The 69,750-nt window shown below is 50.5% G+C and overlaps 2 protein-coding genes across 3 annotated transcripts in view; one reads left to right on the forward strand and one right to left on the reverse strand.

The window, feature by feature from the left end:
• The first annotated feature begins 2,211 nt into the window (after window positions 1–2,211).
• Window positions 2,212–35,926, forward strand: HLF (HLF transcription factor, PAR bZIP family member). Its single transcript, XM_054170556.1, has 4 exons — window positions 2,212–2,585; window positions 3,948–4,283; window positions 32,947–33,167; window positions 35,691–35,926. The coding sequence occupies exons 1-4, from the start codon at window positions 2,249–2,251 to the stop codon at window positions 35,904–35,906; spliced, it is 1,110 nt and encodes a 369-aa protein (XP_054026531.1). The 5' UTR covers window positions 2,212–2,248; the 3' UTR covers window positions 35,907–35,926.
• A 9,799-nt stretch (window positions 35,927–45,725) lies between these two features.
• Window positions 45,726–69,750, reverse strand: part of MMD (monocyte to macrophage differentiation associated) — a 32,816-nt gene continuing 8,791 nt past the window's right edge. The window contains exons 1-7 of one of the 2 annotated variants that reach the window (XM_054170477.1): window positions 60,174–60,402; window positions 53,876–53,957; window positions 49,632–49,792; window positions 49,132–49,206; window positions 48,240–48,341; window positions 46,997–47,066; window positions 45,726–46,225 (exon numbers count right to left, since the gene is read on the reverse strand). In XM_054170477.1, coding sequence (XP_054026452.1) covers window positions 46,025–46,225; window positions 46,997–47,066; window positions 48,240–48,341; window positions 49,132–49,206; window positions 49,632–49,792; window positions 53,876–53,957; window positions 60,174–60,202 — 720 coding nt within the window. In that variant the 5' untranslated portion in view covers window positions 60,203–60,402 and the 3' untranslated portion in view covers window positions 45,726–46,024. Of the gene's footprint in view, window positions 46,226–46,996; window positions 47,067–48,239; window positions 48,342–49,131; window positions 49,207–49,631; window positions 49,793–53,875; window positions 53,958–60,173; window positions 60,403–69,750 lie in introns of those variants that run through there. The other variant, XM_009911531.2, reaches the window with a different exon arrangement.

A 69,750-nucleotide genomic window follows, 5' to 3' on the forward strand; every position in this document is an offset into this window, starting at 1 on the left:
AGGCAGAAACATAAACGTTGGCTGAGAGATGTATTTTTTTCCAGCCGAGGACCAACCAAGGTATTTTCTATACAACATCTAAGTAGCTGTCACAGTCCTTTATAAGCCATGAAATAAACATGTTGTGGGCGAATGCTAAGCTAAGGATACATGCCAACAAATGGTGTTTTGGTTGGAGAATGCAGAAATCCACTTTGTTTGCCACGAGTGGTCTTGCCTGTGTTAGGCTCACCTGGGGTGTAGCCTGTGGGGTCTGCCAGTAGTTGAAACAGCATGAGGGACTTGGGGACCACCTTGGAAAAGTGCAGCCAGTAACAATGGATAATGGGTAGGTACAGACCGGTGTGCAGCAAGGACCTGGTGTTCTGACAGCCGGGCTGTTCAGTCTGAGACCTGCCTGTGTGGCAAGGCTAGAGTTAAATTACCGTGCCCATTGTAGTGTGAGACTGAAAACAGCTCAAGCCCCATCCTTAGATACTTTGATCAGCTTTTCTGGGTGGTTGCTGTGTCGAGAAGAGTTGTTTTGGCTTCTGACCCAGCAGATTCCCAGCTCCTGCATGTTGAGGATCCAGTCTGTAACTGTATGCAGCCCTTAGTGTCTGGTTGCTTCATTTTATTCCACTCTTACACAGATCTACACCTAATTTATCCTATTGCACACCCAGCAGTGAGAGATTTCCTGTCTTTGTGTTGCACTGCAAATGCTGTTTCTTTCTGCTGGGTATATTTTGTCTCTGATGGTCAATAACCATCACATCCCTTCATCACATCCCTAACTAATCTGTCACTGGTGTTTGCCAATATCCCCATCACTTTTACACCTTCTGTGTACACTTCTTCATTGCTTATCAGACCTCATAAATCTTCTATTTTGTTCTTTATGCTGCATAGAAAAACATTCTGTACCATATCTGCATATGGATTGCCAATCATTGCCCTAATCCTTATGTCACTCACTTTATACCTCTGTAATTAAAGGATTTCTCTAACTAGCAATTTGGCTAGTTGGCAAGGTTGGTGTGTGCACAATCATTTAATCATCTAGTGCTTTTCTCTGGTTAGGTGACTCAAAAATGATCACATTCCTGCTTGATGCCTCTCCAGCCCTGAGCCATGCCACTTCTGTACCTTTAGAAGGTTCTTCCAGCCCCTTGCTCCCTGGTGCCATGTTAACTTCATGCTGTCTGTGGTTTTGGAGGGCCTGACAAGTGCCAGTTTTCAGGTTTGGGTGGTGCCAGTGCAATTTTACTGATTTAAATGTACTCTGGACTTTGATTAATTGCTTCTTTCAGCCTGATCATTTGAGTAGACACTAGGCAGTGCACATAACCACAGGCATATAAATAAGGGGAGAACATAACTGTTCAGAGCAGGCTTGTGTCCTTCAGGGACATTTCTAAATACTGGGCACTCCAACTAGGCTTCTATGCACTTAATTCATCTACTTACAGTGAGTGTTTATGATCATTTATATTTGTTAATGGTAAAAGAACTGACTTCCAAAGAAAGAGTAAAGCTTTGCAAAAAACCCAGCTGAGGAGCAGGGAGGTACAAATTCCTGCACCACGAAGGGTGGAAGCAGGGGTGGAATGGCAAGCACCTGGAAGGTGCTCTACAGGAGGAGGGCAATTCTTGAGCAGCCTATGCAGGTAGGGCTGCTGAAGGTGGCCGAAGGCTTGAGTGGGTAGAAAGTTAACCATCCTAAAGGAGGATCTTGGGAAGGGTAGAGGAAAGCCCCTTCTAATCCCAAATTGGGACAAGCCAGCAGGAACCCTGCTAGCGGTGATGGATCTCACCCTGGCTGACGTCCGTCACTGGCAGAGCAGCAACCTGCTTATGGAAACAGGCTGTGAGGGAGGGCTGGTGGCTCCCAAATTAACGCTTCCGAGCCCAGTAACGGCTGCTTTGGAAAACCTCACCGGCCTCCGAAGCAGCTCCCCGCTGGGCTGGGCACGGCCCACCGCCCCTCACACAGCGGCCAGGCCCGGCCCGGCTCCCTCGGGCCGCGCTGCTTGCTGCCCTCACGCTCGGATGCACCGAGCGAGGTCAAACATTCAAGCTCATTAACATTCCTCCCGGTTACCGAGGAGACAGTCCCCCAGCGCTGCCCCCGACGCCGGTAATGGCCTCCGGTAGCGGCTGGGGGGACCCCGCGGGGGCGGGGCGGGGGGCGGGACCGGCCGCCGCTCCTCTCCTGCCAATGGCGGCGCCGCGCCGCGCCTGACGTCAGCGCCGGCAGCGCCTGCACATGGGCGCGCGGCCGGGGCGCGCGGCGCAGAGCGGGCGGCGGTGGCGGCGGAGGAGCTGTGCGGCCCAGGGGCCTCTCCCCGCTCCCCTGCTCCGGCGGCCTCCAGGCGCCCCTCGCCAGCGGGGCTCGGCTCGGTTCACCACCCTTGACATCGCCTTTCTTAGCGGCGGCGCCCGCGAGAGGAAGGGGAAGGAACCGCTGCCGCGCAGCTGTCCCGAAGCGAAGCCCACCATGTCGCGGCCGCTCCCGCTGAACCCCACCTTCCTACCTCCCACCTACGGGGTGCTGAAGTCCCTGCTGGAAAACCCGCTCAAGCTGCCGCTCGCTCACGAAGACGGTGAGGCTTCCCCGGGCAGCCCTCGCTCCTCCGGTCCCCTGGGGCTGGCTGTGCCCCCCGCGGGCCCCCTCGCAGCCCGGCCCACCGAGGGTCGGCACTCCGAAATGGCGGTCCCGGTCCCCCCGTCACCTCAGGGACCGCTGCCTCGCTTTCCCTTTTATTTCCCTTCCTCCGATCCCCCCAAGGAGATTAAGTAATGGGATGATTTCGGTGAGGGCATTAGCGGGAGCGCCGGGCGCTGCCGGCCTGACCTAACGGGAGGCGCTCTCTGGGAAAAAGCCGCGGGGACAGCTCCGGCCGCCTGGAAAATAAACTAACGGGCGCGATTTGTCCCTGCCCAGGCTTCGGGCTGAGGGGTGCGGACAGCGGGCGGCTAAACCGCTTCGGCTGGAGCCGAGGTCCCGCTGCAGGCTCCCCTTGGCGTCCCGGCCCCTCGATCCTACCCGCCCGGCAGAAATCGCCCTCCCGGAGACCTGGTCGCATATAGCTGAAAGATGTTCCAACAGTAGAAAGTTTCAGCTTTTCTAGAAAGCTAAGGTAGTAGGGACATCACTGCCCCTTATCTTTCGAACGAGTCAAGTGCACACTCCAAACAAACCCCGGGGAAGGGTCCTGCCGTGGCTTTCCGTGCCCTCAGCTTTCCGAGGCAAACTCGCTGCAAAGCCACTCGCAGGGTTTCCCGGGGTGGTTGTGTGCAGCTAATAAGAAAATCTTGGGAAAGCATGGTAGTTGACGGGAAGCTTTATTGGTTCAGATTCTTTCATATCTTGAAGAGAAATTAAGTATTTCCCTTCAAAAATCTGTTGAAATCACTGGGTGTTGGAGGAGCGAGTAGGAAGCAGCATTTTAACTTCTGCTTTGCTTCTACCCTTGGATGTTTCATTAGCTGTTTTGCACTACAAGAGACATATTATGTCAGTCTTCACTGGTGCTGTAAATTACTAGCTCACAGCAATGTTAAGAAGTGCTGAATTCGGACTGGCAAGAGAGGGGCTTTATGAGAAGACAATGCATAGCAGGGTTGGTAGGTTTGAACTGTTCTCAGCAGAATACAGAATATCTTCCAGTGTGCTTCCGCTGAAACACTCAGAAGACTCTTAAGTCTGTTGAGTACTTACTGAAGCTGACAATGAGAGCCATGCATGAATTTGGTCTGTTAACTAAAAGTAAAGTCTCAAAAGCAGGATTGGAATCCAGCAAAGGTGCGTGGTTGCCGTGTCCCTGCCATTGTCTAACAAAGGGATTGCATCAAAGGAGTTGTTTTTATGAAGACTATTCCTTTACAGCAGGAGAAATAAGTGAAGAAGTAGTTGGTGGTGTAACTGCTTAGCTCTTACATCTCTCTTATGTGTTTTGTTTAAGCATTCGGGAAAGAAAAAGACAAAGAGAAGAAGCTAGATGATGACAGCAGCAGCACCACGGTCCCTCAGTCAGCCTTCTTGGGCCCAACATTATGGGACAAGACACTGCCATACGATGGAGACACTTTCCAGTTGGAATACATGGACCTGGAAGAATTCCTCTCAGAAAATGGCATTCCACCCAGCCCAAACCAGCACGAGCATAGCCCACACCAGTCAGGTCTGCAGCAAGCTACCTCAGCATCACCTTCTGTCATGGACCTCAGCAGCAGGGCTTCTACTTCAGTCCATCCAGGCATGGTGTCGCAGAACTGCATGCAGAGCCCGGTCAGACCAGGTAAATCGGCCCTCAGAGCTCCCCAGGGGTTTTGGCATGAGCGCTGCTTCCCCCTGCAAACCTTTGCCTCTCCCTGTGGGGTTGACAGGCAACTTGGAGCTGGTAGGAGTCAAGTCACCCACCCTCCAAAAAATAAAAATAACAGCTCCAGTAACTGTTAAGTTGCTCCACTGCGTTTTTTGTTTCAATTCTGTCAGGAAGCTGTGGGAATTCTAAGGACATGTGCACTGGCACTCCTCTTGTGCAAGCAGTGGGATAGGAACGGGTGCTAAAAGAGCAGGGAGAAGGGCTCTGAAAGGGAATATTCCCCTGGCCAGTGTTAGAGGTGAGAACACAGGAATGGGCCAATAAATTCTGTTTGAATTTTTGCCCATAATATCCTTCTCTGTTAGGCAAAGTGAAATTTGCCGTGGTACAGGGGTCAGGAGCTAAATTTTGGAACTGCAGTATAATCTTAGTGAAATGAGCATCAGCTCTGGCCTGAGTCGATAGCTTGCATCCCATTGTCATCTGAAGCTGATTCAGTGCATGATGTTGGTGGAAGCCTTCTATTAATTTATTAGCACTTGAGATCATCTCTTGAGTGACACTGCATGAATTCAGAGTCACTGCTCTGGCTTGACACCAGCGTGGTTGAGATCATGGTCAGTGGAACAGTGTCTGCACTGAGGTTTGGAAAACATGGAGCTTGGCTTTTTTGCCTTTTAAAAAAAATACAACAACAACAAAAAAAAGACCCAAGTGTGAGTTACTTCTTGTGCTCTTCTGCTCACACATGGTTTGCTAGAGCAAAGTATGCTCTTGGGAGCAGGAAACCACTCCTCTCCCTCCCGCTTTATCATTTGCCATGCTCAGCGTGCGAAGTCATTGTCAGAACCATCTGATAAGGAAGCAAAATAAATAAATAGAAGGACAAAAGTTGTGGAGCAGGATGAAATAAGAATGTTACAGACTTGTAAGACTTTCTTTTTTTTTTTCCCCCCCTCATGAAACAGGAGTAAAACAGCCCCCCAAAAAACCCCAAACCTCTCAGCAGACTCCTTGGCCCCCAGTCAGAAGCGTGTTTAGTCATGGATTTCATTTAGTTTTACTTGGCGTGGAATTGGCTTGGGTTTGCGTTTCAGTTTCGAGGCACTGCGTGGTTAACTAATAACTTGTAAAGATTTCCAAAGTTAAAATCTACTTGGAGTTGGCAAGAGCAGAGGAGAAAAACCCTTTGCTTTTCCTGAGCCCGTTTCAAAGCGGTGCCTATCTGCTACACCATCTTCTGTCGCACAGACACAGGAAGTTAAAAGCAGGGAATCTGTCCTCATTCTTTTTTTTTTTCCCCTCAGAGGAGCCTGGTTAGGAGCCAGGCTTTTAATGATCCCCTGTCAGATTTATTTGTGATCAGCTGCCCCTGTGACTTTTCAGTTCATTGATTTTGTTTGAGTTTTTCCTGAGCTGTTTGCAGCTCGGGGTTGCAAATTTCTCTCGTTAACAACACCTCTCTGCATTTTTCCCCCCCCCCCCCCCCACTGTTGTACAAGAAGTCACATCTCTTGGAGCAGGATAAATCATCTGAAGCTCAGGTATTGCCCCATGCCTTAAGAATAATGCCATTTTGAGGTTAAATGTGTTCTTCCAAAGGGTCCTCATCCCATTTCTAATATTTTTCTCTGCCACCCCTATTACAGCTAGGCACAGAATGGAGCACTATGACTTCATTTACAGGAGTCTGGCTTATTGTCAGGTTGTTGACATTTTTATGTGCTGTCACATAAAATCTAATCTGCCAGTCTGTTCTGAAGAGATCATCTGAAGAGTTTAGCATCTGAGAGCAAGTTTTCAGTAAGGCAGTAGATACTTCAAACAAATTTTTAACCCAAGTAAAGCAAATCGTCGTAAGGTTCATCATAAAAAGTGCCAAGGCAAATGTGCTGCTTTGAAATAGACAAGTTGGGCTTGCAGGTAAATGTTCAAGTGAAGCCTTTTGGTTGATGTACTTTAAAACTCTTAAAATGCATCTTCTCAACTGTGCATGAAGAAAGATTATTTGAATTGGTGTGAGCGGCTGTTGCACAGCGTGCGTGACTGTTGCGGTTTGCATCGTAATAAACCCTAGAGCAGACAGCACCAAGTACACAGCCCCAGCACAAATGAATCCCCTCCCACCTGCTGTCCAGGAAAACTGATTTTTTTGTGAGATAGCAATGGTAAAAAGGCTTCATTGTGGCCTTTGAGTTACATCTTGTAATGGAAGCCTGCCGGAGTGTGTGGGCTCCGGCTGAAGCAAGGGTTAATCCTTCCTGCTTGTGTCATGTCATGTGCAGCTGCTCACAGCCCTGTACCTGCGTGTCCCGTGGGCAGGGGGAGGATGCACACATGCACGTGGAGGCCCAGGTGTGACTCATGATGGATGTGAGGTATCTTGGACCTAGAAGGTCTGTGGGAGAGCGGCTTAAGAAGATTTCATCCTGTGTGTGAAAGAAAAGCCTTAGCAGTCTTTAGAAGCTGATGGCATTGCCCAGATCTGGATTTTGATTCTATCTCTTCCAGAGATGCTACATAGAATTGTCTGGGTTGGAAGGGACCTCCAAAGGTCATCTAGTCCAACCCCAAAACGCTCCCTCTCTGGAAATCTGCTTTGGTGCTCACTGAGAAGTGGCAGCAGGCTCAGCAAAGCTAGGCTGACCCTGACTCTTAACCTCCCCCTCCTTGGTTTTTTTTTGTTTGCTTAGGAGGTTTTGCTCTTCTGTTGTTGTTGTCCTTTGGTTGGTGTTTTCATTTGGGGTTTTTTGGTTTAATTTTTTTTTTTTAGAGTTTGGGGTGTGGTTTTGTTGGTTTCCTTCAAGGCAAAAACTTCCAACAGCGAAAAGGTTCTTTATAAATAAGACTTCTGTATTTGCAACTGGGATTGTCTGGATTGTGGGGTGGGAAAATGGCTAGGCTCACCGGTTTATCATCTGTTCTCTGGATTCCAGCAAGGAATAAATCCAAATCCTGCTGCTCCCATGCATTTCAGTTCAGGCAATATACACATGGCAAAAACTGGGTTTTGTTTGGAAGAGAAGGGGCACAGGGTCGTGGCTGTTCCAAGACAGGAATCTGATGCATTTTTCTTCTTTTTTGTTAATTAAAAAAACCCCGAAACTCCCATTTTGCTTTATTTTAGCATTGCAGACCAGATGTGCCCACACCTTTAAAACTTCTTGTCTCTCTTTGGGCTGGATGCTGATTAGTTGGTTGAGATCTGTCGTGTCCCTCATGGAAAAAAGAAACAGATGCACAACAGGTTTTCTAAATACTGCTTTTAAGTAACCTGGCACTGCATTCACATCCTTGTGGTTCTTCATCTCTTGCACACCTTGTGTTGCCTTTTGCCATTGGTGATTTTGTTTGTTTGGATGTGAATCTCTGTTTCCTTGAAGGAAATGAAGTATTTGTAGCTGTTTGTATGTGAAGGGAGGTTCATATTTGGCAGGTAACTAGTTGGTGGTTGCTTTTACCTGTCTCTTCTTGCTGTGTAGCACTTGTGTGGGTGAATGGGGCAGCTGCTGGAAAGGCTTTGGACAGAGTGAAGTTCAGAAGCATCAGCTAAGGCTGGTGGCAAACCCTAAATGAGAAGGTTTGGGGGGGGGGGATTTTTGTGGTGTGGGTCTGAGTGTTGTGTTTGCCACCAAAGCCTTAGATGCAGGGTTGTGTCCCAGGGCTGCTGCTGACACGGTGGCAGCCCCAAGGACTGGCTTGTGGGAGGCTTTCAGGAACTCCCCTGCTCCTTGCCTTCCTGTGACAGTGGTTTTAAGTCTGCGTTGCTTGCATGGCTGGCTGCCTTAGACTACTTGTGAAGGATTTGTCAAAGGTTATTTGGGGAAAGAAAGACCACAACAAACTGCAGAAATGCACCTTTGTGCAGGATCTGCAAGCCTTCAGTTTCACTTGGAAGAAAAGAATTATTGAAGGGTGCGTTAACCAAAAAGCTGAAAATTACAACCATGTGTAATGTACCTACACCTCCCACACCCCTCCCAATAGCACAATGATTTGTTTAAATTCTGTGATAGAATTATTTAGAAGAAACTTCTTCACTGTGAAAGGGTCCCACATCCTGGAATGGGTTCCCCAGGGAGTGGCTGAGTCCCCATCCCTGGAGGTGTTTCAAAGCCACTGAGATGTGGTGCTGAGGGCCATGGTTTAGCACCACACTTAGTAGACTCGGAGAATGGCTGGACTGGATGGATGAACTTGAAGCTCTTTTTCCAACCAAAACAATACTAAGCCTCAGCTGAGATCTTTCACCTGGAGCTCAGGCTCATTACCTTCTGCATGCACAGACACTGAGCTGTGATGATTGATACCCGGCCTGGTGGGGGTGGGTTTCAGCCTTTTCTGTTGACTCTTGTTTGTGACGGGCCCAGCAGCCAGCTGGGAGAGGTTTGTTCTTGCTCCATCCAGCCTCTCCAGTGCATACTGGGGATGACTTGGTGAAGGGGGCAGCCCACAGAAGGGTGTGTGTACAACACTCCCTTTATTGCAGTCTTCCTTCCCCAGTGTTTCTTAACGTGACCTCCTCTTCCAGCACAGCCTTTGTAGTGTGAAGGGCAGCATTCCCAGCAGCCAGCTCCTGCCTGGAATCCTGTCCCAAGCTTTAGTCACTGTTTACAACTAGTTACTAGGTGCAGTGTGAGCCCCTTCTTTTAGGAGCCGAAGGACTCCACCTGCAGTGCCAAGAGGAGCTGGGAATCTCCTGACCTTTGGTCTCCCACGTGAACACATGGGAATGACCAGCTAAAGCCTCAGGCAGGCTGGTACCCAGAGCTGCTCTTCACATTGGCACTCACGTGAGGCCCTGGGTGGCTGCTGCCTGCATGACCATGTGCTTGAGGCACGTGGCTGTGCCCTGTGCAGCTGCTCGGCATGGCTCCTGCCGGAGCAGCAGGCACGCAGGGTTCCCTGCTCTGCCATCCCTGCTCTGCCATCCCTGCTCTGCCATCCCTGCTCTGCCATCCCTGCTCTGCCATCCCTGCTCTGCCATCCCTGCTCTGCCATCCCTGCTCTGCCATCCCTGCTCTGCCATCCCTGCTCTGCCCCAAGCCGCAGCCCATGGGGAAGGCTTCGCTCTGGGCTGCCACAGGCAGGCGAGTGCAGCGGGCAGCACAGCCTCCCCAAACTGCTTTCTGGATCAAAGGAAGATGCGGAATCTGTTCAGGCAAAATATTAAAAATAGCCCTGTCACATGGTAAGAGGGGGAAAAAGTGCTGAACACAGGAATTGTTCATGCTAGGAGCAAGAACACTGCGGCTCCTTCAGGAGAGCTGATTTTAATATTCACTGTTAGATGGTGATTATTGGCGAAATAATTGCTTGACTGCATGAAAGGACTTGAAGTTAGTTCTGAGTTCAAACAGTAAACAGCATGAAACATCTTGGGTTTGAGGCTGTACTTTTAAAACATACCTGGCCTGACTCTTCAGTTCTGTTTGGGAACGGTGCTTCCCACACAGACAGATATACCCAGGGAAGTAAGGGCTGGCCAGTGGTAGGAAGAGGACAGAAGGAGCAAGTAGGGGATTTCTGTCCCCTTAGAATGAATTTTCAAGGGTATCTGAGTGTGGAACTTGCTGCAGTGAACTAGAAAAAGTAGAGTGTCCCTCTCAGAGCCTTGCTTCCCATCTCAAAGCTTATTGGAGAGTGATTGAATGCTCTGTAGCGCAGTGATTTGATTTTTAAGAAGCAAGTACACCCTGAAGCCTTTCATAAAACAATGTTAGAGTTATGAGAGAAGGCCATCAGGAGATGTGTGTGAAAAAGACATTGATACTGCTTGATTAGATGAAGCCACTAGGGAACACATTAAATTGTTCAATCTCTCCATGTTTACACGGCAGCAGGTTGGCAGTGGTGGGAGCTAGCGGTGGCCAGATTCTGCCCAATTAATCTCGGCAGTGAGTACTTTGCTCCTCATGTGGTCTTTCTGAGTTCAGTACTGCTCAGCAGGCAAGCAGCTTGTTGACTGCTCTCCATCAGCTCCTAGGTGGAGCAGCAAAATGTCACCATTCACTCTCCTGTCATTCATCTTTCTGGGCTTTTATTTTTTAAGGAAGGGGTAACAGCTCTTGGTGTGCCAGTGGAGTTTCCTTGGGGTGAAAGGGTGTAGTCATCATCAGCAAAGAGAACTCGAGAGCACTGTGAAAGCAGGAGCTGGCTTGGCTGGCTGTACACCATAGAGCTGTTCAGTATTTCTGTCACACAAGCATGATGCTAAGTTGCCTCTTCTTTGGTAACAAATAAAATCCACATTCAGTATTTTGCCTGAGTTCCACAGCAGATTGTGATGATCAGAAAAGAGTACTTCAGCTAGGGTGCATTCCAGAAAAACTGTGGTTTGATCTCTTCTGCATGAAGTAGATAATGAAGGCTCTGCAAAAAGCCCATTTACCTCAACCTGCAATTCTGCCCTGGGAGTACAGAAAATGGGTGTGAAATGCAGGGCTGTCGAAATGAGAGCATGGCAAACAGATTGTGTGGCCTGTATCACCTCTTTTAATGAACAAATGGCATTAGCCAAGCTGCCCCTGTGTCATAGAGCTCAGTTTGGTCCTGAGAGCTTCAGAGCTGGTGTGGGGAGAGCTGACACTAGTTGGGGAGGGGGCAGCTCGTGCTGCAGCTTGGCTTTGCCCCCCCCACCCCTTTCTGCTCAGACTCTTCACCACACTTCAGCTCTGCATCACTGAAGTGTTACCTGTCAGGTTTCAAACGAGCACAAGTTATTGTTCAATCTCTCAGCGTTCTGATACACTTGAAGCTGTTGTACAGTTATGCTTCCCTGGCCCATTCTCTGAACTAAATCCTGCTGGGGCTAAATTTGGCCCAGATTTTCATTGTGCACTATCCAACACCATTGCTTAGCTGCTGATGTCACATGCTCTTGCTTCAGGGTTCTCTGCTCCACTTGGAGAGAAACAGCTTTAGCTCTTCACCTTTCTACTAATATTCTCCTGTTGATATTATGTGTCATGTCATAAAAACTGAGGCTCTTGTAGCTCTCTTTAGCTGTGTTTTGGTGTACAGCCTTTTGTAGGAGGAAATAAAGACTCCAAACTGCATTAGGGTCCTAGAACCTGTGTGTGCTTATGAACTGGAACAGAAATCTGGATGATCACTGAAGCAAAACCTGACAGGAACCCACAGAATCCATGGATTTACATGCATTTACTACAAGCAAGTCCTAGAGTGAACCACAGCAATAAGTCATCTGGAACAGAATCATGGAAATGTTTTGGTTGGAAACGATGGTCTGGAGAACCTCCCCTGTGGGGCTAGGCTGAGAGAGTTGGGGCTGTGCAGCCTGGAGAAAAGAAGGCTCCAGGGAGTTCATAGAGCAGCCTTCCAGTACCTGAAAGGGGTCTACAAAAAGGCTGGGGAGGGACTTTTGACAAGGGCTTGTAGTGATAGGATGAGATGGAATGGATTGAAGCTCGGCAGGACAGATTTAGACTGGAGATGAGGAAGAAATTCTTGACAGTGAGGGTGGGGAGACACTGGAACAGGTTGCCCATGGTAGTGCTGGATGCCTTCTCCCTGGAGGTGTTCAAGGCCAGGCTGGATGAGGCCTTGAGCAACCTGGGCTGGTGGGAGGTGTCCCTGCCCATGATAGGGGGTCAGAACTGTGTGATCTTTAAGGTCCCTTCCAACCCCATCTATGAATCATTGAGTCCAGCCATCAATTTACCACCACCACGTCCATTAACAAAGCATCACCCTTAGGTATGTAGGTGTGTAAGCAGGGAGGCAAAAGCAAACCAGTTTGTAAAACATTTGCTGAGGATAGAGAATTGGTTTTAAAAAGAAAAGAGTTCTTTTCCAATTAGCCTTAGGGAGCTCAGCTTGCTATAAATTCTTTGTTCTGGAACATGGCTGTGGACAATAGGTCAAAGATTAAGTAATTCATTACAGAACTGGTTGGTAGTCTTGAATTTAGTAAACAAATGTCTGAACAGAGTTCTCCATCCATAGCAAGAGCCATTACTTTGGGTGGCAATGATTGGATCTTAATGGTTTCTTAAATGCTGGCAAGGCTACTTAGTTCTTGCATGTGGACATTGTTGTGTTTGAGGTGACCTCGTAGCTCAGCAATCAGGGTACAGATGAAAGCACTCAAACCAGAAATTAAATGTGGCTGCATAGGACTTGAGATTGTAAGGAGGCAAGGGAGGAAACGGTAGGTTTTATTTTGAAGTAGTGAGGGAACAATGAGGTGTAAGTTGTAAACACAAAGTGCTCTGCGAGCACTGGGTTGCAGGCAGCAATCAATACTGTTAGCACAGCCAGATGACTGAAATAATGGCACTAAAGCTGCTAAAGAGGAGTACATTACTTAAGGCTGCAGAATGTAAAACAGGCTCAGAAGGAGAGGGCTGCATTGAAAGGCAGGAGATGAGTTCAGACAATTCAGCCATCTTCCCCATTTCACCCTTGGGCAGTGAGTCCTACTCCAGCGAGGAGCCTGCTCCAAAGCGGGCTACGTGCTGAGCTCTGATGTGAGTAGGAACTGGGCACTCAAAACCATACCCTGCTCCTCCACAACACAGAGAGGATTAAACTGCCTTCACGGGGAGCACCCTGCAGCAGTCAGCCACACCACTGCTGCCTCTCTTGGTGGAAATAGAGACGTTACTGACATCTGCGAGCCTGCAGCTGCGGCCCCACTTGCAGCATGGGCATGTGGCCGGCTGCCGTGCGTAACTCTCGCAGCTCTGCTGCGTGCAGTGAGAGAGGAGCTCTGGGCTGTGGGTTTGGCTCTGGTTTGATATGAAAACAATCCCTATCCAGTCGTGCTAGGTGTGTGTGTGGCTGCTTTCGTGCTCCTGCTTCATGATTTTTTGAAGTGTGTTGGCTGATTTTAACCCAAATGCGGCAAGCAGGTGGTGATCTTGAAAGAATAATTGCATTCCTGAAATTTCCTGGGAGCAGACGAGTGGATAGGCTGGGAATCTGTTGCTGAGCAGGGAGAGCTGTCATGTAAATGTGCACTTTCTACATCAGAATTTACATAAGACCTTTAAAACACCTGATCTGTGTGAAATGCTTCAGGGAAAGCCGACAGCCTTGTAGACAGTGTCAGATGTTGATTCACTTGGAGAAACAAAGCTGCAAGGAACCAGGTTTCAGTGGTTTAGTGTCTGTGGGGTGAGTGGGGTACAATCTTCTTTTACGCCATTGTTCTTCCTTTAAAATCCTCAGCTCCTGGAGCCTTGTGATTGCATGAAACTCAAATGTTCCTTGAAAAAAGGAGAGGGACTTTTTGCAGGGGCTTATAGTGACAGGATGAGAGGGAATGGATTGAAGCTGGAAGAGGGCAGATGGAGACTGGAGATTATAAAGAAATTCTTGACAGTGAGGGTGGGGAGACACTGGAACAGGTTACCCATGGAAGCTGTGGATGCCCCCTTTCTGAAGGCATTCAAAGCCCAGCTGGATGAGGCCTTGAGCAGCCTGGGCTGGTGGGAGGTGTCCCTGCCCATGGCAGGGAGGTTGGAACTGGATGATCTTTAAAATTCCTTCCAACACAAACCATTTCACAAACTCTGTGAAAGTTATAAAACCAGCTGTAAGGTTTGTAGGCAGGACCTTGGAGGGGCTGAATCCATGAAGTGGAACAGTGCTGACCCTCTCCAAAGTCCTGCACAGTCACTTTCCCTAAAGATGTGCGGAACTTTAGCAGCCTTGCTATATCCAATTCCTCCTTTGCAGCAGAAGCACCCCAGCTTTGACACTGCCTTGTAGTCAGCCAGCTCCAAATTTGAGGGCTGTTATCTTATCACAATGATTGCAGTATCACAGGAGGGCAGGTGTCCAAGTGACCTTGTGTGTGCCTCTTGCCATTCATTCTCCACGGCGCGTTCTGGCCGGGGCACTGCGCACAAAGCTGCCTTTGAGGGCTCCTCTCATCAGCGTAACTTTCCACTCTGCTCCCAGGGCCCGGGCTGGAGGTGGGTTAGCAGAGAATGAGAACCAGGGGAGAGTGAGAGTGGGCTAAAAATGCTGAGGGATTGTAGAGGAAAAGTAGGTCGTGGCAGGGTATGTGCTGGGAGGAAGGCTAGGGGAGCCCAGGCTGGGGGAAGATTTGTTTTCCTATTGGCTTTTCAAAGTTGTGCAATTTAAGAATTGGATTAACCTGATCTGACTTTGTTTTTCTGCCAGATTAGATATGTTGAGTTTCTTGGCATTGTGAATGGTACAGTACATTGTGTGCTGTAAATATGGGTGTGTCAGGGTAAAGCTGCAATGACACAACACGCTCACAGCAGAGTGCAGCCTGCCTGCTGAACTCCTGCTCCCCAGCATCCCCTTCCCTCTGCCCCTCAGCACGCAGCCTTGGCAGCCCCCTCACAGCTTCCTTAGAACCTCTCTACCTTCCTGTGTTGTTTCCAGCACAGCATCAAGACATTTTGATACCCTTGGTGGCAGGGAATACTTACCTGTTTGGAAGGGCTTGTATTGATAGGACAAGGAGCAGTGGTTTGAAACTGGAGCAGGGCAGGTTTAGGTTGGACATCAGGAGGAAGTTCTGCACAGTGAGGGTGGGGAGAGACTGGAACAGGTTGCCCAGGGATGTGGTTGAGGCCCCATCCCTGGAGACAGTCAAGATCAGACTTGATGTGTCCCTGGGCAGCCTGCTGTAGTTGAAGGTGTCCCTGCTGAGTGCAGGGATGGTTGGACAAATGAGCTTTGAGGCTTCTCCCTTCCAGTGCCATCTGTGACTCTCAGGCCCATTGGCTCTGGCAGTGGCACATGCCATGAAGTGTCTTCTACAAAAGCAAGCTGTAGGAAGAGACAGTCCAGAGCTCTTCCTGCTTTCTCAGGATTAAGCTGGAGAAAGTTTACTGAGAAATGTTGCAATTTTTTATTTATTTATCTTTGCTCTGCCCTTTATTTATTTTTATTTTAAATTGTCTGAGACATTGCCTTGAGCTTAGCTTTGGAAGAGTGCAAACCCAGATACAGATCTGCAGTAGCTGCGAGTGCTGAGCAGGCTGTTGTTTGGAGCACCCCACAGCAGCCTGTTGATGGTTAAAGGAACATTTTCACAGCACTAGAGATTTGCTCAGTGGGAGCCTTCCTTGTGTTCCATACATCCCCAGATCATTTAATTTGGTGTCTCCATTTTATGTGCTGGGCTAGGGCTCCATGGAGTAGCTCAATTCTCTTTGCTTACTGCAGAGTGAGGGTGGAGAGACTGCAGCCAGGCACCCCAAGTGTAGAAGCAGAGCCCTGGTGATCACTGCTCTGGAGAACAGTAAAGAGTGTGCAGACCTACACACTCCTAGGTGAACCTGCTCTGACAGGGGGGTTGGACTAGGTGATCTCCAGAGGCCCCTGCCAACTTTTACCACTCTGTGGCTCCAGGGAGTGAAACTATGAACATCTTAGGGCACTGTTGTTTAATTCCCACTCTTGATTTTCAGGGCCCACAGCTACCCAAGCAAGTTCACAGATTCATAAAGTGGTTTGGATTGGAAGGAACCTTAAAGATCATCCAGTTCCAACCCCCTGCCATGGGCAGGGATACCTCCCACCCGTCCAGGTTGCTCAAGGTCTCATCCAGCCTGGCTTTGGAACACTTCCAGGGAGGGGGCATCCCCAACCTGAATACCCCCAACTCTCTCAGCCTATAGGGGAGGTTCTCCAGCCCTCTGAGCATCTTTGTGGCCTCCTCTGGACCCACTCCAGCAGTTCCATGTCCTCCTTGTGCTGAGGGCACTAGAACTGCACTCGGTGCTCCAGGTGGGGTCTCGGCAGAGCAGAGTAAAGGGGCAGAATCACCTCTCTCAATCTGTTGGCCATGCTACAGCCCAGCACAGGTTAGCTTTCTGGTCTGCCAGCGACCATTGCTGGCTTGTGGTGAGTTTTTCATCAACAGACAACCCAAGTCCTTCTCTTTGAGACTTCCTTGAGGTTAGTCACAAGGGACTGACCATAGCATGGCCTTTGTTTCCAGCTGCCTAGGGGCCTACCCTCTCCTTGGTGCAGGTACATAGACAAATGAGGCATTAATTCCCCTGCCTGTAGTGAGGATTATTTCTCTTGGAAGAGAAGAGCATAAATAATGTTAGGAGGTGAGATACCAGGATTGTGTCACGCTCCTGGCTGTCTGCTGTTACAGTGCTTTACTCTTGCTCACACTGGCCAAAAACAACGAGCCTTGTTCATTCCAGGAGGGATTTTCTGAAGTCTGGTGGTTGAGCAACACACGCTAAGTAAAATGGAGCAGGAGGGTGGCCTGAACACCTGCATCACTCAGCTGTGTACTTAGATGTGAGAACTAGGAGAGGGTGCAGCACATAGCAAGTTAGCCCTGCACAGCTCCCTTTTGAGGGGGTTAAACCATAAGCCCTCAGTTACAGATGCTGGACAGCTGTGGTTCAGCTGTCTTCTTGAAACACCTTAGCTGTTGGTGTGTAAGCACCGAAAATCAGGGCATAGGTTCTCCAGCCTCTGAGAGCTGATGCTCATGCATCTGCAGTCATGTGGCTGCTCTCAGGAAGGTTGATCTTTCTGCTGGACTGGACTGGACTCCTCATCAGGGTTTAAGAAACCCTTTTCCTAACTTTCTTACCTGCCCAGTTTTCTCAGTGTGACACAGCTGAAGGCCCTGTTGAAGGTTGTGGTAGCCTCTCTCCAGAAGCTGTTGTGAACACGTGCACCACAGCCATTACCCAAGTAGAAGGAAGGAACTGGAGGTGTAACTCTCAGCTCGTGTGTGTCTCTGATTTCACCAGCTGCTGCACGTGTCTGGGTCATCCATTTATTTCTGTTAGCAAGTAAACAAATCTCACTTTGCTGATGCACTCTCATGGCTGCTGCATCGGAGTTGCTCTTATCAGTAGCAGGGATGTACTTCAGAGGTCCTGTGTGCGGAGGCTTTGCTTTCTTCTGCCACATGTGACATGCTCTCAGGGCTCACATGCACCTCTGGTGCTGGCCAGGGATGCTCTTTGTTTGTCCCTTCCTAAGACAGTTGCTAAAAACATTCTTATCACTGCTATCAAGATGTAAAACCTTATCAGCAAGGCAGCTTCTAATCCCTTTAGACCCTGCACGTTTTTTGGATTGAATCCTTTGGCCAAGTCTGTCTCATTCCATGGAGGCCTCTCCCTCCATTAAGGCCCTGAGCAGCCTGGGCTAATGGGAGGTGTCCCTGCCCATGGCAGGGGTTTAGCGCTGGATGATCTTGAAGGTCCTTTCCATCCCAGTTTATTCTGTGAATGTTTCTGTGTGCAGTGGTGCTAAGTGGTGGCTGTTGAAATGTGACAGCAGAATCCAAAGCACAGGGACTGTGTACCCCCACCAGCCTCATGCCCCTCCTCTAGTGGGCCACATCTTCAGTGGTGTGAGTACCTCTGATTTTCCTGAGTGTGGGAGTTGAAGTCAGCCAGCATTCTGCATTTTTCAGCTACGGATGGGAAGCTCTCATGTTGTGATTTAGTGATAGGAAGCTCTCATGTTGTGATTTAGTGATGGGAAGCTCTCATTGTGGTTGGAGAAGCCCTCCAAGATCAAGTCCAACCATCATCCCAACACCACCGTTGCCATTAAACCGCATCCCAGAGTGCCATGGCCACACATTTCTTGATCCAGTGAAGCATTTACAGTGCCTTCTCCAAACCAAGTCCTCTCAGGGTCTGCATCCCTGAAGGAGCTGATGGTGTGCACCTCAGAACGCAGGAGAAGGCCCAGTGCTCAGCACCAGTACCACTTAACGCCTGGGAAAACCACGGCGCTGGCACCACCACCACCACCACTGTTTAAGCAAACCCCTTCAGTAAATATTTTTGCTGCCCTTGGTTTGTTGTTTGCCCCTTGCTCAGGTTCTCCCAAAGCTGCTGTGCGCAGAGTGTGAGGCTCACACTGAATTCAGCAGCAGAAGGGCCTGGGCCGCCGGGCTCCTCCGTCACGTGGCCGCGAATGTGTTCGCTCTGTTCTGCCAGACTGGGGCTAGCTGAGCAAAATACAGTCGAGCTCTGGGCTGCTGGCCAAGCTTTTATTTCACTTTGGAGCTTACAGCCACATATTTGCTGTTTGGCAGGACATCCACTGGGGTATATTTGGATAGTAATCTAGCATTGTTTTGCTGCCTTTTTTCTTCTTCTTTTTTTTGTTTTTCTTTTTTCCCTTCTCCTCTGTGGTTTTTTTTTGGGTCTTTTCTGAGTGCGCACAGCCAGTGTGCTCCCCACACTCGCCCTGGCCAGGCCGTCCCAGGTTTCTCAGCGTGCACCGTTATGTCTGTGCTCTCAGACCTCCCAGCCATGACCTTTGATAAACATGAGTCAAAGCAATTAACTTTCTTTTATTGAAAACTGGTGGATGTCCTGCCCTCTGCCCCCGATGTGCCGATAACGGAGCTCTGTTGTTACTCTTTCCAAGATCAAAAGCTTCACCAGGGTTTGATTGAAGTCCAATTGTGGAAGGAAGTAGCTGTGCTGGAGCTCTGAAAATAGCGAGAATTGTTAAAATAATAGAGTGTGTCCTTGTGTGTCTTTATAATATCTAAAACTTCTTTTAGGGGGAAGGGGGTGGCTTTCCTCTGGCTCTCAAATGAAAATATTAGCAAGTGTCTTGGGAAAACAGGAGTGTGCTGGTAGAGGAACAAGTATTCCTCTCTGGATTTCTTACTTCAGTTCTGTTCTCCACCCCAGGCTTGCCTTCCTCTGAAGCTGTTTGCAGGCAGCCTGACTCATGCAGGAAAATAAAGCTGGATTTGATTTTTAACTGTATGGGAGGCTTTGGGTTTGGGGGGATAAAGGCTTTATGATGCAAACTTGTTTCTTCCTCTGTGAAACACAAATGAGCTAGTTCAAAATCCAGCCTGCTTTGGAAAGTTGGCTCTGGGTTTGAACCCCCACCAGCTCCAAGGGCACCCTCCCGTGAAAGCGGAGTTCAAAGAGACATAAGGCTTGGGGAGGGGGTACAAGGCATGACTGCAGGCAGGAGTGTTTGAGGAGCAGTTCCTGTTACTTGGTGAGAGATATCTCAAACTGGGGTTTGGTTGGCTTGCTTTACATGGACAGTGCTGAGCCTGCTAGTTGGGTTTTAGGGTGATGTTATCAGACACTTTGAACTGTGCCTGAGCAGATCCGTACTGGCAAAAGCTGGACTGCTTCTCCCCAAATCTGAGCATTCTTATTTAGGATAGACATTTACAGTTTCCTTCTCAGTCTTTCCTGCATCCTCAGGGAGAAGAGAACCTGGGAGAAAGAGCCCTGTGGTAAGACCCTGGGCTGGCATCAGCTTCAGGGAAGGTGAGCTTGGTTCTTGTTTTTGAAAATCTCAGCTTTTTAAAATGTCCATTAGCAGCTGCAGTGTTAATTGAAACCTCAAGGTGAATAATTAGAAATGAAGATGATAGTTTTGCCCTGGTTGCTATAGGAGCTGCTTTGGGGATGATACAGTTGTGACCAGTTTGAACTCAGAGCAGGATTTTACCCGGGTGAAAACTCACGTGCTTGCACGCAGCTGATACAGGACAAGATAATCCCCATGTGAAACCAGCCCTCCTCTACTTCCCTGTTAGCCAACTGGACTCAAAGTCACTAATTACTTGAGTCAAATCTTTGCATTGTAGATAAATGCTATCAAGTAATAAGCCCAGAGGATTGTGCAGGTCCAGTGAAGCCCTTTGATTTGTCATGTGAGCCTTCAGGACTAGAGTTTTCCTAACCCCTTACATTACTAGGACAGGATCTGTTACTTCTTCATTTGAACCTTGCTGTTACCTTGCAGAAGGAATTACTTAGTCTTTCTTCAGCTACTTAAACATTTCTTTAAGCCATCTCTCTATTCTGATCACCAGAAGGTTTTCTGTATCTAACATCTATAAAGCATTCTGCCTAGAACACTTCTGTTCCCTGCCCTTACTGGGTTTGGATGGATGTTTGGTACACAGACTGCTTCATTGTCTCCTGGAAATGTTAGGTATCCCAAAGCTTTGCTGAGGGGCACCTTGGGGGTCAGCTCAAAGATGTTTATACAGTCAGCAGCTTGAGTTGCTCTCAGAAACAGCCTTGCCTGATCTCTAAGAGCTGCTGAAACTCATCAAGCAGGTTCCTGCTACCCAATTACCCAGTTGAGCAGAAAAAGGCAAGGTGTTTCTCTTGCTTTTGATTTGCTGACTTTAACCCGTTCTTTTGCAGTCTTCAGTAACTGTGGATGCTCATAACTGAGATAGCAGCAGGAAGAGGGTTGGAGAGGAGCTTTGATCCTGCAAATGCTGATCTGTGTGTTAGTGGTGTCCCTTGAGTGGCCAACATGCAGGTTCCAGCATAAATCTAGAGGCCTCTGCTTCTTGACTGAGTCCCACCCAGCATTCCTCACCTGGCCTTTTGGCTTGCATTTGAACAAAATCTTTTAACAACAACAAAATCCACCCCCACTCCAACCAACCCCCTCCTCACTCCAAACCCAGCACTGCATGTTTCATTGCTGCCAGAACAAATTTGTTGATTCCCAAACACTCCTACTGTGTCTTGGTTGGAAGACTTGAATTGCTTGCATAACAAGTGGTGCACATAGCCTAAAAAAGCTCTTTCTAGCAGAGCTCTGGGTTCCACTACAACTTAGAAGGAGAAAGAAGTGCTCAGACTGTACCAGAGAGCTGGGCTGGCCACACCTGACTGTCTTCTCCAGTGATATTTTTTTTTAAGACAGGACATGGGCATGAGTGGTTCTCAGCACCCCATGTGTCTGTGTGGAATTCAGAGAGCTTGTCAAGTGGCAGGGCAGTTGTCAAACAAACCATTTTGCATGGAATCACTGGGTGGGATGAGGTGGATGGGATGAGGGGAAAAGATTTTCTCACTTCCAGTACAGAACAAGAGGATTAAGTGACTTTCCTGACTGCTACAACCATAATTGGTTAATGCTTTCCTTTTTCCCTTCCTGCCCAAGGAACTGGTTTCATGAGCAGCAACATCTCCTTGGGTTCTTTGATGTGTAAGGAGGCTCCTGCAGCCTTCTTCAGGCAGGGAGTTAAGAGCTCCTTTCATTTACACTGTTAGCAATATGTGTGGGTACCTCTCTGCCAGCAGCTTCTGAAGCTGTCAGGAGGAGGCTGGGAAGAGCTGCACAGAACTCATTTCTCCAGGAAATTGAGCTGAAGAATAGCTGTCAAGTACTGGAGTACTGAAATGAAGCTTGCAGAGTAACTGGAAGGCTGTTTGGTATCTTTGCTGCATGCACAGCCTTTAACCAGGCAGATAGGAACAGCTCTTGCCCACAGGTTAGATCCACGCAGGCAGGTTTCCATCTGCCCAGGATCTGTCACTGCAGGAGTGAGGATTTGGTGAGTGCATTGATTGTTCCAGCAGTGGCTGGAAATGCTTAGGAAGGAGCAGATAGAAATGCTGAGCAGTTGTGGCAGTGGCAGAGCTTGATCTGGTGGATGCTGAGTGGTCTGTGCAGTAACCTTTTGAGTGCAGAGAGGGCTATCTGGTCTTCCCTGAGTAGCCTAGGGGTGTAACTGAATATTTACTGCGCTGCATTGGGGGTTTTATTTTTTGAAAGGGAGTTCTGTGAGTGCAGGAGCTGGAATACATATTAATAACAAAGATTTAATAAAGCCTTTCCACCACCAGCATTTGACTGAGTTTTGCTCAGGCATCGAGCCCTCGAAGACTGGATCCAGGCAGCACAATGGAGGCAAAGGAGGCAGGGTCAAATTCTCAGGTTACTGAGCAAGGGAGCTGCAAGGCTGGGTGGACACCTCATCCCTGGCAGCTAGGACAAGCCTTCTGAACCAGGTAAAGATGGGTTGAGACTTCTGCTTCAATGAGTGCTTCTCCCAGTCTTCAGGGTAGGTGTGAGCAGAGGGTGGACTGCAGCATCTCGCTGGGTGTGAGCTGTGTGGAATGTGTGTGCACACAGATGGCCTGGGCATGAGGAAGCAAGCTCCTCTCACCTGAGAAGAGGTGAGTTACTTCTGGTGAGGTGCACCAGAGCACAGGCTTAGCTTCTGTAGGCAGAACCATCTTTATGGATCATGAGACCAGCTCTGGAGCACCACAAACCTGGTCAGTGCTGTTTGCTTTATTCCTTCTGCACTGGTGAAAAGAGAGCAAATAAAAAACTGATGTGAGCTTTACTGCACTTGAAAAGAAATAAATGCAAAATTGGCATTTCTATGGCACAGCTCTACTTGGTGTAATTTTTTTATATCCAACATACAGAGGGCTTTGGAATGGAAGAAGAAAAGCTGCACATCTGAGTTTAAGATAAAATAAGATGATCTCTGTGACAGAGACAGCAGAAATGATGTGATGTGACAGTTGCTGTAGCAACACCACCTACTTCATGAAAATCAGAGTTAACAGGAGTGTAAAAGGTAAAGCCCACATAGTTTTCCCAGCCTGTGAGTTGCTGCTGCCCTCAGCTTGCGGTGCTTCCCAGCTCTCCAGTGCTCTTAAGGCACAGCCAGGCATTTTTCTGCAGGGCCAGCTCCTGCAGACCCAGCCTGGGGGCTCAGCGTGGGAGTTCTGCAGGAGCCCTGATGTCTGCACTGCCGTTGCCTGCGGGTGACCCGGTGAATAAGAGGGAAAGGAAGGATTGTGTCCTGTCCTGCCCTCCCCCCAGATCCCCTGCAAAGCCTTGGATAACAAAAGTGCTGTCTCACAGGTATCCTGTGGGCCGCCCAGGTTTGTAAGAAGGAAGCCAGAGCAGTAGGTTTGGTTTGCTGACTGGGATCAGCACTGTGAGATTTCAGGTAAATTGTTAAGTGTTGTAGAGACTGAAGCTGGCAGAGCAAAGTCCATTGGCACTTCCCCTCTCTCAAGCCACCCCACAACAGTGGTGGTCATAGCAGAGATGTGTTGCCTCTGGAGGCACATTGGCATTCATCAGGATGGTGCTCAGCTGATTGTCTGTCTGCTGGCTCTGTGCCTGGTTGGGTAGAGGCTTCTACAGCATAGTCTGCATTCAGAGAGGGAAGAAAGGTCTCTGTTAAACCTTTCAGTACCAGGACAGTATGAAAGTTCTTTGGGATGCCTGCATTGACAGCTGATGGTGAAATGTGCAGCTCTGGTTACTGATACTGTAAATTAGGCTGCTCCTGGCTTGCACTTCATGATGGTTCCCAGGGCATGAGGTCCTCTGTGTGCATTTTTAACCTGCAGATATCCAAAGTGAGGGGAAAGAGCTTGAAAGAAGTGGCAGTGGAGTTAATCACAGAATGGCTCAGGCTGGAAGGGACCTCAATGCTCATCTGCTCCAACCTCCCTGCCACAGGCAGGGACACCTCTCAGCTAGACTCAGCTGCTCAAGGCCTCATCCAGCCTGGCCTTGAACACCCCCAGGGAGGAGGCAGCCACAGCCTCCTTGGGCAGCCTATTCCAAGCTCCTACTGAAGAACTTCTTCCTTAGCTCCAGTCTAACCCTGCTCTGCCTCAACTCCAAACCATTCCCCCTTGTCCTGTCTCCAGACACTCTCAGGAAAAGTCTCTCTGCAGCTTTGCCTGTAGGATCCCTTCAGGTACTGGAAGTCAGCTCTAAGGTCCCCTTGAAGTTGAGATTTTTGCTGTTTTGGGGTTTTTACTGTTCTGGAGGCTTGCTGTTCCGGGGTTTTGCTGATTTGAGGTTTTGCTGGATTGGGGTTTTGCTCTTTTGGGGTTTTTGCTGGTTTGGGGTTTTGCTGTTGTGGGTTTTTTCCCCCCTAAAACTTGTGTGTAAAAGCAAACGAGATCTGCAGTTACTGAGCTGTAGCAAGCCAAGCAGAAGTTTCCTCATTTTGCTGGTTTGGGTTCTTTCTTTCCAAAACACATTGGAGGGTCCTAATTTAAGGCAGAGAGGAAAAAAAAATGTTCTCAGTCTTACTTAGAAGGTTATGGGAACAGTGTGTCCCCATTCTGGCATCTCCACTTCTTCAGCTGTGGTTGCGTTGTACAAACCTCTCCCTCTGAAGCAGCGAGGTAGTTTTGTCACATAAAGAAGGTCTTTTGGTTTTGTGAACAAAGAATGTCAAAAAGTACAAAGGCAGAAAGCCCAAAGCTGCTGCAGCAGCTGGTTCAGCTGTGTGTGTCCAGAGCAGATTTGCAGGTTGCTGTAACCCTGCCCAGTGACCCCTTTTTTCCTGAGGGATCTCTGCGAGCAGCTGCTAGCATCTGCTGCCCGCCTCCCAGCCTGGCAGCCGGAGGACATGGACCTGCTTCACGTGGCTGCTCCGTGCCAGCTGAAATCTCCCTTGGCTGTGTTTAGGTAACACACCCAGGCAAGGAGGGCCTGGGTAGCAGAACTGGGTAACAGGTAGATGAGTCACGGGTGGCACGATGCTGTCCGGCCGACACAGGGGCTTTCTGCTGGACCTGTTCCCTGCCTGCTGTCCTGCCTGGCAGGCAGCCAGCCAAACAGGACAAGGGGACAGCAACTCGGTCTGGAATCTTGCAGAGCGCACTGGCAGTGCCATGAGCTCATCTTGAGCAAAAGTGTTGTCCTTTTGGAGCTGTTCTACGTGAGGGCACAGTAATGGGTGCTGTGTGAGGCTGTTATCTAAAGCAGAGGCTCTGTCTAAGATCTGCTCCTTGAGACTGGGTTATTAAGGCTGGGTATGTAGTTGTCCAAGGGAAGAAAAATGGATCTTTATTTTCTCCTTCAGAACAGATTAACAACTCTGGTGTTTCTCTGGAACATTCCCTTTAAGAAAAGGAAGAAGAATCGTACTTTCTGAGGAGCCTTGCTATATGTGTACTGTGAATTAGCAGAAATACACAGAGATCATAGAATTGTTTGGGTTGCAAAAGCCCTCTAAGATCATCAAGCCCAACCATCAACCTAACACCACCATGGCCATTATCCATGTTCCCAAGTGCCATGATGTGCCAAAGGATGTCAGGACGCTCCAATGCACCAGAGAATATCAGCATCTTGAAGTGTGCTTCTAAGCCAAGTGTAAATCAGAGCTAAACATCTGAGCACCTGAGCCCTGCAACCTCTCATCAGGCCCTGGCCTCACCAAATGCCATCCTGGCCCATCTTGGTAAGGAAAGCAGCACCCTCCCACACAATCAGCAAGGCATTTCAGAGGGATTTCATGCATTTCCAGAGTCTGAAAATCCTGTGCAGTGTCCCTGGAGCAGGATCAAACCCTCTGCTGCTGTAGTACTTCAGCAAGGGAAATGCAGAGAGCAGGAGCAGCTGCTTGCAGGTATCTTGCAGGGCTTGGTTTGGGAGGGAATCAAATTTCCTTTCAGACCTGGGCCCTTGCTGAGCTAAGTGCTGCCTTCACACAGGCTGAAGAGGGGTGAGGCTTTCAGAGTAGGGACCTTGGGGAAGATCTAGCCTGAAGTCCAGTAGACATAATGGAAAAATCTTACCTGCTGGTGCTTCTTACTTGTTTATTCATGGCTTTTGAAGGGCACAATGTTACTGGCACAGCAGGCATAGAATATTCCTCACACATTGTGCTAACTGCATGCAGGACTTGCAAAGTCAAGCCCTCAAAAGTCTGCAGAGGCTTGACTGAAGGCTACCTGTGCAGCTTCAGCCAGCCAGCCCCCCCTGCCCTGACTGCTTGCAGGCTTTCATTAGGTCCTGTCCTCTTTTTTTCCCTTTTCCCTCTGAATGCAGAGCTCAGATCAGCATCAGGAAGGAAGCGATTGTCTGTAGGATCTTGGATCTTGACTTCATTTGCTGCAGATGTGAGAGGATGCAGGGAAGGGCAGGAGGAGAAGGGGAAATCTGGCAGGAAGGACAGAAGGATTTTGTCTGGAGACTCTGGATTTTGCCGTGGAGCTTCAGCACATCTTTGACCAAGTCATTCGATGGTGTGAGCTTGTCACACTGTGTGTCTGCATCCCTTTGGTCAGGAGCCCACTTTGACACCTTGGGTGTCAAAGCCTCCCTCATCCTCACCCTCCTCACCTCCTTGCCCCTTTCTTAGCTCTGAGTCCTAATCAGTTACTGGAATTCACAGAATCCCAGGTTGGAAGGGAGCCCAACCTTTCCAGGTGATAGTGCAGTGACAATGAGCTGGCCCAGCACCCTGGCAAGCTGAGTCTGAAAACTGCCCAATGTAGGGGACTGCACTGCTGCCCTTGGGAGATGATTCCAGTGTCTGTGCTCATGGTGACAGACTGCCCCATTCTCACCCAGCCTTAGCATACAGGCAGTAGGTGTTCTGATGGCAAACCAAAGGGCAGGAGCAGCGCTCTAGGAGCTTCCCTCTCTCCCAGTGCCCAGGCCACTAGCACAGGAACAGGAGCTTCCCTCGCTCTCAGTGCCCAGTGGCCAGGGAAGTGCAAAGCTTGCCAGACATTTTTAACAGGTTCAAAACAAAGTATTTTTGCTGGACCTTTTTCGGGAAACCTTAGAACCATTTTGGCAGCAACCTCATTGATTGGAGCACACCAATCCAAACAGAAGGGTTGAAATCTGGCAAAGGGCTGAGGAACTGGAGACTGCATCCTCTAATGGGAAGTGTCAGACAATCTTAATAAGACTTCCAGTCCTGCCTGTAATAATACTGGAGAGGCCCAGAGCGGGAGGCACACAATGCTGAGAGGGGAAGTGACAGCTCTGTTGTAATTAAATGCACAAGGTTTGTAAACAATGCTGAAGGCTTTCAAAAGCACACCTCCTAAAAACACTGCAGTGTGCCAGGCTGTTGGGGGGTGCTAAGAGCCAGGACTGTGTCGTGGTTACACTGGATTAAAATCCTTCTTTCCTCAGGAAGTGTTTGCAGTCACCCCATGCTCAGCAGAATCGAGTTGGTGTAAGATAACAAACAGAGGAATGGCTGTGCCAGATTGGAGCATTGGGCAAAACAATCTCCTCATGCCTCAGGAGAGGATCAAGCTCCTCTAATAACTGCTTGCATCAGTGCAGCCAGGGGTGAAGTGTCTTCTTCACCCCCAAGGCAGAGGGGTTGGGTTTGTCCTGCCCTGTGAGGGCTGGAGGATCACACAGTGTAGGTTGTCACTCCCTTGAGTGCTGGTATAGGTTATGGTCTTACTGTCCATAGACTTGTTCTGGTTTCTGGAAGACACTCAGATACTCATAGTAGGGAAATTAGATGATGTTTATAACATTGTAGCTGAGGAGTTACAGTCTGGTGAGATGCTCTTCTTACATCATAGAATCACAGAATGGCTCAGGTTGGAAGGGACCTCGGGGATGATCTATGCCAACCTCCCTGCCCTGGGCTGGGACATCTCTCAACTAGACTCAGCTGCTCAAAGCCTCATCCAGCCTGGCCTTGAACACCCCCAAGGAGGAGGCATCCACAGCCCCCCTGGGCAGCCTGTGCCAGAGTCTCACCACCCTCCTACTGAAGAACTTCTTCCTCAGCTCCAGTCTAACCCTGCTCTCCCTCAGTTTCAAACCATTCCCCCTTGGCCTGTCTCTAGATACCCTGATGAAAAATCCTTTGCAGCCTTCCTGCAGGATCCCTTCAGGCAGCTCTAAGGTCCCCCTGGAGTCTTCTCTTCATCAGGCTGCACACCCCCATCTCCCTCAGCCTGTGCTCACAGCAGAGGTGCTCCAGCCCTTGGATCATCTGTGTGGCCTTTTCTGGACTCAGTTCTAGGATGTTCCTTTCACTCCTCTCTAATTCCCCTGCCTGTGGGGACTTCTGCTGGTCTCAGTTCCTGCCTACTGCCTCACGTTCTACACTGAGGGAACCGTTCCTGGAGGTGGAAAGGGTTAATGCAGACATGGATGACAGATGAGTCTGGGCCAGGCTGTGAGTTGGAGGAATAGAACTATCCCAAGGAGCTGGCCAGCACCCAGGTGGATAGAGATTTGGAAACTGCATGGGCAAGGCATTGGGGTGAGGAGCATCTGGCAGTGTAATTGCCCTGCTCTCTGGTCTGGCTGACAGACCCAGAGTGCCTTCAGCTGACAGAAGGAAAACCTGTGAGCAATCACTGCTTTATCTCTGGGCTGCTAATAACTTGAATGAGAAACTCCTCTTTGCTTTCTTTCCAACACGTGTGTAGAAAATAGGGGAAAATATTTTGATTAGAACATTTCCACTCCCTCCTCTTGTCTTTCCCTCCTCGCTGTTCTCCAGCCAGCTGCTGAGCTGCTCAAGTGTGGAAGGGCTGAGAGAAGGGAAAGTTTCTGAAAATCAGGCACATTTCTCTGGAGCTGAGTGATTCAAAACTGAGCTCCACGTAATTCAGAAGGGATCTCTTGCAATACAAGCAAGAAGTCTGTGCAGCTGAAGAGGTTCTTTCCATCTGAACTCTCTTGGGCACAGCTGGGGTGTTCCAGAGGAGGAAGTTTAAGGGTCAGGTTATGGTGCTTTTGCTCCCCATGATACCAGCTCAGCATTTTGGGTTTGTAGGTGCATGAAAATGCTGTTGTGCTCTTGAATTGTGAATTTTAATCACTGCAAGCAATTAAAAGCTGCTGGGTTGGTTGTTTTCTCTCACCAGCCGTTTGGTGACCTAGATGACACAAGTGGATGGCCTGAGTCCATCTCTCTCTTTGAACAAGGAACTGCACTGAAATATTGCCATTACGTTGGACTTCCTCACTGGCAATCTCTGCTGGGAGGAGGAGGAGGACTGGGAGGGTTAGAACAGCCACATTTCTTTCAAGTCCTTGCTGGAAAATGTTCTGCCAGAGAAACACCAGGAGCATTAGCAAGGGCAAGATGCTGGGGCAGCCGTGCCTGCTGGGGTTGTCACAACCTGCAGGTTCCTGTGCCAGGAGGCACCTGGAGCTGCCTGTCCTGGCACACTGCTGGGGAGGCCTCCAGACAAAAGGCCAGTGTTGACATAATTGTGGTCTCTCCAGGCCATGCTTGAGACACATCACCAGGGTGGTATGAGGGGAAGTTTCCATTAACCATTGTTCCCAGCTTGCATCCACCACCACCGTGGAGCTGTGCAGCTGGATTTCCAAAAGAGCTCAACGCTCAAGAGCTCTCATTTCAGCAGCTGAAACAGAGGGGCCAAGTTCTTTCCAGAACACTTGGCAATCTTCGGCCCCCATTGAGAACAAAGCTAAGCACATGAAATAGTGCAGCTTTGGCCGCTGTTGTGCCTGCAGGCTGTTGGAATAACACAGGGACTGGCAACAAAGGCAGCTGGCTCCGGAGCCCCAGCAGCCAGGGGCTTTACCTCTGCTGGTGCTGGAGGCTTCCTCCTTGGCCAATTCCTTGTGCATCACAGCCTCCGACCAGCTCTTTCTCTGGCTGTTTTGACAGCTGTGGAGCCTGCTGATGTGAGGATTAGTGGACTGCTGGGCACATGACGTTCAGCTTGCTGTGCTTATTTGACCTACCTCTGATTGCGAGGAATTTAGTGCATAAAAATAACACCCTGCACAAATTTGGCAGGAGGCCACATGGCTCAAGTGCTGTGCACCCACAGAGAGAGGGGCTGGGAGAGCCCTGTAACATGAGGCCACTTACTGTACCCCTGCGGCAATGGCAGTGCCAAGGCCAGCACAGCCCCTGCCATCCTCTTGGGTTACCAGGAGCCCCAGCACTGCTTAGACGCGATGGCCACTATCCAGTGAGCTAACGAGGACAGGCTCCTGGCTCGCGTGGTGGGCAGAACTTGATGGAGTGAATCAAACGAGACCAAGAGCCAGGAGTTGGACAAGGAAATACAGGTTTTTCTGCCCAGGGTTTTAGACACCCTCATTAAGTGTGTTGCTCTCAGTGGAGCTCCAGATCATTTGCAGGAGCATGACAGAACAGAGAGCCAAGCTGCAGGCGCTGATGGAGGTGTGCACGTAGGAGTATCTCCCAGGGCTTCAGGCTCCTCGGTGCTGATGTTTAGCTGTGTGCATGAGTTCAGGCTTTGCTTTGGTGAACAGCATTCACCTTGAGAGAGCTTTGCTTTGGTACTGGGACATCTTAACATTTGCTCTCCCCTCCTTCAGCTTCACAGAGCAGGGGCAGTGAAAGAGATTCTTTCCAGTGCGGATGGGGAGACACTGGCACGGGTTGTCCAGGGAGGTTGTGGCTGCCGCCTCCCTGGAGGTGATCAAGGCCAGGTTGGATGAGGCTTTGAGCAACCTGGGCAGGTGGGAGGTGTCCCTGTGAATCTATGAAATGTGTGACAGAGGGAACAAGGCAGGATTGTGATGGCTCTAGGTTCCTCTCCTCGATCACCTTGGAGATGCACTGGTTTTTCCTTTATTTTGCTGTTGCTTTGGCAAGGTGCAATGCCTCACTTGCCCCTGTTTAAAAGGAGCATTTTTGTTCTTTCTTGGAGAGGTAAAATTTCCTGAGGCCGGTGGCTGGGAAGCTCGTGGCATTGTGTAATGTGGCACATTCTAGGTCAGTGATAAACTGATACCCTGTATCTAGAGCTTCAGCAGTTGTTAGGTACAGGCTCTTTTGTGGCAATTAGGAGGCTGGGGCAGGTTTCACAATCGGGTTTCACTTCCAGAACCATTCCTCATCCTCACTGTAGCCATGTCCTGAGCTAGTATCTGCCTTTTTATCTGTACTACAGAATTGGTGAGATCTGTCTGTGCATTAAAAACCTATCTGGCTGTTCTGCTACAAGCACACTCACATCAAAGGAAGCTTTCCTGCGTTTAATCCTTTAAATAAGCCTGTTTCTGCCAGCCCATAGAGCCGAAATGAGATTAGCCACCCATTTAAAGCAAGGCTCCGAGCTCGCCTCGGCGCACTGAGCCGGGGCTGGCTTCAGAGCTCGCCTCTGGCCTGGCTGTGCCCCCAGCAGCCGCTAAGGCACAGCAGCGTCCGATACCCCCCAGGTAACGGCAGCTGGCTCCGGGCAGAGCAGAACCTCCCCTCTCGCTCCCAGGCGCTGCTTCGGCTGGAGGTGGCGCGGCGGGGGCAGGCGGAGCGCGGGGCCGTGTGCGGCGGCCAGGGGCGCCCCCGGGCGGGCAAAGAGCGGGAGGCCGCTGCCTGCCCCTGCTGCTGCCTGCCGCCGCTGCTGCCTCTGCCGATGCCCTAAAGGTGCTGCCGGCTCTGCAGCTGCCCTTACGGTGCCCTAACGGTGCCCGCTGCCTCAGGCCCCGCGGTTGCTGACTTATGATTAAGGAGGCCCAGCAGGAACCGTCCAATTTCCATCACCGAGGCGCTGGCAGTGTCGTGCCGGGCGCGGAGGCAGGGGAGCGAGAGCTCTGCTGCTGCTGCAGCACAGGCTGCGGGATCCTTCCCTCTCGCTCCTTCTCCTGTCGGTGTATACATTCTGTACTAACTTCGATCCTCCTCTTCTCTTCTCCCAGGGCCTTCCTAGCCCTTTCTGGAAGCTGATTTTTATCAGCAGTGGTTTAAAATAGGAGTTCTAAAAGCCAGTCCCTCTTGTTACCCAGCCCGGCTTTGTGTGCTGCAATTCCCCTGTGCACCTTCTCTGCAGCCTCAACGTTGTTGTCGTGATCTTCTAGATTAAAATAAGACCTACATTGTTAGCACTGGCCTTGGAGTTAGCAATGGCATCTCGTGTTTACCCTTTTACACCCCAAATGCTGCAGATGAGGGCACAAATAAGGAAATATTATGCAGTTACAGGATGTTTTGGTAAGTTCTTATGAAAGCTGTCGTGTCTCTAATGTCAAAGTGAATTTAGCTGATAGCCAGAACTATTAAAGAGTATCTGCTTCAATCAGCCCTCCCTCTGAAGTCTGTGAGGCTTGGACTTCTGAGGCATGTGAAAAACTTCTGAAAGTTCTGCCCCCAGGGATAGTCCGTGGCAGGCAGCTGACTTCAGGATCCTATACTTGGAACCTTTGGTTGAGATTTTAAATTGGATTTTTAGTGGGAAGGGTGCCCAGCTCAGTGCTGTGGTATCTTGGAAGGCCTTATCTACAGTTAAAAAAGAAAACCAGGGGGGTGCCATTCTTGCCTGGGGAGAGGCTCCTCTCTCTGAGGTTTTTCTGTACCATAGAAGAGCAATGTGACCAAAGTCAGTGCTGCAGAGCACCTTTAGGTAGTTGTAGCCTTTCACATTGTTTGTTTCAGATTCCTAGGTTCACGGTTTGGGTTGGAAGGGACTTTAAAGCTCATCCTGTTCCAACCCCCTGCCATGGGCAGGGACACCTCCCACCAGCCCAGGTTGCTCAAGGCCTCATCCAACCTGGCCTTGAACACCTCCAGGGAGGAGGCGTCTACAGCCTCCCTGAGCAGTCTGTTCCAGTGTCTCCCCACCCTTCACTGTCTTCTGGAGTATCACTGGCAGGATTTATGGACAGCAGTAGGTGCTTGGTGGAGTGCTTCATCACAGCTTGAAAGTGCAGGTTGCTGAGATACTGTCCTCTGGCAAGTACTGCAAGTTGTTGATTTGTAAACTCGGTGTGCCCTCAGAGGGACAGGAGAAGTCTGTGTATGACACAGCTGGGGAAGTGGACAAAGCTGAGTGAAATGACACCATGTGGGGCTTGTTCCTGAGGGTGTGATCCTAATGAAGGGGCATGGGTTGGAGCACTGTGACTTTTGCCTGCAGCCTGGTGCAACTCACTGTGGATTTGGGGGTCTTATGTGGGCATCCAAGCTGAGCGACCAGAACTGGCAACCAGATCTGCAAATAGCAGCATGAGTGTGTCTGGATCTGACCGTGCACCCTACAGAGTTTAGCAACACCAGGTTTACAGTGCAAGCTTCAAGGATTATTGCTTCCAAAGTCTTTAGGGGTCTCGTAAAATCCATCCTCAGTGATCTGATTTGCATCTTTTCTTCTAACAGAGCCAAATTTATTCTTTATTCCTGTAGGTCAGATCTTGCCAGCAAACCGAAACACACCAAGTCCCATTGATCCTGAGACTATCCAAGTTCCTGTTGGCTACGAACCTGACCCTGCAGATCTTGCTCTTTCCAGCATTCCTGGCCAGGAGATGTTCGACCCTCGCAAGCGCAAGTTCTCTGAAGAAGAGCTGAAGCCGCAGCCCATGATTAAGAAGGCTCGGAAAGTCTTCATCCCAGATGACCTGAAGGTAAGTTGGAGCTGCTGACCAGGTTCTTCCTGCAGGCTCTGAGGCAGTTAACTGAGCTACAGCTTTGAGCACCAATCTGTTTTCCCATGCAAGATAAATCTGCCAGCCCAAACGGGGCTGTGTTGTGGAACGAAGCCGTGCAGGGTTCTGAATGAGGCTGTGAGGGGAGGATGTCTCTTATTAGTTACACAACAGTTGAAATTCATGGGATCAATATTCATTTCCTTTGCATGCCAGAGACTTCCTGTGTGACCTTGGACAGCCTTACTTTGTCCCATATTCCCCACTTACGAAACAGTCTGCTCGTGCTTCCCTTTCCTCCATCAGCAAGGGCTGAATTCCCCAAGGAAGGATCCATCTCTTCCAGGGCCCATGGAAGTCCCTGACAGTGACCCCATGAAGTAGGTTGAGTCTTCTTTGGAAGCTGCTTTAGCTCTGTGGCCAGTAATGAATGGAAACACTCCTAGGTGAAAGAATCTCAGATAATTGTAGGAAAACAGAGCAAAATTATTCTGCCAAAACCTGATTTAATACAATACTTTAAAATCTAATTAATGCAACACTTAGAGCAGCCTTGTCCGTGCCTCTCACTGCTGCTGAGATGCAGGGAGTGAAGAGCATGAAGAGAGGAGAACAAAGTGATCAACTGATTGAGCTTATCGCACAACTGTGAAGATGGCCATGATTTGCAAAATTCTGTTCCCATTTTGTCATTTCCAAGAGGATCTTTTTTATCAGAGGCAGTCAGTACCCAGTTTCATTCTTCTGCTGCTGCCCCCCAAGACAAAGACTGCAGGCCTGCTGGAGTCACTGGCAAGCCCTGGCTGTGCAATTTGGAGGCTGTGCTGCCCTCTCCTTCCAGCAGACTGCCAGCATTAGGGAAGGAAGCTGCTGCTGTCCTCTGGCTCCATCCCTGGGGATGTAATAGTGCACCTTAAAAGCACAGAGATCACAATTCCAGCAACGTTCAGGTGGTGTGCTGCTGTCACTTGGGCTGAAGTATGCTCAGCACAGGGTTAGAAGGTTTCTCTGTCCTGTGCCACCACTCAACCTGGGCAGATTTTACTTTTGGCATGGCAGAGAGGCCACCCAGAGGAGAGGTGTTTGATGCCATGACCCAGCAGTACGCTTTTGTGGCCAAGAAGGGGTTGTGGAGTCTCCTTCTCTGGAGAGATTCCAAACCCACCTGGCCATTGGGATCCAGGCAAGCTGCTGTGAGTGCCCTGCTTTGGCACGGAGGGTTGGACTGGATGATCCTTGGAGGTCCCTTCCAGCCCACACCAGTGTGGGATTCTGTGGTACAGCCGTGGCTGTGTGGGTGTCAAGAGGCAGGAGTCTGCTTCTTAGTGCCATTAATGATATTTCCCAGGTGTCTTGACTCATCACAGCAAACCTTGCTGAGGATGCTGCTGGACTGCTCCATGCCAGGGGTGGACAATGTCAGTGTCCTGCATGCAGCAGTGGGACACAAAAGTTTTTAGCCTAAGAGTAGAAGTACAGGGCCTTGTGTCTCCCTGAGCTAATCCCATCAGGTGCCCTTGACTCGTTGCAGAGTGCTTGACCTAAGTGCTGCTTCTGCCCTAGCATGTGGAGCTGGGTGCTGGGGGAGGGTAAGCAGATTAGAGCAGTCAATCGTCTCTGGGTTGCATGTGATTGTGAAATGCCAGCCTTACCTCTTCCAGGCCTGGATTAAGGGATTTGCCATAGCAATTTGTTAAAATAAAGAGGGATGAAGCCTAGGTGGCACACTAATAAATTGCTTAAAGCTGATTTTTATGGAGGGGAATGAGATGGGAAATTATAAACAAGATTTGGGTCATAGCTTTTTGCTGCAGGCTTGTTTGTAAGAGGATTTCTGGGGGTCCTGTCTGTTTACAGGTGAAGAGCAGTTTAGAGACACACTGGCTCCAGACCAGCATTGCTGCACACCTCCTTAAGATAAACTGCTCTGAAGTGGTTCTAGAGCACTTGTAGCAGTTGTTTTGCTCTTGCTTTGCTTGTGCTAGCAGCGGGAGAAGGTGCGGAGCAGCAGAAAGAGGCCTGGTGTGGCTCACAGATTCATAGAATGGTTTGGGTTGGAAGGGACCTTAAAGCTCATCCAGTTCCAACCCACTGCCATGGGCAGGGACACCTACCACCAGCCCAGGCTGATAAGGCCTCAACCAACCTGGCCTTTAACATCTCCAGGGAGGAGGCATCCACAACCTCCCTGGGCACCTGTCCCAGTGTCTCCCCAAGACAGAGTTTCTTCTTCACCTCCAGTCTCAATCTGTCCTCTTCAAGCTCCAATCCATTCCTCTGACCCTAGCACTACAAGCCCTCATCCGAAGCCCCTTCCCAGCTTTCTGGTAGGCCTCTTTCAGCCTTTCATGCCATGGCAGCTCTCCCAGTGCCAGCCAGCTGGCACACAGGCATGGCTGGGGGTCCGTGGCTGGGGCCTGTGGCCGGGGTGCATGTGCAGGGGTCCCTGGCTGGGGTCCGTGGCAGCCCCGGTGTCAGCGGCTGCGGTTTGTGTGCCGGCAGGACGACAAGTACTGGGCGCGGCGCAGAAAGAACAACATGGCGGCCAAGCGGTCACGCGACGCGCGGCGCCTGAAGGAGAACCAGATCGCCATCCGCGCCTCCTTCCTGGAGAAGGAGAACTCGGCCCTGCGCCAGGAGGTGGCCGACCTGCGCAAGGAGCTGGGCAAGTGCAAGAACGTCCTGGCCAAGTACGAGGCGCGCCACGGCCCGCTGTGAACGGTGGCGGGCGGCCGGGGCCGGGGGGTTGCCGGGGCGGGGGGGGGTTTGGTTCTCTTTCGGTTTCGTTCGGTTTCGGTTGTTTATTCTTTTCTCTTGGTGTTCGGGTCGCGTTCCGTGGCGGGCTGGCAGTGGCTGGCCGGACAATGTGTTTCCTGTCTGAGAGCAGCACGCCCAGACCAACCCTTCTGGCTTCAGCACTTTACCCAGAAGCAGAAACAAAAACGACTTTACCCTGTGGGGTTGTTCGGTGTCAGTGTGTGAGAGAGAGAGAGAGACACGTGTGTCACACGCGTGTGTACCGCGTGTGCCATGTTTGTGTGTGTGTGCCTGTATGTGCGACACGTCTGTACCTCTGTGTGTGCGCGCTTGTGACACCTGTGATGTGTATGTACGCGTGTGTGCCGCGTGTGTGCCACGACCGTACAGCCGTGTGTGTGACGTGTGTGCCACATCCCTACGGGGGGGGTGTGTGTATGCATGTGCCACGTGTGACACATCTGTACATTAGGGTGTGTGCCACACGTGTCACATGTGTGCCTGCGTGTGTGTACAGACGTGTGCCAGGTGTGTGCCACGTCTGTGTATCTGTGTGTGTGTGCCTGTGTGCCACGTCTGTACATGCCTGTGTGCCTCTGCGTGTGCCACGGGTGAGCCATGTCTGTACACGTGTGTGTGCCCCCCGTCTCAGCACTTCCCCTTGTTACCAATCCCTCTCCAAAGGGTGCCACATTTTGACCTGGACTGTTGAGACCCCACCCTCGGGAAGCTTTTTATGATAGGTTTTATGTTTTTTCCCTTTGTTTGGTTTCTTTCAGTGCTGCTTCAGAGTAGGGGTTTGACTTTTCCTGTAACCAGTCCCATCCTCCTGATTTACTTGGAAAGATCCCAGTATAGAAGCAAAACAAACAAAAAACACACACACACACACACAAAAAAAGGGGGAAAAAAAAAAAAAGAGAAAAAAAACCAAAACACACAAAAAAAAAGTAGGTCTGACTTGTCTTTTTGGAGAGATCCAAGCTCTTCTTTTCTGTCTGATCAGAGCAGTCACCCTGCTCCTCAAGTGCACAAATCACGTAGTGCTCCACTGCAGCTCTGTTAATTTATAGATTGCTTTTGTCGTGGTTTAAGTTCTGGTGATAATCGTCTGCAGATTTCAAGTGCTGGTAGCCCGAGTTAGCTCTGCTCATGGTAGATCCATAACAGCTTCTCTGTAGCTCTTAAGGTTCCTTTTGATTTCCACAGACCCTAGGCAGGTAAGAGCCTGCTGCTCCCCTCTTCCCCCCCCCCCCCCTTTTGCACTGCCCGCACCTGAAGCAATAATCCTGTCGCTAGCGCATGCTGCCCGGAGGGCCCTCCCGTGGGGCTGCGTGTCCCCACCCGGCAGCAGCTCCCTCAGAGCCTTGCAAGGCAAAGGAGACCCTGTTGTCAGCATGCTGAGCGTGGCCCTGCATGGGCAGCACCCCTGTGGGGAGCAGGATTGCTGCTGAGAACAAAGCTGTCAGTGTGCCCCCGCTGGCCAGGTCAGAGGGGCTTTGCTCTTGTCACTTAGTCACCCGCTGCTCCCATCCCGTTTCTGTGAGTAGAGATGAACTGAACACCTGACATCCTCCTGGGCTTTCCCCCCTCTCCCCCACGTTTTGTACTATATTTTCTGTGGGTTCTCTCTTGCTGTTTTCCAGCCTCACTCCTCCTGGGTTAGGCCAAGTTGCCGGTTTGCAGAGCCCCTTTGGGTCGGTTGTTTTTGGGGTGTTGGTTTTTGTTTCGTTATCTCTTAGTGGTTGTTGTTCTGAGTGTGACACCAGCCGATGGCTCTGAACTTTCGTTGTTTTAATCTCTCTAGTTGCTTCTGAATGTGGATGTTCTGATTCCAAGTGGACTTGTGATTAAAAAAAGGAAGAACTAATAATGAATGTAAGAGACACTGGGGTGGGGGAGCTCAGAAGGGGGTGGGGGTGGGGGCGGTGTTGTCATGGGCTGTGGTGAATCCAAAGGGTTCGCTGGAGACCAAAAGGTGACAGAGAGGTTTATCAAGTGTGTAAAGTTTATATACAGAAGAATTCTAGCACCTTGCTTTTGTACAGTATTTTTCAAGGACAAATACTGACAGAGTATTTTGAGAGAGAGAGAGAGAGATAGAGAGGTAGAGATATATATATATAGCAAAAAAAAAAAAGCTATTCCATGTTTATCTAGCAAAGATCTATATTCTCCTTTGGTGTACAGAGAGGAAATGCTTTGAGCTTCATTGGTTGCTTTTTATTTTCATTTTGGGGTTTAGTTTTTAAACTCTTGGGTGTTTTGAAGCCTTGCTGCTGGCACGTCAGCTCTTTGCTTTATAGGAGGCTTGGGGTTTATTCCTGGGGGGGGGGAACATTAAAAAGCATTAAAAAACAACCAAAAAAAAGCCAACAGAAAGAGACTTTGCTATTTTCCAGCAGAAACTGGACAGAATAAGGACAAAGCACAAGGTGGATTTTTGTCCCCTCTTGATTGGCCAATACAGCATTTTGGTAAAGGCACAGAAATGATCTAAGAAATGATCCCCCCCTCGCCCCCCAGAGTCATTTCTCTGCTGCTGCTGCTGCTGCTAGAGTCTGCCTCCAGCTGGCATCTTTTGAACCCCTGGCTCTGTTCACCTGTGGAGTTGTTTGTGCTGCATATGGTTGTTAAGAGGTGAGGGCAGTTTGGTGCTAGATGTCTTGCTCAGAGTTTTCTGGGTGTTTTGGCGGTGTTTTCCCACACAACGCTCACTCATTCCAGGAGAGCGGGAGGCAGCCCTCTGGAGGCTGTCACAAAGCACCCAGCACCTGGTGCAGCTTTACAGACCCCCAGCACTTTGCCACTATTCCTCCTCAAACATCCCAGGCTTGTCAGCATCCCTTAGGAGGCAGCACTGGCCCTCAGCAAAGTGGATTTCCTTGAGCTGCAGAAGCTCACAGCCTGGGAAGTGCTTTGCTCAAGGTCATTGTGGGCAGGGAAGGGACACCAAGGGTCTGGCTGGAGTTCCTGCCGCAGCCAACACAGAATCAGCTTCAGCTCTTTCCTTTGGTAGAGGCTGCTGTTGGCAGGGCTTGGGTGGCCACTGCTGTGGGTGCTCTTAGCAGCAGCAGCACAGCAAATTGTCACAGCTTACAGTGCCCCTCAGCAGGGTTGCTCCGGGGGTGCTGAGTGTGCAGCAGCAGCGGCGTGCAGGAGGTCAGCCTTGGGGCCAGCGGCGGTCACAGCGTGACCACAAAACCTTCTTTAGAATGTACAAGGTAGCTTGGAGCAGGGTGAGAGGAAATCCTTTAGTTTCTTTGGGGCAGGGAAGGGGTGGGAGATGAATAGTTTTTGTAGGCTGGGTATCAGAGATTATTGAAGTCTCAGCCCTAGAGGAGTACAGAGGTTCTCCAGCAGCCCAGAAGCTGCTCAGAGGCCTCCTCATCCCTTCCTGCTGTGCGGGAGGGCGGTGGAGCAAACGTGAGGCTGGGGTTGGAGCTGTGCTGGAGTGAGTGGGAAGGGCTGCTCAGCTCAGCCAACCTGGGGGGCTGAGAAATCAGGCCCAAGACAGGGATAAAACCTGTCTAAAAGGCCAGGTTGTGTCCCTGAGTGAAAGCTGAGCTCCTGTTCAGGGGCCAGGGCTGGCTCTGCTGGGCTCAGCACACCTCTGGGCTCGGCTGCTCATGAAGGAGCTTTGTAGGTATAAGAAACTGTAATTTTATAAGAGATAGAAATATATATATTTGCAGAATGATGACTGAATAATTCACTGCCCTCTCCTACACCCTAAAGCATTGGTAAAATGCTGCTTGTCTTGGGTTTTATGTCTCGTTTTGGTTTTGTTTGGGGTTTTTTTTTTCCCTTCTGAGTTGTTTCTTTTTACGAACCAATGTCCTCTGGAAATAAACCCAACTGGAGCACCCTGGGGCTCTCCACGGGGGAAGCTCTGTGGCAAAGGAGGGGAGGAGCACAGATTGCTTTATCTCTTTTATCTGAGTGGTGCTGAAGTTGGCACCGTGGAAATAAAATCCTGACTTGAACCCACAAAAGCAAGAAATTCAGACCGAAAGGGGGAGGCCACCAGCGCCGTGCCCTCAGCTCTGAATCTCTGCCCTCTGTGGGTTTGTACCAGCCCCTGGGCAGCGCTTTCAAACTTGGGGTGGTTTTGTTTTGTTGTTGTTGTTGTTGTTGTTGTTGGGGGTTTTCTTTGCATGTAATTTCCACTCCAGCTGTGCGGTTTGGGTTTATTTCGTTGACTTTTTCATTCTCTGTGAAGCAAAACGTGAGGAAAAGGAAGCGATTCAGCCATGGTAGCGCCTCCAGGCGGCAGCTGGGTGAAACACACACACAAAGCCGGGGGGCAGGGCTCCCGCTGAGCCGTGGGACATGGCGTGGATTGCATCCTGTGTGCTCTTCAGCCCAAATCTCTCTTTTTGTTTTGGTTGGTTTCATTTTTTTTTTGGTTTGTTGATTTTATGTTGGGGTTGTTGTTTGTTTTTTTTTTCCTTTTTGGTTTATTTTTGTTGTCTGTTATTCTTAATGTTTAATAAACTTTTAAATTTTTCTTCTCTCACCTGTGTCCTTGCTTTGCTGCCTCAGGGCTTGGGGGAGGGAGTGGCGAGAGGGGATTGGAATTGCTCCTCGCTGCCTGCTCTGGGGGGAGTGCCTGTAGCCTCCAGTGTCCCAGGGAGGGGACAGAGCTGGGGTCACGGCGGGTGCAAATGGCCCTGTGCTTGGCACGGGTGAGGCTGCACCTTGAATCCTGGGGTCAGTTCTGGGCTCCTCACTCCGAGGAGGACATTGAGGGCATGGAGCAGGTCCAGAGAAGAGCAGCAAAGCTGGGGAAGGGCCTAGAGAAGAGGGCTGGGGAGGAGCAGCTGAGGAAGCTGGGGGTGTTTAGTGTGGAGAAGGGGCTGAGGGGACACCTCATTGCTCTCTACAGCCCCCTGAAACGAGGCTGCAGTGAGGGGGACTGCCCACAGGCAGTCTGCCCCTGCCAAAAGCAGCCTTAAATTGTGCTTGTGGTAACCAGCACTCGTCACCGTGCCTGGGATGAGTGCGATCCTGCTCCCCGCTGGCCTCATTCTAACCCCACACGGCCCCTTCAATGGGAAGGCCGGGGACAGAAAAGGGGAGATGCCCTCTGCCAGAAAGGGAGCGATGCCCGCTGCTCCCAGCCGCGGGCCGCCGCTGCCCCTCGCTCCGCCGCCAGGGGTCGCGCAAGAGCCGCTCTGCGCTCGGGGCCGCCCCCGGGCGCCGCTGCTGCGGCTCCGGCACCTCCGCACCGCCCTCCGCGGCCACCTCAGCTGCAAAGAAACAGAGGCCGAGGGGGAAAGGTTAATGAGGCAAAGCTGCAGCCCAGCCCTGCTGTCACCCCAGGCTCCTAGCCAGGGCACTGCTGGTTTGCAGCATCTTGCTGCGTGTTCCTACGCGAGGGGGCAGAGCAGCTCCTCCCCACACAGCAATGATGGACAAAGGCTTCCTGCCTGCCTGGGCACCCATCTGTGCTGGCTGGTGGCACCCCGTGCCAGCCTAGGGTGAGTGCTGGCGTGTGCCTGGCTCTGAGTCACAGGGCAGGAGCCCTGGCCCCACTCATGCCACTGAGGACTGACCTTAGTCCTTACTGGGACGTTAGTGACCGTACTGGGCCATTATTTACAGTGTGACGATCACTTCTGGCCAGCCAGATGCAAGCATGGGCCCGGTGGGATGCCCAGCTGGGATGCGGGGGATTATTCTGGGAGCCCTGTGGGAAGCAAGCACAGATGGGGATGGGTGAGAGTGCATTTAAATGCTGCTCCCTCTGCCTCCTGCTCACTGCCTGCACGCCACAGCTCTGTGGCACTGCTGGCAGCAAACACAACACACCAGGAGGCCAGGAGCTGCTCACCCGCGGGGAAACTGAAAGGAGCTTCTCAAAGGCACCTGAAGGATCTGGCCACACAAATCCCCCGGCACAAGGCTCAGGCTGCTAGGCAACAAAGACATCTGAGCAGATCCTGCTGGGAGCACAGGCCCCTCATTAGCACTAGTGATGTAACCTCTGTTACAAAACTGCTGCTGGCTTCTCTGCTGGCCTCCTGCCAGAGGATTTGGGTTCCTCAGCCCATCCTTAGCAACAAGTGCCCCGGTGCCACCCAGGGAGCAGGCACTGCCACCTGGCCTGCTGGCAGCTGGGCTCATCCCAGAGAGGGAGGGAGGGAGGGTGCCTGGTGGGACAAGAAGATACCAGAGAGCAAATCAGCTCAGTAAGGAAATCGAAGCACCACCCAAAGAGGAGTCTGCAGCCTCTCCTTAGAGCAATTCCTGCTGCTTCCCCCACAGCCTGCACCGGGCAGCTGCTCCCTTAGCTCAGGCAGGCTGTGCTGCAGAAGCACTGAAGATGCTTCATCTTGGACTCCTTTGGGCTGGATTTCAGGAGAGGCTGCAAAGACCATTCCCAAACTCAGCACTGAGCAGCCTCTTAGCAGCTGCTTAGCCCCAGGCACTACAGGGCTGCTGTGCCACAGCCCTCCCCAACCCTGCTCTGACCCCAAACTAAAGGCACCCAAAGGCTTCCAGAGAGCCACTGAGGAGCACCCTGGGTAGCTTACATCTCTTCCCTGTCTAGACAATGCCAGTGCTGAGTGAGTTTATTCAGACACAGGAGGAGTGAAACACTTGGAAGCAGGACAGGCAGCGGCCTCTGGCTGTTGCAGAGCATCCCAGGCCCAGCACCCTGGGGAGGCAGAAGGGCTCCTTCTTTTGTTCACTATTTTTAGCTTTAATCTTCTGACACCTACTGATGGTGAAGCAATTAGTGAGCAGAGACCAACATCCTGCACTCTTAAAAATAGCAGGGCATGGAGCAAAGCCTCAGCCAGGCACATGACCTGGCCACGCAGAGCCTCCCGAGACAACACGTGGCCCAACAGCCAGCCCTAAATAAAGCCTTGTGGAGGTGACTCCAAGGGGGCTCCAAACAAGTGGCAGGGTCCTGAGGGTGAGAGACATTTAAAGCAAGAGGCTTAATAGCAAAAAACCTCAATGGAAACCCCCAACACCAGCATGCTTCACCCAGCAGCAGCTCTAACAAGGCTGAGTCCTGTGTGACTGCCACAGCTCTCATCTCAGGAGCTCTGGAACCACCTAAGAGAACCACACTGCAAACAGAGACCTACTACAGCAGGAACTCAGAGGAGCCTTACTCCATCCAGGGCACTGCTGGGCCATGGCACAACCAGAACTCTGCCTGCATGGTGTTCCCAGAACAACAAAAAAACATTCCTGGAGCCACCTTCTCTGCCTGCTAACATGGACCTGGACTTGAACTAACCTGAAGCTTTTGGTAAGCCACAATAACCAACAGCTTCAGAGCCTCTGAGCTGTCCCCTTTCTACACCATGGTTCAAGACACAGTTGGAGGCTGCCAAAACCACCTTCAGCCTCCTTCCAAAGGGCTTTGTTACTCACCTGGCCCTGGAAGGCAGCACCACAGCTCTCACCATAAGCAGGTAGTGAGGAGGGCTGTGGGGAAGGCAGGGCTGAGAGAGGAGCTCAGTGCTGCACTTCTGTGACTGCTTTAACAGGAAGATAAATGAATCCTTGCTTTGTGCACCCCTTGGTGCTGCTGAGTTAAGCCCAAACCACAAACAAGGTGCTTTCTAGGATCAACTCCCCCCAGTGAATCCCTACAGGTAAGGAAGTTAGGTTTAGGTGGACACAAGATTGTGGCAGAACAATGCCCTAACCTTCTGTGGCTCTCCTTTCCTGACTCATTCCAGTTGCAACCTTTCATACTAGAGCTGCCTGAGCAAGTTCAGCTCTGCCTCCCTCAGCTCTGCCTCGCTGGTGTCAACAGCTCCATCCTGCCTGGGTGCTGAAGAGAGGAAAACAAGCAAGCAGCAAGCAAGAGAAGCCTCCAAATTGCACAAAATGTTTATTGTTAGTCTGGTACATTCAAGATCATACTGACTAGAAGACAGCAATTCAAAACACTTCTGCTTTTCAGTGACTTGAAGTTTCTCATTATTTAAAAAACCAGAACTGAACAAAACAAACCCAAACCCTTTCAAACACTGCCAAAAACAGACAACCCCCAAAAAGTAATGTCATGAAAACCAATCAACCAACCAATAAAACAACACCCCCCCCCCCAAACCCCCCCCCCAAATTCCAATTAAAACAGAGACAAGGAGCAGGTCCAGGCTGGACTAAGAGAAACCCTTCAGGGGTACTTTAGTGGTTTTGAAGTTACTGCATTGAAACAAAACTTAGGAACTCACCAACCAGTGGGGAAATGTTCAACCAGACAGAATGGTAAAAAAACTGGAGGCATCCAGCTGTGGGAGACTGCTGGACTGGGACTGCCCTGCCCAGATGGTGCATTTGCTGCCCCTCTGGGGCAGTTCCCTGCTGGGGTGGTGCTGTTTCTCCTGTCACCACCCAGCCACTCCTCAGTGCCTTGAGTGTAAATCTGCCCCTCAGGGTGGATTTGCTAAAAGGAAGTTCTTCAGCAGAGGGTGGTGAGACTCTGGCACAGGCTGCCCAGGGAGGTTGTGGCTGCCTCCTCCCTAGGGGGGTTCAAGGCCAGGCTGGATGAGGCCTTGAGCAGCTGAGTCTAGCTGAGAGGTGTCCCTGCCCATGGTGGGGAGGCTGGAGCAGATGAGCTCTGAGTCCCTTCCACCCTCAGCCATTCTGGGACTCTATGCTGTGCACCCCTGGGGCAAACCTGGCTGTGGTACCACACAGATACCTTGAGGGACACCCCTACCTTGCTGCTCCTGCTTTGCAGACAGGCAACATCCAGAACAAAATCTGAAGAAGGCAACAGGTTTGGGTTTGGTTGGTCAATACTGACAGAAAAAAGTGAGGGAATCAGGACAAGGATAAAAGTCTATCTTAATATAAGACATGCAGCAGGTGGTGGGGCAGGAGACAGGGGGTGGGCAGACAGTGCTGCACTGACTCCTCTACAGCTGCTCCTGTAGTGCACCTGCTCTGCAGCCAGGCCCTGGGCTTTGTCCCTGTGGGAAGATGGCAACACAACTGAAGGCCAGCTGGGCTCTGTGCTGATCCCACCATGACCAAGGACACCACCTCAGGCTCTTCAAAGAAGAACCCTGTGAGGAATCCTGAATTCCAAGTGGTCAGCAGCTGCTGCTCTGACCAGGAGTTCCTAACAGCCCAAGCCCAAGCAGCTCCCAAGGGGAACAAGGGCAAGGAAATGGCTGGGGATAGGTTCTGTTAAATCCCTTTGGAAACCCAAGCCTCAATATCACAGCACCAACACCTGGGAGCTGTTCTGGAGAAGATGACTCTGGTTTGGACCTTCATTACCACACTTCAGCTTCAAGCTGCTGCAAGCAGCAGTGGTTATGAGGGTCCAAGCTGCTGGCAGGCTGGGCAGCATGGACAACGTGGAGGAAAAGCTCACATCGAGTAGGTTCCTTTAAAGCACTTCATGTCCATCATGGCTAAAGCCAACTGAAGGTGCTGCTGGAGTGGTGCCAGGCAGGAGCAGAACACTGACACTGTTAAAAATCCCAACCTGGTTCTGCTGAGTTGAGTTCAAAGTGGTTATTTTGATGACTTTTGCAATACAAGGGCTGGAAGAGGTCCAAGGGTCACTTGTCAGGAGAGTGTGTGGAATGTAATCAGGTCTGGCAAGACCTTGCAACGTGAGGAGCTGCATAGCTGACACTTGTGGATGTTACCAGTTCAGCAAAGGTAACCTCTGAAGTTTACAAAAACCCCCAAAGTTCCTAGAAAAGTCACAGGATGATGGGTGGGGAACAGGAGGTGGTTTGCCTGCGACCCGCGGAGGACAGGGCAAGGTGACAGAGCCCAGGCTCAGGAGCCACCTCTGCACTGCCTTCGCCTTCTCAGCCACTCAGTTAGAAAAATTCACAGAGTTAAAAACTGTTAAAACGAAACTGGAAATAGAAAACTTGTTTGTAAACAGCAGGTAGCCTCTCCTGCTACCACGGAATGGACTCTGGGGACTGCAGCACAGCACCCAGCAGAGGCTGGGCAGCTGCAGGACACACAAACCATCAGTGCACAGCAGAAGCGCCAAGCTCAGCGCAGGGCTCTCCCCCAGCTCCGGCAGCGCTGCTGCGGGGCCAAGCGCGGGCAGGGTTCCCACCTCTGCCTCACAGGTGACGAATGATGTCTGCAGGACTCCTGTACAGGTACTTCCAGATGGCATAGTAGTGGACAGCAGCTGCTGTGGCCACGAAGAGGTGCCAGATGGCATGGGCAAAGGGGATGACTCCATCGCTCTTGAAGAACACCACCCCCAGGCAATAGATCAAACCTCCCCAGGCCACCTCCTGCAGGCCTTCCGTGTTGGTCTGTCAATGAACAAGGAAGAGAGGGTTGGGGGAGGGGGGGAAGGACAGAACACAAAGTGGTTTCCCCCCCAGAACAGAAGGCTGCCAGCTCAGAACACCCTGCCTGTGACAGATGGATGAAGAGAAGACCACAGATAATAACAGTCACAGAATGGGTTGGGTTGGAAGGGACCTTACAGAGCACCCAGATCCTGTTCCCTGGCAGGGACACCTCGCACCAGCCCAGGCTGCTCAGGGCCTCATCCAGCCTGCCCTTGAACACCTCCAGGGAGAGAGCATCCACAGCCTCCCTGGGCAACCTGTTCCTGTGTCTCCCAACCCTCACTGTCAAGAATTTCTTCCTCATCCCTAGTCTCAATCTGCCCTCCTCAAACTTCAATCCGTTCCCTCCTGTCCTATCACAAGCAGCCCTTGTAAAGAGCACTACAGAATGGGAAGAAGCTGTCCCTGCCCATGGCAGGTGGTGCAATGAGATGGGCTTTAAGGTCCCTTCCAAGCCAGCCCAGCCTGTGATCCTGTGAACCATGCCCAGGGTCCTCTTCAGAGCTGCAGACTGGAACCTAAGCTCTTTTGTACCTGCTGCCCAGTACCAGCACCACAAGGCAGGACTCAGCGAAACACAAACCTGAACTGCCTGTGTTTGGTTCTCCTGTAGAGAACATTGCCAGAGACAGAGGGCTAAAATTAGCATTGTTTGAGAAGCACTGGAAGGGAAGCTGCTCCTAAAGGGAAGGTTTGTGTGCCTGCAGTACTGGCAGCCACATTCCTTACCATGGATGTCACCACCAGAGCAGGAGAAAATCCCATGGCCAAGTAGAAAAAGAGCTCCACGATCTTATACCTAAAAAGGAAAGATTGGAGTCAGTCAAGGAGGTGGACAAGAGGACAAACATTGCCTTCAAGAGGATAGGAAAGCTGTTGAACCTCCTGTTGGCTTGTGTCCCATCCCAAAGGCAGATAAACAACCAATGTGTTATGACAAAACCCAAGCTGCTCTTTATCTCTGCACTCTCTTCCTCTATATCATGCATCCAGGCACAGAGAAGGAAACACTGAGGCAGCTGCAGAGGTTCTTGATTGAACCTCAGTACATCCCCAAACCAAAAGAGAGTTATGTCTTGCTCCCTGAGCATAAGAATCAGAGGATGGTTTGGGTTGGAAGGGAGCTTAAAGCTCAATGAGAGGAAGGGCAAAAATGCAGATTTTAGACTCTAGGACTCACATCTCCAAACAACCCCAAGAAGTGTGTTTGGTTTTCTCTGCATTTGACAGGCTGAGGGAGCTGGGGATGTTAACAGCCTGAAGAAGAGAAGGCTCCAGGGAGACCTTAGAGCTGCCTTCCAGTACCTGGAGGGGGCTACAGGAAGGCTGCAGAGGGACTGTTTGCAAAGGCCTGCAGGGACAGGACCAGGGCTTGAAATGAGAGCAGAGCAGATTTAGATTGGATGTGAGGAGCAAGTTCTGCACCATGAGGCTGCTGGATCACTGCAACAGGCTGCCCAGGGAGGTGGTTGAGGCCTCATCCCTGGAGATATTCAAGGTAAGGCTGGACAGGGCTCTGAGCAACCTGATCTAGTGGAGGATATCCCTGCTGACTGCAGGGGGTTGGACTGGATGAGCTTTGGAGGTCCCCTCCAACCCAGAGCATTCCATGGGAATGTAGGAGGAGTCCATATGCAGCAGTTTCTATAAACCACATCACATTGTGAAACCTAAATTAGGGGCAGGAGAAGGTTAACACTTCTCACCCTACCCACACCCAGCAAAAACTGAAGTGGTCACTTCCCTGCCAGCCCTTGGAGGGAAGGCAATAGTGCAGCCCACAGCCATCTCCTGCCAGGGTGGCTGCAGCTCTCTGCTGACAAGAGCTAAGCCTGCACCATTCTCACCACATTCCCACTGCTTCAGAGCTCTCATTCCCATGTGTGGAAGGCTGGGTAGGAGCACTCAGAAAGCAAGAAAGCCCCCACCCCTTAATTCCAGTTGAAAGTCAGACACAAGGAACAATTCTTACTTTTCATGGTAGAGGAAGACATAAATGGTGCCTCCAGCAGCCATCAGCCAGATAAACCAACGCATGTGAGACGCCAGAGGGCCCAGCTCACGCAGGTTTAACCTGCAGACACACAGATTTCAAGAGACAAGAAGTGCTGAGTGACTGAACCACACTGACATGAGTGGCAGGGCTGGAGAAAACCAGCCAGAGCTAGAACTTGAGCATGGTGAGGGAGAGGACACTGGGACATTCCAGAGAGAGGCAGGAGGTGTTTGAACTGGTGTGAGGAGAGCACAAACTGAGGCCACAAAGATGACCCAAGGGCTGGAGCAGCTCTGCTGTGAGGACAGGCTGAGGGAGCTGGGGGTGTTCAGCCTGGAGAAGAGAAGGCTCCAGGGGGACCTCAAGCTGCCTTCCAGTACCTGAAGGAAGGAAGGCTGCAAAGGGACTTTTCCTGAGGACAAGGGGGAATGGTTTGAAGTTGAGGGAGAGCAGGGTTAAACTGGAGCTGAGGAAGTTCTTCAGCCTGAGAGTGGTGAGACTCTGGCACAGGCTGACCAGGGAGGCTGTGGCTGCCTCCTCCCTGGGGGTGTTCAAGGCCAGGCTGGATGAGTCTAGTTGAGAGGTGTCCCTGCCCATGGCAGGGGAGTTGGAACAGATGATCTCTGAGGTCCTTTCCAACCTGAGCCATTCTTGGATGATTCTGTGAAACAGAAAATTCCTCTCTGCTGTTTTCTAATGTCCCTTTCTGCTCAGCAAACCCCAGGAGATTCCATTATGCTGCTTTTCAGGAGGCACCATGTGGTCAGTTGCATCTAAGATGATGCTTATAGCCTTTGGAAAGCTGCAGGGATAAAATGTTTGCATGGGGAAGAGCTTTGATGGGGAAGCTGTGCTTCAAATCTCTTACCATGGTGCGTAGGATGCTGCAATAAAGATGTAGATCATCATTCTGTCACACATGTGAAAGCAATGCTCCATTGTCCTGGTGAGAGAGAGAGAGAACAAGTCACCAAGAGAGATTCTGGAAGGGTTTTGGTACCATCTCAGCTTCCTGACATGCTGGAGGGTGTTTGTGGAGTGCTGGGGAGGGATCTCCCGGTGCCAGGGGAGTTTGAAAGGATGCCTCAGCGGTGCTGAGGGCTTGGAAGCTCAGCTCTGCTAAGTAGAGCCTTGATCCCTGAGGTCCTTTCCAACCTAAGCCATTCTGTGACTCCCTGTGAAAGGACATGGGAGCTTGTTTGCCTTTGAGCCTGGCTCACTGTCTCTCCCAGAGTCAAAGGTGGTTTCTTCCCCTGTTCCAGCACATGGAACCTCTCCAACCCTCTGTAAAATCATCTTTATGACCCTTTGAGAAGCAGAGCAGAAAACACTGACAGAAAGCAGCCCACCCAAGAGCCAGAGTGCTACCTGAGGTGACTCTTCTTCCAGGAGACGATGTGGAACACTGTGGAGACGATGAAGAGGGCGCAGAGCCCCACGCCGTACATCCAGGCTGTGATCTTCTCCCAGCGGTCATCCGAGAGGCGGTGCAGGAGGGCACTGCCCACGATGGCAGGGACGATGAGCAGCTGAGGGAACACAAGGGCCTTGTTAGGCCTTCCCTGGCTGCCAGCACAGTACCACCCACAGCACAGCACCAGCAGGGAGAGGAAGCTGCAGTCAGCCGCGGGAGAGCAGAGGTAGGGCACTGGCTGGCACGGTGCTAAGCAGAGAGGGTTTGGCACACAAGGTCCCCAGCACCAGGGCCAGGCCCATTCGGGACCCTGGGCAGGGTCACCACCAGCTCCAGCCATGGCACAAAATGTCAAAGCCCTGCACAGGTTCCTTTCCAGGCCCTGCTGGTGTGTCTGAAGGTGTTAATGATCTGATTTGGATTGGAAAAGAGCTTCAGAGGTGGAATCCTTCCTAATTTAAGCCCAGCCTCACAGGCTGAACAACCAGGCTGGGAACAAGCAAAGTTTAACCAAATCCAGCAGCTCTGCTTTGCATTACAGGTTGCATAGCTCAGGGTTCAAGGCTCTGCTCCAGCCTGCACTGTTTTGTACAGAGGAGGAGAAACAGAGGCTCTGATCACAACTAGAGTGCAGAACATGCAGAGGACACCAACTGAAGGTGGGAAGCAGCTGATTAATCCAGGAGCTAATAAAGGAGGAAAAAAAGTGGCTTCCATCTCTGGGTTTTGAAGCACCCCAACTGCAGCTTTGTTGCTGTTGGATTTTGTTGGATGTGTTGCTGTGTGACCTGCTCTAGGTGATGCTGCTCTGGTGGAGGGGTTGGACTGGATGAGCTTCCAAGGTCCCTTCCAACCCAAAGCATGTTATAGTTAATGTTAGCACCTCCACACCTGCTAAATGAGAACTGGGACTGGTGGAGAGGCTACAGGACAAGAGAACAGGCAACAGTCTCACCAGGAAGTGCCAGCACAAAAGGAGAGCAGCAAGTTACAAAGCCCTCTGCAATAAGGAGGAAGACAAAGGGCTGAACTGTGTTTATTTACAACTAAGAGGAGACTTGGACACAACCCCTGTGTGATGCATGTCGGGAAGCTGACTGCCACAAGCCCTGTGGCACTGCAGAAAGCCTGGAGGCACACAGACAGATGATGGAACAGCAAGCTGGGAACCTGCTCCACCTTGCTTCAGGGCAGTTACACTCTGGTTACCAACACAGAGCAAACTACCTGCTCTCTTCTGCCTGTCTGGGGCTGCTCAGCTCACTGGCAGGTGGGGCAGAATTTCAGCTGTACCCTTCCCATCTTTCTGTAGCCAACCTGTGCCACAGGGAGGTTTGAAACTCTGTTAAACTGTTGCTGGTGTGTAACCCTGCTGCCAAATGAAGTCCTTTCCTTTGCACACAAGGCAACAATGGCTTTTGGTGCCCAGGCTGCTGGTGTCCTCCACTGGAGAGGGCAACACTGCCAGCACAAACACAGCACCCACACACACTCCCTCTTTGCAAAGGGAGACAAAAGGAAGATAACAAAGCAGCCCAGATCACACCTGACACTCACAGGGAATCATGGTGTCCACCTCAAGCTGCCTGCTCCAGGAGCAGAGCCCTAGAGCCAAGCCCAGCACCTCCCTGCTCAGGGATCTGCTCAGGCAAGGACAGAGCACTGTAAAGGGAGCAGCTTCCAGGCAGCCGGGGCTGTGCAAGGCACAACAGAGCAGAGAAACTGCTCATGGCTGTCAGGATGGAGACATTTTCATCCTAAGAGGCCCTCTGAAATGTTGACAGCCTCTCCTTCCATGCTCAGATGCCTGCTAAATGCTCCAAGCCTCATTCACAACAAAATATTTCTACTTCTTTCTTCTTTGCCCCCATGCACTGCACACCCCATGGCTGGAACAGAGACTGTGACTTATTTTAGGCACAGCTCCTCCTTCTAAGGCAGTGGGAAGAAACTTCCAGAGCAAGCAGTGTCTGGATTCTGAGGGTTTAATCCACCAGAGGATATCTTTTGTCTGATCAGCCTTATGTACCCTGGGAAGTTTGATGCTGACAGAGCCACCCCTCCCCTTAGATTAGCTCACCTTCCAGCCCAAATTCTTACAGCTCCTGCTTCTCTCAGTTTCCTTCCTGTTCTTCTAAACACAGAGCAGCTTTTTCTGTCTCTGGATTCAACTGCCTAGGGGCCCTTCCTGTCTCCTCCTGTCTAAAGAAGTCAGAGCTTCATTTAAAGCCAATAAAGAAATGTGAAGACACCAAGGGATCTCAGCTGGCCTCAGCAGTCAGAATGCTGAAGGCACCTAGCTATGCTCCACAAAGTTACCATTCCAGGACTGTAGCTAAAGGCCAGGCAGAGGATTCTGCAGCCCCACTTGCTGTGGGGGCTTTGGCTGCTTGGTTTTGGTTTTCACACAACTGTCTAAAGTGACTCTTGTGTGGTTTTGAATCAGAAGGCAGATGGGATCCCTACTGAGGAGTAAAGTCCAAGGTGGCTACTCTGAGTGATGAATAAAGCTTTGAAAAGCAGCATCTGGAGAAGCACTGCTAGGCTGTTGTTGTGCAGAAATGACATCAACCTCTAACTGAAAGCTCAACATTAACCAAAGACTCCACCACCTGACTGCTCTGCAACACAGGGGAGAAGCAAGCCATGGCCCCAGCTTCTGCACTCTGCTTTCCCAGATTAGATTCTTATTTGAAGGCTTTAAATGTTGATTGGGGTTATTTCTTGCATGGAGTTTTATACAAGGAGCACCAACCCCTCCTCTGTACTCCACTGCCTCTCAGAGGGGATGCTGCTGACAGATCATGGTAGCTGTTGGTACATAGCAGTCATAGAATGGGTTGGCTTGGAAAAGACCTTAAAGAACATCTGGTTCCAAGCCCCCCTGCCATGGGCAGGCCTTTAGACAGCTTCAGCAGAAACTGCAGCACACCAGAACACATTGACAAGACACCTTGGCTGGGACCTGCTGCTAAGAGGCAGGCATAGGCCATGCCTGTTTTGCAGCTAGATGGAGGCTAGCATTGCTAAGGAGGGCAGCAACCTCTGCCAGAGATTTTGAAATCCAGCTTTTTGGCCAGAGCAAACAAGATTTCCACAAGGATTAGGAGATAAAGGACATATTTGTGCTAACTAGCAGAATGTTGCTTCATTCTCTGGGCAAATAAGGAGATATTTACACAATGCTGAGCAGGAGACCCTTGCCTCAAAAACACAGAAGCTTCAGTGAGCTTTTCTATACATACAGCAAGGGGATTCTGTTCTCCCCAGCAACACAGAGCTCCGTGCTGGCTATGTACAAAATAAACACCAAGGATCCTTCAGCACAGAGCTGCTCTAAGGCTCACAAGTCCCAGGCACTACCTTGAGCCTTCATATCTGCAGCTCACTCACACACTGCAGATAAGGGACTGAGGACAAAGCCAAACATACTTCAGATGTTTGGAGTTAAACAAGGGACTGAGGAGAAGCACAAGCTGCTTCCAGAAAAGGGCAAATGCTATCTTAAGAACCACCCAAACACATTTTTAAGTCCTTTTCCAAGTGCCAGACAGCAAGTCAAACTTCCCAACCACTTACAAGCAAAGGAACTGCTTTCCTTGTTCTGTACACATCTTATATTCTAGTCCAGAATGGGCCTTACACTGTGAGGAGCAGGACTAGGACTTGCAGTGGGGCTGTCAGCACTATTCAGGGCCTCTTCCAAAGCATCAGATTGCTGGTAGGATCAGTTTGTAGGTATTAAACATCAGAACTAAGCCATGCCAGCTCTTCCAGCTGATACTCACAGGATGCTCTTGGGAAGCCTTCCACTTCTAACCCCACAGAATCTCTTTTGGGCTTGCAGGTGACAGTTTGCACAATATTAAGACAGCACAGCCCTGGGAGATCTGCCTGGCAAGACTAGCAGAGGCCCAGAGTCACTGTACCATCATCATCCTCTGAGTGGGACAGGAGGAGAAACATCTAGTTATAGGCATGGAACTTACAGAGCATCTGGAGCTCCTGGGGATTCAGAAGAGGGATTAGTGATTACCAACCACCTAATTAACCTTCCTTTTCTGGCCTGTTATGGCTGAAGCTTACATAACAAAACCAGAGAGGCTGTAAATCTGAATCCACTGAGAGAAAGGGAAGCACTGAGCCACCCAAACCCACCCAAAGCTGAGGTTTTCAAAGCAGAGAGCCAAGTACTTACAGCATGTGTGTAGCAGTTAGCAGCATGCTCGTAGCAGGTGGGCTTGTAGCGGCTGTTTGCTGGAGCTGGGTGGTTCATGAACCTGTGGGACAATGCAAAGGGATTCTTAGGAAGATTGCTAAAGCACCTCTGTGGAGGGTCCTGAAGGAGCAGCTCCAGCCTAGCAGTATTAAAAGCTATGAATGCAGACATACTGGAAGCAAACTGCCAGTTCTCCTAACAGAAGAGCTGCTCAATGCCCTCCTGTGCCTGCCTGCCACCGCAGGGGGGATGCTGTTCCTTCACACAGAACTCAGACCCCCTCTGTTCCAGCACCTTGGCTGGCTGCAGAGTGAACCATTGCCTGTTCCAGTTACACACTATGGACTCAGGCTGCTCAGGAAATAGAGACTTCAGCAGAGCTGCCAAGGGTTACTCTGCTCTGAAGAAGTTCTTGAAACTACACATTCACAAACACAGATTGGTAGAATGAGTTGGGTTGGGAGAGGCCTTGGAGATCTTAAGCATCATCAAGTTCCAACCGTGGCAGGGATACCTTCCACTAGAGCAGGCTGCTCAAGGGCCCATCCAGCCTGGCCTTGAACACCTCCTGGGAGCTATTCATAACCCAGTTCTGCAACACCCTGGAACAAGGCAATCTGGACACTGCCTTTTCAGTTCCTGCAGCAGGGAACATCTGTGTTTGGAGCATCCCCTGCCTTGGGAGGGAAGCTGGACTAGGTGATCTACTGAGGTCCCTTCCAACCCCTACCACGCTGTGATTAGATGGTTTGCATTTTTCCTGAGGCTAATCCCATCTTCTGCCTGTTACTCCACAGGGCTGAAAGGAGACTCTAATGGTTAACTCTGAAGAGGGGGAATGCCAAGAGCTTTACCATGATCTTCCACCTTTTCCTCTAAGGATTTTCAAATGTTGCCTAACCAACAGTTGGGGCACCCCAGCCACAGCCCACACAAACCAACCCAAGTGTGATGAAACTTGAGCAAGTCTGGGATGAACTTGCCAACATAAATGTTGCATTAAAGTATGGAAGAGGCCAAGCCTGGATTTGTGCCTGGGACTGGCCCAGCCAACATGCAGGACCTTGCTCTTTGACATGGTGAACCTTCTGCAGCTGGCACTGGCCCACTTCTCAAGCCTGTCAAGATGCTTCTGGATGGATCCCTGCCCTCAGGTGAGGCCAGCAGACCACACAGCTTGGTGTCATTGGCAAACCTGATTAATTTATATGAAGCTTGTCAGACAAACTTTGATCCCTTTGAGCCCAAAGCCATCTTATTTATGAGATATCCATAAGATACTGGATCTGATACCAAACCAGGGAAAAACACCCAACAAACCAAACCTGGATCTTACAGTTTGAGCAAGCAGGGCCAGGCTTCTGGGCTACCAGACATTTGAGGCTTTCTGGAGTGATCCATGAAAATTCAACAGATAAAAGTGGACAGTGGCATGATCTCTCTCCATGTTGTGGCAAGGTCAAGAAACAGCTTCAGTTGTTACCCACACAAAGGGTAAGGATTTCGTTCACAGCCCCCAAGTGGAAATGGTTTAGGAAAGGAACAGTTCCTGGGGGTTAATACACTGCTAAGAAATGGCAATTCTTTTGTCACTGACAAATGACACCTTGCTCTCATCCTCCTGGAGGATGAGGACACTGTAGCCACACACACAGGACACTGGGGAAGTGAGTTTGCTGCCCAGAGTGCCCAGGTCTTCAACAGCTGCTGAAGGCCAGCTCAGCATCCTCTCCAGATGGAACGTTCAGTTTGCTCAGTTCTGCTTCCAAGTTAGGAAAACATCAGAGGGAAAAGCATCTGCTGGCTCAGTCAGTGACCAGGGTTAGGCTGCCCTTGCTCAACTCCATCAATTCAAAGTCATGGGAAACTTTTCACTCATTACACCTAGAATATTCTTGCATTTCTCCTAAGGCCACGGTGGTGCCTTGGGAAGTCTCACAAGTCAAAAAAGCCCCAAACACAACAAACCAAACCAAAAATAAAGCCCCAAAAGGCCATGGTGGTGCCTTGGGAAGTCTCACAAGGGGGGGAAAAAAAGCACAAACAGAACAAACCAGCCCAAACCCACAGCCCCAAAAGGACTAAGTCTCTCCTCAGTGCTAGCTTTGTAATTGCTGTTCCAAATTCCTAGAGAAGATATTATCATCTAAAACCTATAAATAATTGAAGGCAGCCTGCTAATGGCACCTTCTAGTATCCATTAGAGGGCTACTTCTATTTTTTTTTCCCTTTCCTTTTCCAGTTCTGTTTCTTCAGTGGAAAAGACCCTGGATCATTCTAAAGCAGTCAGAACAGAGCCTGTGGTGATGTTAGATTTTAGACAGAACTATGAACAAACACTTCAGGAGAGTCTGGCTCTCATTTGGAGCTGTTACACAGTGTTAGGAGCAGTAAAACACAGCACAAAGACACTAACAAAGCTCTCTTATCTACACAAAGAGTTGGGGTTTTTCATCCTTTGTTTGTGCCAGCACAGGAATGATGCAAATATTTGTTCATCTGTGTGGTAACTTCAAGCTGGCAAAACAGAACCACAGAATGGTTTGGGTTGGAAGGGACCTTGAAGGTCATTCAGTTCCAACCCTCCTGCCATGGGCAGGGACCTGTCCCACCAGACCAGAGGTTTCTCAAGGTCTCATCCAACCTGGCTTCCAGCAGGATGCAGGTTTCAGAGAACTTCACACTTGCAGAAGATTGGAAATATTGTTTGCTTGTTATATATTTACTTGAATTCTGATCCCTGAATACCACAAATGGTTTGCAACAGTTGTGGCATGGGAAGCTGCACTCCCACAACAGCTGAAATTTGCTTTTCTTCCCCCAAGTCCTAGCAGAACCCACCATTAGTAACACTTTCCCATCCTCACCTTTATACTACCACCAGGAAGAGTTTGACTTTACCTTTACCTTACAGGAGGCCCCAACAGCCCAGTACCTCACTGCTGTCCTTACAGGAGGCCCCAACAGCCCAGTACCTCACTGCTGTCCATCTGAGACTCCTGCACCTCTCCTTGCTGAATGGTATCCTCTGCAACAGGCTGTAGGAGCCAAGCAGCAGATGCTGGAGCGCTTGGCTCAGGTCACTGCTCACAGACCAAACCTGCAGTTATTCCCTGAGGCCTTTTCACAAGACTATTTATAAACATTATAAGGAACAACTTGAGAGGAAGGATCATTTAGAAAGTGGCTGAAGAGGGCAATAATTCCAGCCAAAGGCCAGTTCCCGTTGGTTTCATTTCCAGATTGACAGTTTGTGTTTACAATGCCTTAAGAAACAGACCTGAAACCTGAAAACAGCTGCTCTGGGATGCTGCAGGGACTGCTCCGAGCCAGGAAAAATTGTTTTGACTTGCAGTGTTAAAAAGTCAGTCAGATACTCCTGTAGGTCCCTATGCATATGATGTTGTGATAGGAAAGCAGAAGAATTTGGGCTGCTGACTTACTCACAGTCTAGAGGGAAAAACAGCTCTGTTCTTTCTCAGAGACAAACAACCAAACCCCCCACCCCCAGCAGCGGATGCTTCTCGTTTCCTGCCACACCGGGCCATTGTTTTCCCCTCCTCTCTACAGGTCTTTTTCCTCTGAAAGAGAGCATTGTGAGGAACACAAACTCACCTTCCTAAAAGGAGAGACTCAGCATACAGCATTCAGAGGCTATTTACCCCTTAAGGCTCCCATAACACAGCCACTCAGGTTATCACCACAAGCAGGGCAGCCTGGTAAGGTCCCACTGAGCTGGACTGCTTTACTTTAGCTTTACTGACATCAAAGCCGCTTCATGAGGGGAGGTGCAGCATTACCTCACACTAACACATAAATGTGTCTCCATTTAAGGATCTGACCACCTTTCACACAAAATATTCAGTCTGTCAATATCCAGATGGGAGATCTCTGCAATTACCAGCCCGATGAGCGTGTGCAGCCAGCCAGCAGAGCTTTTGCACCGAACGGAGCCATCAGCTCGTTTTCACAACTGAGAGGCATTCCCAAAGCTCAAGAACTACTTGAGGTCCAGGCTTTGTAATTGCACAGCACACAAAACAACCTCCTTTGATGAGCACATTCCCAATATATGTGGAAAAGGGGTATTGAGAAACAGGGAAGACAGTTCAGACCCAGAGAGGAGGAACTCATCCTCCTCCCGTTGCGCTTTGATCTCGAGAACACTCCAAATATTTAAGCTGCTAAACACAGAGACTGATCCATTCTTTGTGGGACCCCTGGCCTCACGGTCCTGTTCAGATCCAAGAAAGAGCTGCCCTATTAGTCATGCTCATGAGACCACAGCATTTGGGAGACAAAGCAGGAAGAAGAATCTGAGGGTTCTTCATGCTTTGCCTCTGTATGCAAACCCAGCTTCGAAAACCAAACGACAAAGCCACCCAGCTATTGCAGGGATCTGCACGGCATTTGGCTGCTACCACAGCGAGCCTACACCCGAGGCTGCAGAAGGAAAAAGCCCTTCTCAGACCCTGCCTTCTCCTTCATTCCCATCTGCTGAAGGAATTACCCTGCGAAGCACAAAGCAAGCTGCGAGTGAAAAACAGCAAGGGCTGATAATAGCCTCAGAGATTTGGATTTTTCAGGCTTTTCAGGAAGTGCATTTCCTTTATTCAGCTCCAAAGGCCTCACGCTTCCTTTTACCAGCTTAAAAGCACATTACTCTCTTTTTTTTTTAACCTTCTTTTCTTGTGCTTTCCAACAGCAGGAGAGGCTATTTAGCCCTCAGAAGCCACAAAATAACAGCATCTGAGAAACTGCAACAAGGTGGGGACAGCTCCACACAGCCAGCAGCAGCAGCACGCATCAAGCAGGGCTCCAGATAATCAGGCACAGAAGCAATTTCTGTGTGAGCTGGGCTCTTTGTTTTCAACAGGGAAAACCAAAACACCACAAGCAGGTCAAAGCAGATCAATGCTGCATTTTCACAAAGACAATTGAGGTGAGAATTCTGAGGAGAAACAAGGAGGTTTACAAAGAAGCTTGCTTTCCCTGAGCAAACTGGCAGGTATTTTTCCCTCTTTAGGCATCCAGTCCACGCAGCGAAAAACACCTTCCCCCCTGCATTAGAAAATCCCTGGTTTGTAGCTGTTCACATCACCTTTACTATCACTGAACAACTGAGCCACAGCAACAATTCAGATCAGTCCAGCAGCTGATCACTTTGGGAAGCCCTCTGAAACCACACACTGTGTAAAGCCTCTTACAGCACGATGCCGAGGAAGAAATGAGACCTGCAATTCTCTGAGAATCCATTAACAGTTGTGCTACCTTGCAGAGATTATGGAAAAAGGGGGGAAAAGGATGTTTGTGCACCCCACTGACCTCCCAAAAGACTCTTCAACCTTCTAGCAGGTACAAAAGGCAAAATTTTAGGTGGAGTGGGGAGCAAACAGAAGTCACACCAAGCGCTGCAGCACATCTGAGCTCAGGGGCAAGGTACCCACATGTGGGCTAGTACAGAAACCACATTCAGCTTTTCCTCTCTTTCAGTTTTATTTTCATTTTTAGTACATTAGGCTTTGGTTTCCTGAGCAAGTTGGTGCAAGGAGAGCAGGGCAGCACCTGAGCACTGTACCTGCTGAACAAAACCATCATAGCAACTGGTCTTATCTGGGAGGCAGATTGCCACTCAACAGCTATCAGCCCTACATGTGGACTCTGATCGATTCAGCACCTACAGCCCACCCAGCCCCGTGTTTATCCGCGAATCTCCATCGCTCTGGTACCAACCACCCGCCAGGAACAGCGGCAGCATCTTCAAGCCGCCCTGAGACACCTGAACAAAGAACACCAGCGCTTTGCTGGGAAGCAGGGAGCCCCAGCAGCCGGTGGGTGCCTTACCTGGCCCGGCCCGGCCCAGCCCAGCGCTGCTGGCTCCGGAGCCACAGGTCGGGCATGGCGGGAGGCACGGCCGGGGCCGGGGCAGGCAGAGGGGCCGCGGCTCTGACACACGGCCGGATGCATGAACCTTCACCCATTTAAGAGGGGAAGAAAGAAGGAAAAAACAGATAAATAAACGCCATGCAGAGCCCCTCCGCGCGGCCGGCTTTGTCCTCCCCGCCCGGGCCGGGCGATGCCGCGGGCCCTCGGCAGCGAGGGCGCCCGAGCAGCGGCGAGGGAACGGCCGAAACGGGGCGGGAGGGAGGGAGGAATCAATCTCGGCTACCCCCACCCCAGCCCTCAACACCGCCCCGAGCCCCCGGCCCCGGCGTGCCCGCGCCCAGGGGCACCAGGGGTCCTGCCCCGCTTGGGGCAGCGGCGGTGCCCTGCTCACCTCCTGAACCTCTCCGGGAGCCGCCGCATGGGTCCGGGCCGCCCGCCCCGGCTGGGCTGCGGGCGGGGGGTCGGGACGGGAGGCTGCAGGCGGCTCCTGAGGCGGCGAGGGCCGGAGTCCGGGCCCTCATTGGCGTGCGAGCCGCCGCGGCGCCGTCCGTCGGTGAGGCGCGGGAGCCGGGTCGGCGGCTGCGGGCGGCCGCTTTAACCGGCGCTCGGCTGCTGCCAGCCCGCCCGGCCCGCGCCTCCCTCCGCCCCTGCCCGCCCACAGCGGCCGGGCCCGCCGCGGCCCGCCCCCGGCGGCGATGGCGGGAGGACGCGGGGCGCATGGCGGCGGCGGGCGGCCTGCTGCCGGCCGGCGGGGGTTGGGGGTGTCCCTCCTTGGCGAGGGGAGGCCGCGGCCATCGCGGCCACCGCTCCACCGGGAGATGGGTGGGGGGCGGGTGGGTCGGGAGCCGCGGCCTGTCCGCGGGGTCGCGCCGAGGATGGCCCCAGGCTGAGCCGGGGTTGCGGGGTTGGCTCCGGAAAACAAGAGGGGTCGGGGGCTGAGCGGTGCCCGAGGGCCGCAGCTCATCCGCGCCGGGAGCAGCCCCCGGTGAGAGGAGAGCGCTGCCACTGCGTGCCGGTATGCACCGGGACGAGCAGCGGGGCGAGGACGGGGCTCTGGAAGATACAAAAGCCGCTCCGGCAGGGCTGTGGAGTGGGCTGGCCGAGGAGCTGGGCTCCGAGCCGTGCCCCGGAGCCGGCGTGGCACAGGGGAACCCTGCTCTGGCACAGCCTGCGCCGTAAAGCTGTGTGCGCGATGGTTTCCTCTGCTCTAAATCAAGGTTACAGTGGCTGGGCGGCTTGTGATAACCCGCTGAGCCATATTCCTAGCTCCCCCAGCGCTGAACCAGAATCTTATCTCCTCAGACCAAACCCTTCCAAGCCAGGGTTGTTTTAGTGAGCGAAGAGGCCGTGGCAAGCGTGTTTCTGCCGACTTAATGTGGTGTTGCCTGGCAGAGGACACATCAGGGCATGAATTAGAAGAACATTAAGTTCTATTCAAGCCTCTGTCTTCTAATCTAAGATCTTGTTTACAGTGGGCTTTTAAATGGTTCCAGCCCTCAATAAAAGATTAGCACGGGCACAGCAGTGCAAACCATCAGTTCAGACAAATAAACTGTATCTGGTATCTGCAGCTTTTATGGTAGGACTGAAGGGATCTGTTGGCCACCGCTGCTATGGTTTGGAAGTCACCTCCCCAGCCCCGTCAGCTCTGCCAGGTAACCACCTCCACCACAAGCAGCACCACGACCTGGCTGTCCGTGAGCCTAGATCTGACTTCTCATGGCCCTCGGTGCCTTTCACCAACTGCTTCTCTGCCTGTAGCGAGCAAACAATGAGGTGGCAACAGCTTTGTAAACTGTCACGGCAAGACTCAGCCCTCAGCTCCTCTAGCATCAGGATGGAAAAAGCTCTCCTTGCTTGGATTGTGCTCTCTTGCTGCAAGGATGGTCGGGCCAGAAGACTGCAGACAATTGCTCAAAGGGAAGGTAGAGCTTATTGGTGGGAAGGTGAACTCCTGTAGAGGCAAGCTAGATCCCTGGGGAATGCTTCCATTCATCTCAGCAAGGTTTCACTGTTAATAAACTGGTACAGTCTGTCACCTGATTTAACTGCCACTGCTAATCAAGTTTCATATTGCTTATGTTACCTGTTAATCCAAAAAGAGCTGATTTCGAGGACGCCACTGGAGAACCCAGCCACACACTCATGGTTGCACATATGAAGTCTCAGTATCTCAAGGGCATGGCTTTATGTTGAGGTAGAATGTGTACCAGTGCAGCTGCCTTCCCCCTCAGTACTACACCCCCATCCTTGCCTCCCTCTCTGACTGCACCAGTAACTTGCTCTCTCAAGCTGTTAAGTGTTCAGGGCCATGACATTTATGAACACCATGGCTAGAAGGCTGACTTCTGTCTGCTTCTGCTCAAATGTTGGACTGTTAGAAAATCAACCTGCTGAGACCAGTGCACAGAATCCCTGCATCCTATCTCCATGATCTTTCACTCTCTGCTCCTCTGACTCACTCTTCCATCTCTTCCCAAGCCACTCTCATATCCATTTCCTTCCTGCTACCTTTCACAGAATCACAGAATTGTCAGGGTTGGAAGGGACTTCAAGGACCCTCCACTTCCAACCCCACTGCCATGGGCAGGGTCACTTTCCACTAGATGAGCCTGGCCTTAGAAAATTCCAGGGATGGGGCTTCCACCACCTCCCTGGGCAACTTGTTCCAGTGTCTCACCACCCTCATGGGTAAGAACTTCTTCCTAATGTCTGATCTAAATCTCCCCTCCTCTAGCATGGATCCATTCTCCCTAGTCCTATCACTCCCTGACACTCTAAAAGGTCCCTCCCCAGCGTTCTCGTAGGCCCCCTTCAGATATTGGAAGGCCACAATTAGGTCTCCTCGGAGCCTTCTTGTTTGATCTAGACTCCAACAGCAACTCTGTGTCACAGACAGTTTTTCTCCTCACCATTTCCAAAGCCTGCTTCCCCACCTGTGTTCTGTGGTCACAACTCACATACATTGGGAGACCTTTAAACACAACAATTGGAGCTGTAGCTCCCTGCTTTTGGAGCATCAAAGATTTACAGGTTCAAGATACAGTTAATAATAAATCCCTGTTTCAAACTTTTGTATCAAAATGAGGAAATTCAAATCATGAAGCCTGAGTGAGTGGAACCAGGTCAAGAAGGCCACCAACCATCATGGGATGAGACTGGAAGATTTTGAACTGAGTGTCTCATAAGGAAAATTCCTCAGCATACAGATCGTGTCCTGACCTATGACACGTTTGTAGGACCAGTGACTCTTGTTGAGCTCATCTCTGTAATTGCTTTTTGTGACCTAATGAATCAGAATGCCTTTAAAAAAAAACCCTAAAAATATCACAACAAAAGAAACCTCTTATTATGGGCCAAGCAACCATTAAATCTTTGTTGGCATTAAGCATTGGCAATAAAGACACAAAATTGAGGAAGCAAAAAAACCTTGTTAGGTTGATTACTCTTATTTACAGTACACTAAGGAAAGAAAAAGCCTTCAAATACCCAATTTGATAGAAAAAAACCCCTTGTTTAGACTAGGAAGAGTCATGGTGAGCTCAGCCAGGAATGGGCTTCAGTAGATGAGTCAGAGTTAGAAGAAGATGGAAGAACTGCCCTTGCTGAATGCATCCCTGCTGTGGGGCACTATCAGGCAGTGCCTTAGCCTAGAGCAGTCTGTTGAGCAGCCAAGGGCTGGTTGATAAGAAATTGAAGCTATCATTTTGTCACTGAGAATTTAGTTCTGATGAGGGCTGCTATAAAAAGCCCCAAATGAACTAAGCAATCCCAGCTTGATATCCAACAGACACCCCCTTGACACCTAACGCAAGGCAGATCTGTTACTAACTGCACCTCCTGGCACCCTCAGCAGTGAAGGCAATGACCACATGAGTTCTGTGGGTTGCCCTTCTTATTTCTAGGTCAGGTTTTAAACCCTGCAGACTCCCCTATGGTTCTTCACAGCCACTGCTTGTCAAGGGATGGAGAAGTTTGTACTCCTGGAGTGTTTATGAGCATTGTAGTGACACATAGACACACAGGCACATGGAATTCCTGAATCAGACAGCAACTACTTTGATGAGATTATTCAGAGAGAGACCCAAAAGTAGGGTCTGCAGTTTTCAGTGCATTGGGTTACACAAATCTATCAAATGAAGGGGGAGGACTTGGTGAGAGCTTCCTTTTCCCCACTCCAGATGAAAATTCAAGTGCCAAATGAACTGTCAGTGTTGAGCAAAATTCTGTCAGGAGGCTACATTAGCAAAAACCTATACCTCTCACATCAAAGCTGAGCTTCTTCCAGCTGCTAAGGCACAGACAAGTTCTCACTGTAAGCCCACACAAGAACCACTCTCCTGATCAAATAACAGAGAAGCAAACACTCATGAGCAGCTCCACAGCTGCCCAAACAGCTGCATTAGTGACAGGACAATGCTGATGTTCCCAGGTACTTACTTTCTGGTGGTGCCAGTGGTGACAGGCTGGCTTTGGAAGCAGCAGGGCACACACTGCAGCTCAGGAAGCTCTGAGCCAATTTAATGCAGCAGAGGAGCAGGCAAACAGCACTGAGCCCTTAATGAGGCATGGGAAACAAGTCTGACAGGTGAGACTCCTCTCCACTCCCAAGCAACACAGCAGAGGAAGTGAAGCATTTCTGGTAAATGAGGGTGGAGACAAACTCCTTCCTGTCTTCTTCTGACTTCACAACAAGCAGAATATGAGGGGCTAGCCTTCCTCCCTTAGGGGTGTACATGGTGGTGGAGGAAGGTGATGGTTTCACTAGGGCTTGGCTTAGAAGCTTCAGAGGCAAAGCTTTTAGCCTTCCTTAGATTCACAGAACAAATTCTGAAGGGTGGTTGTAACCAAGTGCCTGCTTCAGCCTTGTGTGGCTATCAGAGAAATGCACTCTGAAAAAGACCTTGGCTGGGAAAGCCACTTCCAGCTGCAGCTTTGCAAGGAAGTTGTGCTTCTTCTTCAAAATTCTAACAGCAAAATCAGTTTTGCCATAATGTGGATTGTAAGAGCAGGAGAGCAATAGGTCTTAGGTGAGCCCAAGATTAAGTGCTATGTGCTCCACTGTGGGCACAAACTCAAGCTGAAGTGCAAGCTGTGGGTGCTCTGGAGCACTGAGGGGAAAGCTTGAGGTATGCTCCCTCTTAGCATGTCCCCAGACACATCTCTGTGGCACAGACCAAGTAGGGAAATCAACCCAGAGCCTGCTGGAAAAGGGCTTGGGCTTTCTTAGCACATCTGAGGACACCTGGCAGCAGAGTTCTGCTCTGGGTCTGAACCAGGAGGAAGGTCCTGCAGGCAGCATGGGTATTTTTTTTTCTTGCTGCAAACTGACCTAGTTTTCTGCTTTTTTTCCAGTCCTTTTTGAGCATGGCATGAAGGAGAAGCATCTCTTGCTGAATGCATGTCAATGCCTTGTAAAATGAACTCCTCTCCCTCCCTCAGCCTTCCCCAGCCTAATTAATAAGGTCATCCCACTGAAGACAGGTTTATAAATAGCTTCCCAAACACGAATGGAATTAGCTCTGGCCTGGACAGCTCTCCCTGGGTGACACAGGTATCCAGGGAGGGCTGGCTCCTTGGCATATCCAGCTGCTTGCAGCGGAAATGGTGAAAGAGAAGCATTTGGCTGATGTCACAGCCAGCATTAAACCTGAAATGGGATTGCAGCATCACCTGGGAATGTCAGAGGGAGGACTCTGTGCCAGTGAAACAACTGACCTTAGAGGGATGTGCCTTGTAGTACATTAGATTAGACCAGATAATGAAATTCCAAATTCTGCTGAGGGCTTCTCTTCTGTCAGTATTTCTGAGAAAAGTGTCTCTGCCACAGCCAAAAACCCACAGGATTTTGTGGGGACAACAAGCAGTTACCTTGGGGAGTAAAACAAGAGTCCTTCAAGTCAACAGGAATCTTTACTATGGGAGCAGCAAATGAGAAATGGTCTTAGAGGTCTCCTCCAACTGAAATAATTCTGTGCTTCTATAAGACCCCATGGCATGCCAGCTTAGAGGTCTCCTCCAACTGAAATGATTCTATAAGACCCCATGGCATGCCAGCTTAGAGGTCTCCTCCAACTGAAATGATTCTATAAGACCCCATGGCATGCCAGATCCTAAAAGCATATCAAATCTAGCAGTGGTTGAGACTTGCCAAAGCACTGATGTTGTGGTTAACAATCTTGGGTTCGTCTGGAGCCAGGAAAGTCCCTGAAGCCTGTTTCAATCAGTTACATTTTCTGGTAGGCTCACACTGATTCATCTGCTGCAAGGAGAACTTTCTACTGGAGTGAAAGCTCCAGTTCCTGCCTGTGGTGTGTGAGGCATTCCAGCTCTCCTCAGATGAAGGAGTGGCCACGAGGGCAGGAGGTGCTCTGCGTAAGAGCCCAGATCACATCTTTAGAGGAGGAGGAGGGAAGAGCAGCACTCATCAGCCTCCTTACTGGCCTTGCACCAGCAGCACAAATTCTGAGTCATCAGATGAATCAAGTCTGTTAATGACTGCAGAGAACTTTCACTTCAGAAAAAGACAGAGATCCCCTGCTCAGATACTGACTCTGAGGCGGTCCCTTTGGGGGGCTTTACTCATGGAGAGACCAGGATTCCAGGCTTGGTTAGAAACAGTGAATCTCAGGGATTTTTTTGTTCTTGCTTTTGGCAATTGCACCATAAAAATAAAAGATGATCTGGGATTTTAACCTGCTGGTTGTGGTCTAGGGGCCCATTGCCCTTGCAGTGTCTCTTGGTTCCTCCAACAGAAATCACAGCTTCACAGGTTGGAAGGGATGCTTCAAGCTCATCTTGTCCGACCCTCCTGCACTCAGCAGGGACAGCTCCAACTAGAGCAGGCTGCTCAGGGCTACAATCAGGTGGCAGGCAAGTAGGAGCTGACTAAAAGGCAATATAAAAGGAAAATTCACTCATCAAGAGGATTTTATACAAAGGCCAAATCAGGACTACCTGGCTCAGCAGCTAAGCAGCTGCTGTTGCCTTCAGGTTCAGGTTGGACCATAGTGCCAAGAACCCCTGAAAACCCCCAGCTCAGTTACTTGAACCAAAGGGACAGCAGCAATGAGATTCTGTGCTGTAGCCTGCCATGAGGAAGGCTACAACAGAGAGCAAAGAACTGCTCAAGCTGTATTAGAACAACACATATGCTCAGTGTCAGCAGGTCCTGGAAGACCCAAGACTCCCACCAGATCCTCCAGCACTGCTGGGAAGCAAAACATCACCACCAGCTGTACCTCACTCTTGCAGGGGGGGGAAAAACCAGCATGAATTGTCCTCTGGCAGATGTTGGATTTTGGCATCCACAGCAAGCCTCCAAAAGCAGAGGCATTTTGAAGATACTTTGTCTCAGCAATAGGTTACCCATGCAGAGCTAATTCTTTCTCTTTGGCCCCAGCATTTTATAGATCCATCACATTTTCAAAAGTAAATTTTAAAAGATTGCCCTTATACCAAAGCCAAAAGAAATCAGCTCCATGTTTCAATCCCATTCCACAAGCAGATGGGATCATCTGGAATCAATGTCATGGAAAAAAACCCAAAATTCCAGCTTGGGAGGGCTCATCTGGTCCAACCTTGCTAGGTGACACAGGAGTTGAAATGAGCTGGGCCAGCACCCTGGCAAGCTGAGTCTGAAAACTGCTCAGTGCAGGGGACTCCAGTGGGAGGTGATTCCAATGTCTGTGAAAATTTTTCTTCTCCTTTTCTCTTCCCACCACTGGGTTTTTGCTTGGCGAACGTCTCTGCCGCACCTAATCCCTCATTTCTGACATCACAATCAATGGAGTGAAATAAGCTCTTACTTAATGGGTCTGACATAAAATCCATTGAAGTTAAGGGAAAGCCTCTCATTGTTTCCTACCAGCTCCAGGTCAAGCCTGAAGTGAAGAGAGAGGGTGGAATTTAGCCCATGGCTTGTCATCTGAGCGGAAATGATTTCCGCATCCCTTTTGCACTGCTTGGAGATTTGAAACGTATTTAGCAAAAGAAAACAGATTGATTTCTTGTCAGTGCTTAAAGGGCTGAGATTTTCCTCCCACTGGGTAGGCACTGATTTGGAGATTGTTGAGGTTAAGATTGTTGTAATTGTCAAGGCTCCCCCCTCTCTGCAGGTGTTCAAGGCCAGGCTGGATGAGACCTTGAGCAACCTGGGCTGGTAGGAGGTGTATCTGCCCCAGGCAGAGGCTTGGAACTGGATGATCTTTAAGGTCCCTTCCAACCCAAACCATTCTAGGAATCTGTGATTTTTATTATTTTTTTTTTTCCTGGTTGTATTTTGGCTCTGTCTGAATAGCTTAGAAAAAAACAGTTAGGAGACAAAGCTCAAGGCAAATGGGTGCCAGTTAAATGGACAAGCTGCCTGAGTGCCCTGCCTGGGTCATGAAACACTAGCTCAGCCCCACGACAGGGCTTGGAGCCTGGGATCCAAGCAGGCTCTGAACTGCCTTTGCCCTTCCTTCCTGCCAGCAGTGCGTGGGGCTTGCCCTCAAAGCATCTTGCTGGCAGCTTCCAAGTTTCATTAAAGTTTCTTAAATACATTTGGAAAGGGAGAAACATCTCCACTGCAGTGGACAGCAGGGTCTCAGGTCTTCTGGCTTTTGTAAACAAACTGAAGTGCTTGCAAATACAACTCTGAAACAAAATGAACATATTTTGTATGTTCCTTACTGGAGCCCAGCAAGCATCACGCTGTCCCTGCCACATCTCCCAGGCTTAGTGACGTCTGTGGGCCTTGGGAGGAGGGAGCAGAGGGGCTGGCAGGGACAAGGAGAGCTGGGTCAGCATCTAACTTGCAATTCCCCTGACATGCTGAGAGATTATTTTGGTTTTGTTCAGTGTTTCTGCAGAAATAACTCCTGGTACTCAAGGACACAAACTCCGTCTGCTGGCTGTGCTGTGTTACAAAGAGCAAAGGGAGTTGCACAAGGTCTGCTCTGGACACGAGTGCAGGTATGTGCCATCCAGTTACTGAGAGGACTTGCAAGAGCCAGAGGCATCAAGAGGTTTTGACCCCAGCACAAATGTGTCTGCTTGGCAAAACAAACAGTGATTGCAAAACTGAAGTTACTGCTGCTGGCAGCCTTGGTGAGAGCTCAGCCAGCTGATTTCCACCTCACCCTTGAGGCAGTTATCAATGGTGTTATCTGTGGTGGAAGGGAGATGTTTTCAGACAGACTCTGACCTCGCTTCTCTTTGTGCTGGGATGGATGAAAGTCCACAGCCTTCCAGTGATGTGACTGAGTGGTTGGACTCAGTCAATGAGACTCTGACCCAACCTGTAACTGCTGGAAGGTCTAAAGGGATAAAAATGCCCTGGGAGGTTTATGGCAGCCAGCTGGACACTGAGTGTGTGAACAGCAACCCAGAGGGGCACAGGAGTCCCACAAGGGAAGGTTAGCTTGGAGATTAGGAAAATTTTCTTTGCTGCAAGAGTGGTCAGGGATTGACACAGGCTGCCCAGGGAGGTGGTGGAGTCCCTAGCCCTTGAGGGGTTCAAGAAATGTGTGGCCAGCTCCGTTATGTGCTGCACACAGAGCTGAGGAGCCAAGGTTTGCCTTCACAGCCCTCTGCAAACATGGTTCTCTTCCAAGCCTTCCCTCTTGCTGCTAAATCAATATGTATGCAAGATAGCCTCTGTGCACTGCTGCAGAAGGCTTGTTGACACAGCACCAAACCTGGGCACATTCTAAGGTCTGCTTCACACAGCAAACCTTCTCTAGGCCAGGAGCTGCAGTGCATCTTCTGTACAGCTCTGCTCACAACACCTCCAGGACCAGACCAATGAAACACACAGCAGAGACCAAGCAGTTCATAGAGTCATAGAATAGGTTAGGTTGGAAGGGACCTTAAAGATCATCCAGTTCCAGCCCCCTGCCATAGACAGGGACACCTCCTGCTAGCTCAGGGTGCTCATGGCCTCATCCAACCTGGCCTTGAACACCTCCAGGGAGCTGGCATCATCT

Source organism: Dryobates pubescens, chromosome 20, assembly GCF_014839835.1.
Source record: "Dryobates pubescens isolate bDryPub1 chromosome 20, bDryPub1.pri, whole genome shotgun sequence".
Lineage (NCBI taxonomy): Eukaryota > Metazoa > Chordata > Aves > Piciformes > Picidae > Dryobates > Dryobates pubescens.

Coding starts and splice junctions, on each gene's coding strand:
- HLF (XM_054170556.1), top strand. CDS start 2,249: ATGGGCGCGCGGCCGGGGCGCGCGGCGCAGAGCGGGCGGCGGTGGCGG. Junction 2,586..3,947: donor GCCGCTCGCTCACGAAGACG/GTGAGGCTTCCC, acceptor GTTTTGTTTAAG/CATTCGGGAAAGAAAAAGAC. Junction 4,284..32,946: donor GCAGAGCCCGGTCAGACCAG/GTAAATCGGCCC, acceptor TTATTCCTGTAG/GTCAGATCTTGCCAGCAAAC.